Source organism: Capsicum annuum, chromosome 7, assembly GCF_002878395.1.
Source record: "Capsicum annuum cultivar UCD-10X-F1 chromosome 7, UCD10Xv1.1, whole genome shotgun sequence".
In the NCBI taxonomy this organism is placed as follows: Eukaryota; Viridiplantae; Streptophyta; class Magnoliopsida; order Solanales; family Solanaceae; genus Capsicum; species Capsicum annuum.
The window spans coordinates 143,659,430-143,731,518 of NC_061117.1; positions in this window are offsets into that span (position 1 = coordinate 143,659,430).

Genomic DNA, 72,089 nt, shown 5'->3' on the forward strand with positions numbered 1-72,089 from the left:
GAAGAAGTTGAATCTCAGGCAAAAGAGATAGTTTGAGTTGCTCAAGGACAATGACATGAGTCTTCATTATCATCCAGGTAATGCTAACATAGTTGTTGATACTCTTCAAAGGTTATCTATGTAAAGATTATCTTATTTAGATAAGGAGGTGTAAGAATTGGTAAAAGATATTCACCATTTGGCAAATCTTAGAGTTCATCTCTTGAACTTTTAGGATGGTGGTGTGATTGTGCAAGAGTTGGCAAAGTCATCTCTTGGTGCTGAGATAAAGGGGAAATAGATCTTGGACCCTATTTTGATGCAGATCAAAGATGATATGGGTTGCTTGAAGGTAAAGGATTTTGAGATTGGTGGTGATGGTATCTTGAGGTACCAAGGTAGAATATGTGTTCCTGGTGTTGATTGGCTGCGAGAGAGAATCTTGGTTGAAGCTCATGAGTCTAGATACACTATTCATCTTGGTTCGATAAAGATATACCATGATTTAAAGGAATTTTATTGATGGAGTAACATGAAGATAGATGTGTCCAATTTTGTGGATAAGTGCATGGTGTACCAACAAGTGAAGGTTGAGCACTTGAGGCCTGTGGTTTGTCTTAAGAGATTGAGTTTCCCGTGTGGAAATGGAAAGTGATTAATATGGATTTTGTTATTGGTCATTCGTATTCTCACCATCAGTTTGATTCCATTTAGGTCATCGTGGATAGGATTACTAAGTCCGCTCACTTTTTACCAGTGAAGACTAATTTTTTTGGGAGAGGATTTCGCTAAGCTTTTCATTAAGGAAATCTTGAAGTTGCATGGGGCTCTATTTTCCATAATATCTTATCGAGGAACTCATTTCTTATATCACTTTTGGTATTCCTTCTAGAGAATTTTGGGGACTAAGGTAAACCTTAGCACCATTTTCACCCATAGATAGATGGTCAAGCAGAGAGTATGATTCAGACTTTAGAGGATATGCTAAGGTCTTACGTGATTGATTTTGGTGGTAGTTGGGTCTGCCATTTTCCTCTCATTTAGTTTGCATACCATAATTGCTATCACTTGAGTCTTGGGATGGCTCTATTCTAGGTTGGAAAGAATAAGGTGCATGGTCCCGACTTGGTTCACCAAGCTATGGAGAAGGTGAAGGTGAATCGGGGTAAGCTTAAGACCGCCCAATGTCGCCAAAAGTCCTATACGGATATAAGAAAAAGGGACTTGGAGTTTGATATAGATGACTTGGTGTTCTTAAAGGTCTTTTCCATGAAGGGAGTGATGCGGTTCAAAAAGAAGGGGAAGCTAAAACACCTAGGCATTGGATCCTTGGAAGAATTTCTTTGGTTGAAGTTTCTAGGCAGGGTATGACTCATGGGTACTAGTCATACCCTAGGATATGACTTGGGTCCTCTCCATTGTATGTTGATCAGTATTTGTTGGGTACATCCTGTCCAAGATACGATTTGACACCTTACTTGTCGTGCCTTAGGGTACGAGTCACAAGATACCTAGTTGTATGATGCTTGAAGTGTTAGCCAAAGCATTCTAACTTGGGTATGGGTTGTAGGATACCACTCATACCATAGGGTAGAAGTTATGCATGCGGAGTCTTATATTGGTCAGTTTAGGAGTCCATGGTGAGGACTAGGGTACGAGTTAGGGTACTACTCGTACCCTAGGGTACAGTTTAGACATGGGAGTCGTACCCTCTTGGGAGTTCATTTTTAGCTTTTAAGTTGAGGACATTTTAGACTTTTACTACCCATAAACCCTTATAATCCACAACTTTTAACATTATTTGGTTCTTTATTCTTCATATACGCAAGATCCAAAACACCCCAAACACTCTCCAAAACTTCTCTCTCAAAACTGAAGCTAGGGTTTCAATAGGTGTCCTTCTAGAGGCTTGAAGACCAAGAATCCTTTCGTGAATCACCTTGTAAAAGTCATGTGACTCTTCTCTTATTATTATTTCTCAAAAATAATGTTATTTAAACATTGTTTATGAATCTTTGATGGTGTTTTTTTGGAACAAATGTTGAGGGTTTTGATGTATAGTGATGAGTAATGTTTACTTTTGTTTAAACTTATGTTTATACATGTTTTTGGTGATGATTGGCATAGGTGGGTTCCTTTTGATTGTTGTTTAACAAGTGGGTCATGAGTAACCCTAATATTGATAGTTTTCACTTGGGTTTTGGTCATGGTAAAGGTATGCCCTCAAGGTATTTGTGAAAATATCTGCTAGAAATAGCTAGTCACATGTTGATGATGATTTGAACTAAGACAATGGCTTAATGGGTAAGAATGATTGTTAAATGATTTTGTAAAGGCCTTGTTGTCCCTTTATTGAGTTAATTAGGACCATGGTAGTTGGTTTGGTTAAAAGGAGGTTTGAGTCCCTAAGCATGAAATTAAATTATGTTTGAGCTAAAGCTTGGTGTAAGCATGCTAATGAATGGTTTGATAAAGGTGTTGAGGACCACAACTTGACTTGAATGGTAGTTGAAACTAGTATGTTGGCCTATTAAAGTGATTGATTGATAAATAGCTCATGAAGACCTTGTGGTCATTATGGTGTTGAATTATGGCCTTGATGGCTCGAAATGGATAAGTGGGTTAAAGTCCTTAAACGTTGATTGGGTGGATGTGAATGAATAGATGAAGGGTTAGAGTCCCAATGTTGACTAGTAATGGACACAATGGCTTGTGGTTAGAGTCCACTTGCATAATGAGATGGATTGTGGCTAGAATCCATTTGTTTTATAAGATGGCTAGTGTTTAGAGTCCACTTGTCTAGAAAAAGCTTGTGGTTAGATTCCACTTGTATAATAAGATGGACTGAGGTTAGAGTCCTCTTGCTTGATATAGCCTCTGCGGGTAGAAGGTTAGTGTTCACCACTTCATGGTTCATGATTGGGTGCTTTGAAATATATGCTATGTCCTTGTTATCTCTTATAACTTGATGTATTTACATATGTCTACATGTCTATGTGTCTAAATATGGTGACTTATGATGGTTTGACTAGGTATTGAATAATAGCACTATTTTATCCTTACCCTTGAGTTACATGCCAGCGCTCCAACCGCTAATATTCTCCCAACGCTGGGTTCCCACGCGACACAGGGGCCGGAGCATCTACTTATCTTCCTGGGAAGTGACCAGGTGCTCGAGCAATTGTGTTTACTTAAAGTGGTGAGCTCCATACTTCGGAGACATATATTTCATAGTCTTTTTTCTTATGTCATAGACTTGTATTAGATTTGGTTTTGGCTATTGTCGGGGGTTTGTCCCAACATATTATAGACATCGGATTGGTAGAGGCTTGTGGATTACTGTGGACTTGTTTAAATTAGATGTTGAATGTTAACATTAATGAATGGCTAGACTTTCTTAAGTTATGATTATTAGTCTTGTTTCCGCTATCTTGATTGTAAGTTTGGAGTTCATCCGATGCTTGTTGATTGATGTGATGGTTAGGTTAGGTTAATGGGACAATCTCTGCTCCTTGTTAGGCTTGAGATGCCCGTACGAAAATGCCTGGTTTTGATTTGTGTCAAAAGCTTAGTCCTCGTTATGTTGGTCCACATCGCATTATGAGGCGGATAGGCAATGTGGCATATGAGTTTGATTTGCCTGTAATTTTGGGATTTATTCATTGGGTCTTCCGTGTTTCTATGTTGAAAAAGTGCATAGGTGATTCTTCCGTGGTTGTTCTTTTGGAGAGTGTGGGTGTCTGATTCCTTATTGTGTGAGGAAGTCCCGTTTAAGATTTTAGATCGACAAGTTTACCATTTGCGAGCAAAGGACGTGGCTTTGGTAAAGGTTCTATGGAGGAACCAAAGTGCTGAAGAAACTACTTGGGAAGCTGAGGAGGATATAAAATCCAAGTACCTATTCTTGTTTCCTGTTTTGGATAATCGTGCGTGAGGTACGTGCATTTTATACCATATTTGTTTTCTTACTTTGTTACCGGAAATTGTGATTCCCTTAATATCTTTGTTTCCAGTCTTTGTTAAAGGTAAGTATGGTTGTGTTTGGAGTCAAATCGGGCTAATAAAAGCCTTGACCTGTCATTCGAGAATGAAGTTAAGTATGGTTGTGTTTGGAGTCAAAAGAGCCAAATCGTGCTAATAAATGGAAGGCCCCAGATTTTGGTCCTTGAAAATTTTTGAAATTTTATCCTCACTGCCTAGACTATTACTCCTCCTTATGAGTCATAGAGAGTCTATCGAGCCCTAGGAACCTAGTTGTATCCTGACCAGTGTGTGTTGTTGAGTTTTCTATCCTGATTATGAGTGGATCCCAACGAGTCGTAAAGACTATATGAACCACATAGTACAAATCGTAAGGTGACCAACGTGAGGCCCAAATGGTTCTATCTTGGAAATGACTTGGACCCTATGAGTCGTAGGGTCACTATACGAGTCATATGGTGTGATTCATAGGGTGAATAGTGTGTGTGCCCCATGACACTATTTTAAATATGGCTCTTAGTGACAATTCGTAATGTGTCTCAACGAGTCGTCATGAGACTGTAACGACTAGCGATAATTTTTCAGCTTTCACGTTGAGGGAACTTTGGACATTTCCCTCTTTACCCACTTAGACCCCACATTCATAAAACACCTTTGGGGTATTATTTTATCACTTTAACAAATCAAATCCTTTTTACTCTCTCAAATTCTTTCAAGCAAAGTATGTTAGGGTTTCCTCAAGGTTGAGCATCTAGGGGTTAATTCAAGGTTTCTTCTCCATAATAGAGAATCCTTCAGGCATATTACTCTTTTCCATCTATTATTTTGTAAAAACATGTGTTTTAAATAGTTATTCATGATATTTTGATGTTGGTTTTGGAACATAGGTTGAGGGTTTTGAATACTTGTTTTTGACCAATGTCTTCCTATGGTTTACATATGATTGTTCGTGCTTTATTCATGTTTTGAACTTATGAGGTGCATATATATGGTGAATAAACTAGGGGATTATGATTTATCTTAATTTCTAAATATTGACCATTGAAATGATAAAGACCTCAACCCCAATTGTGAAATTGGCTTTGATTATGAAAATTATGTACATTGTACTACTCTTGAATTAATGCATAATGTGAAAAGCTAATGAAGCATAATTATTTTGAATTAAACCTTAGGAGGTTGTGTAATTCCCTAAGATAATGTATAATTTAACCAAGGGGGTAGTGACTTCCCCAAAGTGATGATAATTGGTTTCGCACGCTGATGTTACCTTGCAAGTGTAGTTGGTATGATGATTCCAATAGTGTATGCCTGAATGTGCATTATGGTTCAATTAATGGGAATGTGTGATAAATGTTTTAATGGGGATTAAAAGAGGGTTGTGTAACTGTGTCTTGAAAATGGAGGTCCTAAGGGACCAATACTTGAATTCGTAGTTGCCGATGTGAGGTTCGAAATGATCGCGAGGGTTGACTCTCCCTTATTATATGACTGGGAGGTTTGAGTCCCTATGTTGTATGCTTGATTACTTAAGTAACTCTTGATATATGTGGGGAGGCTCGAGTCCCCTATAGTTCATATGTACATGAGATTATTCTCTGGTTCGTATGGCCACACGCTCTAGGACCCTTCCATCTAGGAAAGCTAAGCCCATATAGCTCGTGGGTGACTTGTTATGATGGTTATGCTACATAATCTAGGTTAGAGGCTTTATGACTAGTACAGACAGATAGTCAGTTTTTAGTTATTATTATTAGTTGTTTTATCATTATTAACAGTATGTTTTAGATGTTTTAAACTATGATTTAGTATTAATTTTAAGTTTCTAAAACCTTATGGAATTTCCAATTAAATTCCTCACCTATTCCTTGTTATTTTATTCAGTGCTCACAGCAAGTATCATTATAGGTTAACTTGTGGTCCTTGGGGATATAAGCACCTGTAATACCCCGAAAAATCCAACTCAATATTAGCTCCATGTTTCAAGCTAATACATAGTACATCATGGTTCATTGGTAGTTTCATGATCAAGGTTGATGTGAATTAAGGTTTCTAATATATCGTAGCTATTGTGCGAATTGAAATATTTCTTACTGATTGAATTCTTGAGAAGGATATTGGTATCGCCAACTTCAAACAAGAATATCTCTCATTATACTACTAATTTTTGATCCCATGAAATACCAACGGATAGATAATTTAATAATCTTTCCGAGGATACCTAATTCTCCTAAAACGGACATTCGGTGAAGAAGTTATGGCTATTTTAAGTTTCTACAGTAAGACGAATACCATTTCAGTGCATGGTGCATCGCGTTGGAGGCCAAAATGAAATTCGTCAATTTCCAAAAAGCCTCCGCGATAGCCCTACTTCGCGCCATGCTTCCAAGTCATAATAATTGGCATTTTACCAAGCTCCGTATTGCGTCGGGGCCCTAAATCGGGATAAATTTTGCTTAGTTTTCAGTTTTTGTTTTAAACTCTTCAAGGGCAATATGGTAACTTACTAAAACCCTATATATACTCTTTAAACATGGGATTGAAGCCCCAAAGCTGCCCTTTACATTAATTTTATCAAAATTCACTCAAGAACAGTCAAGAACAAGTCTAGGATTTCCATTGGGGTTTTACGCTTCAAGCAAATTCAACCGTAGATTCCATGAATTCTTAATCTAAGGTATGTGTAGTGCTCATATATGGATCCAATCAGTTCATAGAGCTCAATAACCATGTTTTTAGATGTTATTTTGTAAAGTTTTTGCGGTGATATAAGCATGTACATTTTGAGGATTGTTGTTTAAGTTTCAAAATGATATCTAAAGATGTTTTCATGAAATATATGTGGTTGTTAGTTGAAAAACATGAACTTTAGGTGGTTTGATATGATGCAAGTATGAAATCTACCAATGATTTAAAGAATACATGAAAGGTGTTTGATAAAATGTCTAGGATGCTAGAAACCCATAATTACATGATTCCATGATATCCAAATGACAAGTCCATATTAGCTATACACTTCCATATAAATTTCCATGCTATTTATGTGTTGTTATTGTTGTGGCATGAAGTATGTGCGATATTGGAAATATGAATTATATACATAAAATGTAGCCATGCTCTCCCTACCATGTTGAGATGTGAATAAATACATGAAGTATACTATCCCCTACTTATAATATTATGAATTGTGGACTCTAATCTTGTGATCAAGTCATGTCATGTGTGCCAGTTTCCTTCTATCGAGTACTGGGGGTATTCGTACCCGAAAAATATAGCTGTGTTCCTAGAGCCAGGTCATGTGCCATGATAAATCTCAGTCAAGCTATACTCTATAGAACTCAGTTAGTCATGTGACTCAAAAAACATCAAAAATCTCAAGATTTCAGTTAACTCTCAGATAATAGTACTACTCCGTCAGTCAACGGATATCAGTTATTAAGTCTATGTATTGCCAGTTGAATCATGTTCAGTCCCTTCGAGTGAACCTAAATACGGGAAGTCACCTGCCAGTTCAGGGTGTGATTCTTAGCAGCCATCCTTGTGTTCCAGAACTACGAAGACTGCGTAGGTTGAGACATCTTAACCTATCAGATTAGGGTTGATGAGGTGGCTTAACCTGTCAGTTTAGGGTCCCACTGTTCTTACTTTGAGTACTTGCTAGATAAGGGTTACTCATAACTATCCTTACAAGTGGCGCGGTATTGACACCCCTCTAGTCAGGGTAGAGATTGAACCCCAGCTTAGCCGTAATGGTATACATAAGGCATGTCGGTTAAACAATTACCTCCCACAGTTTCAGTATTAGTCTCAGTAAAAGAACTCAGATAGTTCTTCAAATATTAGTATACCAGGACTGTTAGATACAGTCAAATTCAGTTATAGCACGGGACTCAAAGAATTCTACCAGATTCAGGACTATCAAACGCAGTCGCTCATGTATCAAAACTACAGTTCCATTCATGTATTAGCATACAGATTTAGCTCCCACATACTCACGATTTTAGTTACTATGTATGTATGTATGTTTGTACTCTTACGTTCATATCAGTCAGTCAGTTAGCATTATTCATGCATGTAAACCCTTTGCATTAGCCTACCTCACTCGTATACTCAGTACTCCAGTTATACTGACGTATTTGCGCTATGGCGCTTTCTTTTTATGTTACACCATAGGTCCAGAGCCATGAGTTCCAGACCAGCAGTATCTTTCCAGTCGCAATGTCGCAGTAAGTCCTCATCCATTCGAGGATAATATGATTTGATTTATTCATTTATTACTTTAGTTCAGTTTTATAGAGTTAGTTGGAGACATGTTCCTTCAACTCCTTATTCAGACAGAGAATTTTAGATTTAGTTAGATTTATCTATCATATTCAGTATTTAATTTTATATTCAGTTGTTTTGGGTATTCATTACCCCATGGATGTTACTATATCTCTTCAATTAAACCTTATGGACTACATATTTAGGTTTTCCGCATGTTATATGTATATTATGCAGTGTACAGGTACAGATAGCAGTCATGGGTTAGCTTGTGGTCCCTCGGGGTCATGAGCACCGTGTAGCATTTCGATTCAAAAAATTAGGGCATTACAAACTTGGTATCAGAGCCTAAGTTTCAATAGAGTGCTAGTAATTCTGAAAGGCACATCTAGTAGTGTCTTGTGCATGGGTGTGTTGCGCGCCACATTTATGTACAAGAGGCTATAAGATATTTTAGGAATAGTTTCCCTTCTTTTAGTATTCATGTCGTGCTAGTGAGCATAATCTCAAGTTAAACTCCTAGTGCAATCCGTTCTTCTCTTGTTTCAGAATATGACCTTAGGTAGACTCATGAACCATGCTTAGCAGATAGAAGAGCAGAAGGTAAGTACAAGAGAGAGGCAGAACAAGAGAGCAAAATTAGGTAGTTTCAGTTTTGCTCAGCCCAAATCAAAAGGAGGGAACCGTTCGCAGTTTCATCCCAAGTAAGCAGCTCCAGCTCATTCCTTCGCTAGTGCCCTAGTGCTGAAATTCAGAGACAACAACAGAGACAAAGTGCTAGGCTCTAAATCTTAGGGTAGTGTTAGTAGTGCCCAAAAAAATCCCCTTTGATAGGCTTTTGGTAACAACCAGAAGGGTATTTGTAGAGCCAGTAGTGATGTTTCCATTGGTTGTGGTAATCCAGGCCACAGGAGTAGAGAGTGTCCGCAATTAGGTCTTCAAGGTTAGAAAATTCATTCCACAGCTTAGTCCGGTCGCCCAAACCAGCAGGGGGCCACTTCCAGTGCTACTATTGGGCAATGCCCAAATAGAATCTATGATCTTCAGACCCAACAGGATCAGGAAAATTCTCCTGATATCATTACTGGTATGTTACAAATTTTCCATGTTTATGCTTTGCTAGACCCAAGTGCATCCTTGTCTTTTGTTACTCCTACATAGCAGGAGATTTTGGAATCAGTATTTAGATTTTAGTAGATCCCTTTTCAGTCTCTACCATAGTGGGAAAAACCATCATAGCCCGACGGGTATACAGGAACTGCCCGATTACGATATTTTAGAAATCCACATCAGTAGATTTAGTTGAGTTAGAGATGACGAACTTTGATGTCATTCTCGACATGGATTGGCTTCATTCCTGCTATGCCACAATTGATGTAAAAATAGGATAGTTCAGTTTCAGTTCTTGAATGAGCCCACCTTAGAGTGGAAGGGTAGTGTTTCAGCATTCAAGGGTCAGCTTATTTCCTACCTCTGGGCAAGGAAAATGATTTCAAAGGGGTGTATGTATCATCTCGTTCATATTAAAGATTCTAGTTCTTAATCTCCCAGTCTCAAATCAGTCCCAGTGGTTAGTGAATATTCAGATGTCTTTCCCAAAGCTCTTCCAGGCATTTCTCTCGAAAGGGAAATATACTTTAGCATAGACCTTTTCCCAGATACTCAGCCTATCTCTATCCTGCCATACAGAATGGCACCAGCAAAACTTAAGGAACTAAAAGATCAGTTGAAGGATCTCTTAGATAAGAGATTCATCAGGCCCAATGTATCCCCATAGGGTGCGCCAGTCTTATTTATGTGCAGGAAAGATGGTGTGTATTGATTACCGTCAGTTCAACAAAGTTACAATCAAGAATAGGTATCCACTTCCCAGAATAGATGATCTGTTCAACCAATTTTAGGGTGCCATTTATTTTTACAAGATAGAACTCAGATCAGTCTATCATCAGATCATAGTTAGAGAATGTGACATCCCGAAGATAGCTTTTCGTACTCGGTATGGTCACTTTGAATTTCTAGTCATGTCCTTTGGTCTAACCAATGACCTTGCAGCTTTTATGGACTTGATGAATCGTATGTTCAAGTAGTACTTGGACATGTTCATTATAGTCTTTAAAGATGATATTCTGGTCTATTCTCGCACTGAGCGTGATCATTCAGACAATCTTAGAATTGTTCTTTAGACCCTCAGAAATTATCAGTTATTCGCCAAGTTCAGTAAGTGCGAGTTTTGGCTAAGATATGTAGCATTCCTTGGCCATATTATTTCTGATGAGGGAATTAGAGTAGATCCTCAAAAAATTGAAGCAGTAAGAAACTGGCCCAGACCCATATCTTTTAACAGATATCAGGAGTTTCTTGGGTTTGGCTGGCTATTACAGTGGTCAGATTCATGCGAGAAGAGTTTTCAGAAATTGAAAATTCGACTCATTACAGCTTCAGTTCTAACTCTTCCAGATGGTTCAGATGGGTTCGTAGTATATTGTGATGCATCCAGAGTGGGTTTAGGTTGTGTCCTCATGCAGCATGGTAAGGTCATATTTTATGCCTCCAGACAATTAAAGCCCCATGAGAAGAATTAACCTACTCATGATCTTGAGTTAGCAGCCGTATTTTTTGCCTTGAAGATTTGGAGGCATTATCTTTACGGAGTTTATGTAGACGTCTTTACAGATCATAAGAGTCTCCAGTATGTCTTTTCTCAAAAAGCTCTCAATCTTCGCCAGAGAAGGTGGTTAGAGCTCTTGAAGGACTATGACATGAGTGTCCTTTATCATTCGGCCAAGGCCAATGTTGTGGCCGATGCTCTCAGTAAACTCTCCATGGGAAGTATTTCTCACGTTAAGGATAGCAAGAAAAATATAGCTCAGGAAATCCATCAGCTTGCCAGACTAGGCGTTTGCTTAGTCAAATATTCAGAAAGTGGTGTAAGTTATCAGAGTAGTTCAAAGTTATCTCCAGTTTTTGAGGTGAAAGAAAAGAAAGACATGGATTCTAGCCTTTTCAAGCCAAAAGAGTCAGTTCAGAATTAGAAAGTTTAGGTTTTCTCCCAAGGAGGAGATGGTGTTCTTTGTTGCTAGGGTCGTTTATGCGTTCCAGGTGTAGATGACTTGAGGTAATGAATTATTGTAGAAGAGTATGGTGCGTAATACTCCATTCATCTAGGGGCCACTAAGATGTACTGTGATTTGCGGGAGATCTATTAGTGGAGTGGGATGAAGAGTGATGTTGCAGAGTTTATGGCTAAGTGCTCTACATATCAGCAGGTTAAGATAGAGCATCAGAAACCTAGTGGTTCCATGTAGGAGTTCACCATTCCTACTTGGAAGTGGGAAGAACTGAACATGGACTTCGTAATGGGTTTGCCTAGAACTCATCATCAACATGATTCAGTTTGGGTCATTGTAGATAGAATGACCAAGTCAGTCCATTTCCTTCCAGTTTATACCTCTTATTTAGCTGGGGATTACGCCAAACTCTACATTAGGGAGTTGGTCAAATTACATGGTGTTCCCTCATCTATCATCTTAGACAGAGGTACCTAGCTCACCCTCACTTCTGGAAAGCATTCCAAAAGGGTCTTGGTACCCAAGTTTATCTCAGTATAGCATTTCATCCTCAGACAGATGGTCAAGCAGAAAGGACCATTCAGACTCTTGAAGACATGCAAAGGGCGTGTGAATACAACAATAGCTATCATTCCAGTATTTAGATAGCTCCATTCGAAGGTCTCTATGGTAGGAGATGTAGATCTCTAATCGGTTGGTTCAAATTTAGTGAGGCATCAGTCATAGGTCCTGACTTAGTATTCAATGCCTTAGAGAAATTTTAGTTTATTCAGAGAGAGACTCCGAGCTACTCAGAGCTGAAAGAAGTCTTATGCAGATGTTAGTAGCAAGGATCTTGAGTTTGAGGTCAATGAATATGTCTATCTTAAGATCTCTCTTATGAAGGGAGTGAAGAGGTCGGGCAAGAAAGGCAAATCAGTCCCCTATATGTTGGTCCCTTCAGGATTCTCAGTCGCTTCAGCAAGGTAGCTTATGAGCTAGAATTACCTTTAGATCTTGCCTCAGTTCATACAGTCTTCCATGTTTCTTTGCTCAAGAAGTGCATAGGTGACCCAGTAGTTATAGTCCCTGTTCAGAGCATTGACATTCAAAACAGCCTCTCTTATGAAAAGATTTCAGTCGAAATCTTAGACTATCAGACTTGTCGATTAAGGAATAAATAAGTCCCTATAGTTAAGGTTCTTTGGAGAAATCAGTCTCATGAGGGAGCTACTTGGGAAATAGAAATAGATATGCGTACCAAGTATCCTTACCTCTTCCCCGCAAATTCAGATCAAGCTCAAGGTAACAGTTTTTCTTAAGCTTATTCAGTTTCATATTAATGTCTCCAGTTTAAACTTGGTATCTATTACCATTGCATACTCAGTCATGCATTCATGTATCAGTTCAATTATAAGGTCATGCATCAGATATGCATTCTCATCTTGAGAAGCTTAGCTTATCAGATTGCTATGGTACGCACCCATGTACCAGTTATCCATGCTTCAGATATGCATGAGTTCAGTATGTTTAGCATGTCAGTCATGAGATCATGTTTCAATCCTTCATGTTCATTTTATGTTCGGCTTGTCTTATTCTTCCTTCTAAGTTAAGTCTCGTTCGAGGACGAATTTCCTAAGAGGGAGATATTGTAATACCCAAAAAAATCCAAATCAATATTAGCACTATGTTTCAAGCTCATGCATAGTACATCATGGTTCTTTGGCAGTTTCATGATCAAGGTTGATGTGAATTTAGGTCTCAAATATGTCCTAGCTATTGTGCGAATCCAAACATTCCTTACCGATTGAATTCTGGAGAAAGATATTGGTATTTCAACTTCAACGAGCATATCTCTCATTATACTATGAATTTTTGATCCCATGACCTACCAAAGGATATATAATTTAATAAGATTTTTGTCGATACCAAATTCTCCTAAAACGGACACCAGGTCAAGAAGTTATGGCTATTTTAAGTTTCTGCTGTAAGATGAATGCTATTTCAGTACATGGCGCGTCGCGCCAGAGGCCAAAATGGCACTCATCAATTGATATAAAGCCTCTGCGATAGCCCTGATTCACACCAAGCTTTCAGGTCGCAATAAATGGCATTTTACCAAGCTCCGCGTCGCACCAGGGCCCTAAATCAGGATAAATTTTGAGTAGTTTTCAGTTTTCGTTTTAAAGTCCTTAAGGGCAATATGGTAACTTCCCAAAACCCTATATATACTCTTTAAACATGGTATTGAAGCCCCAAAGCATCCCTTTACATTAATTTTAACAAAATTTGCTCAAGAACAGTCAAGAACAAGTCTAGGGTTTCCATTGGGGTTTTAAGCTTCAAGCAAATTCAACTGTATATTGCATGAATTCTTAATCTAAGGTATGCATAGTGTTCATCTATGGATCCAATCGGTTCATTGAGCTTAAGAACCATGTTTTTAGATGTTATTTTGTAAACTTTTTGTGGTGATATTAGCATGTACTAGTTGATAGTTGTTGTTTAAGTTTCAAAATGATATCTAAAGATGTTTTCATGAAATATATATGGTTGTTAGTTAAAAAAAAATGAAATTTAGGTGGTTTGACATGATGCAAGTATGAAATACACCTATGCTTTAAAGAATACATGCAAGGTGTTTGATAAAATGCCTAGGATGCTAGAAACCCAGAATTACATGATTCTATGATATCTAAATGATAAGTCCATATTAGTTATACACTTCCATATGAATTTCCATGCTATTTATGTGTTGTTGTTGTTGTGGCATGAAGCATGTGGGATAATGGAAATATGAATTATATACATGAAATGTATCCATGCTCTCCCTACCATGTTGAGATATGAATAAATACATGAAGTATACTATCCCCTACTTATAATATTATGAATTATGGACTCTAATCTTATGATCAAGTCATATCATGTGTGCTAGTTTCTTTCTATCGAGCCCTGGGGGTATTCATACCCGAAAAATATAGATGTGTGCCTAGAGCCATGTCATGTGCCACGATAAATCTCAGTCAAGCTATACTCTATAGAACTTGGTCAGTCATGTAACTCAGGAAACATCAGAAATCTCATGATCTCAGTTAACTCTTAGATAATAGTACTACTCCGTCAATCAACGGATGTCAGTTATTCAGTCCATGTACAACCATTTGAATCATGTCCAGTTCCTTCAGATGGGAGTAGAAGTTAGTATCGAGGGAACCCAAGGATAGGAACTCACCTGCCAGTTCAGGGTGTGATTCTTAGCAGTCATCCTTGTGTTCCAGAACTACATAGCCAACGTAGGTTGAGACATCTTAAAGTGTCAGATTAGGGTTGATGAGGTGGCTTAACCTGTTAGTTTAGGGTCCCACCATTCTCACTTTGAGTATCTGCTAGATAAGGGTCATTCATAACTATCCTTACAAGTGGTGCGGTATTGACACCCCTCCAGTTGGGGCAGAGATTGAACCCCAGCTTAGCCATAATGGTATACATAAGGCATGTTGATTAAACAACTACCTCCCACAGTTTCAGTATTAGTCTCAGTAAAAAAACTTAGACAGTTCTTCAAATATCAGTATACCAGGATGGTTAGATACAGGCAAATTCAGCTATAGCACGGGACCTAGAGAGTTCTACTAGATTCAGGACTATCAGACACAGTCACTTATGTATCAGAACTACAGGTCCAGTCATGTATTAGCGTACAGATTTTGCTACCACGTACTCACGATCTCAGTTACTATATATGTATGTTTGTACTCTTACGTTCATATCAGTCAGTCAGTTAGCATTATTTATGCATGTAAACCCTTTATATTAGCCTACCTCATTCATATACTCAGTACTCCAGTTGTACTGAAGCATCTATGCTATGGTGCTTTCTTTCATGTTACACTATAGGTACAGAGCCACGAGATCCAGACCAGCAGTAGCTTTCCAGTCGTAGTGTTGCAGTGAGTCCTCATCCATTTGAGGATAATACAATTTGATTTATTCATTTATTACTTTAGTTTGGTTGTACAGAGTTAGTTGGAGACATGCTCCTTCAACTCCTTATTCAGACAATATTTAAAGGCTTTCAGATTTAGTCAGATTTAGCTATCAGATTTAGTATTTAGTTTTATATTCAGTTGTTTTGGCAATTCATTACCCCATGGATGTTACTATAGCTCTTTAGTTGCACCTTATGGCCTATATGTTCAAGTTTTCCGTGTATTATATGTATATTATGAAGTGTACTGTACAGTTATCAGTCATGGGTTAGCTTGTGGTCCCTTGGGGTAATAAGCACCGTGTAGCATTTCAATTAAAAAAATTGGGGCATTACAAACTTGGTCTCAGAGCCTAAGGTTCAATAGAGTGCTAGGAATTCTGAAAGATGCATCTAGTAGTGTCTTGTGCATGGGTGTGTTGCGCGCCATATTTATGTACAGGAGGCTATAAGATGTTTTAGGAACAGTTTCCCTTCTTTTAGTATTCACGTCGTGCTAGTGAGCATAATCTCAAGTTAAACTCCCAGTCCAATCTGTTCTTCTCTTGTTTTAGACTATTACTTTATCTAGACTCATGACCCATGCTCAGCAGATAGAGGAGCAGAACGTTAGGACTTGAGAGAGGCAGAATAAGAGAGCAAAATCAGTTAGTTTTTAGTTTTTCTCTACTCAAATTAGAGGAAAGGGACCGTTTGCTATTTTTTCCCAAGTTAGCAGCTCCAGCTCCTTCCTCCGCTAGTGCCCCAGTGCCGAAATTCAGAGACGGCAGCAGAGACAAAGCCCCAGGCTCTAAATCTCAGGGTAGTGTTAGCAGTGCCCGAACAAATCCCCTTTGTCAAGATTGTGGTAAGAACCACAAGGGTATTTATAGAGCTGGTAGTGATGTCTGTGTTGGTTGTGGCAATCCAGGCCACAGAAGTAGAGAGTGTCCATAGTCAAGTCTTCAGGGTCAGCAAATTCATTCCGCAGCTCACTCCAATCGCCCAAACCAGCAGGGTGCCACTTCCAGTGCTACTAGTGGGTAATGCCCAAATAGACTTAATGCTCTTCAGGCCCAACAGGATCAAGAAAATTCTTCGGATGTCGTTACTGGTTCATTACAAATTTTCTATTTTCATTTTTACGCTTTGCTAGACCCAGGTGCATCCTTGCCTTTTGTTACTCCTACATAGCAGGGGATTTTGGAATCAGTCCCGAGATTTTAGCAGAGCCTTTTTCATTCTCTACCCTAGTGGGAAAAACTTTCACAGCCCGACAGGTATACAGGAACTGCCCGATTATGATATTTCAGAAATCTACGTCAGTAGATTTAGTCAAGTTAGAGATGACAAACTTTGATGACATTCTCGAAATGGATTGGCTTCATTCCTGCTATGCCATAGTCGACTGCAGGAATAGGATAGTTCAATTTCAGTTCCTGAATGAGCCCGCCTTAGAGTAGAAGGGTAGTGTTTTAGTGTTTAGGGGTCCGCTTGTTTCCTACATCCGGGCAAGGAAAATGATTTCTAAGGGGTGTGTGTATCATCTCGTGCATATTAAAGATTCCAGTTCTGAATCTCCCAGTCTCAAATCAGTCCCAGTGGTTAGTGAATATTCAGATATCTTTCCCAAAGATCTTCCAAGCATTTCTCCCGAAAGGGAAATAGACTTTGGCATAGACCTTCTCCCAGATACTCAGCCTATCTCTATCCCTCCATACAGAATGGCACCAGCAGAACTTAAAAAACTAAAAGATTAGTTGAAGGATCTCTTAGATAAGGGATTCATCAGGCCCAATGTATCCCCATAGGGTGCGCCAGTCTTATTTGTGCACAAGAAAGATGGTGTGTATTGATTACCGTCAGCTCAACAAAGTTACGGTCAAGAACAGGTATCCACTTCCCAGAATGGATGATCTGTTCGACCAACTTTAGGGTGCTAGTTATTTCTACAAGATAGACCTTAGATCAGGCTATCATCATATTAGAGTTAGAGAATGTGACATCCCGAAGACAGCTTTTCGTTCTCTGTATGGTCACTTCTAATTTTTAGTCATGTCCTTTGGTCTAACCAATGCCCCTGCAGCTTTCATGGACTTGATGAACCGTGTCTTCAAGTAGTACTTGGACATGTTTGTTATAGTCTTTACAAATAATATTCTGGTTTATTCTCGCACTGAGCGTGATCATTCAGACCATCTCAGAATTGTTCTTCACACCCTCAGAAATCATCAGTTATTCGCCAAGTTCAGTAAGTGCGAGTTTTGGCTAAGATTAGTAGCATTACTTGGCCATATTATTTCCAATGAGGTCATTAGAGCAGATCCTCAAAAAATTGAAGTGGTAAGAAACTTGCCCGGACCCATATCTTCAATAGATTTCAGGAGTTTCTTGGGTTTGGCTGGCAATTACAGACGGTTTGTCGAGGAATTTTTTTCTATTGTGTCTCCTATGTCCAAATTGACTCAAAAAAAAGGTCAAGTTTCAGTGGTCAGATTCATGCAAGAAGAGTTTTTAGGAATTGAAGATTCGACTCACTACAGCTCCAGTTCTAGCTCTTCCAGATGGTTTAGATGAGTTCGTAGTATATTGTGATGCATCCAGAGTGGATTTAGGTTGTGACCTATGCCGCATGGTAAGGTCATAGCCTACGCCTCTAGAAAATTAAAGCCCCATGAGAAGAATTAACCTACTCATGATCTTGAGTTAGCAGCCGTAGTTTTTTTCTTGAAGATTTGGAGGCATTATCTTTACAGAGTTCATGTAGACTTCTTTACAAATCATAAGAGTCTCCAGTATGTCTTTTCTCAAAAAGATCCCAATCTTTGCCAGAGAAGGTGGTTAGAGCTCTTGAAGGACTATGACATGAGTGTCCTTTATCATCCGGGCAAGGCCAACGTTATGGACGATGCTCTTAGTAGAATCTCCATGGGAAGTATTTCTCACGTTAAGGATAGCAAGAAAAAGATAGCTCAAGAAATCCATCATCTTGCCAGACTTGGCGTTCGCTTAGTCGAATCTTCAAATAGTAGTGTATGTGTTCAGCGTAGTTCGGAGTTATCTCTAGTTTTTGAGGTGAAAGAAAAGCAAGACGTGGATCCTAGCCTTTTCATGCTAAAAGAGTCAGTTTAGAATAAAAAAGTTTAGGTTTTCTCCTAAGGGAGAGATGGTGTTCTTTGTTGTTAGGGTTGTTTGTGCGTGCTAGGTGTAGATGACTTGAGGCAACGAATTCTTGCAGAAGCGCATGGTGTGCGATAATCCATTTATCTAGGGGCCACTAAGATGTACCGCAATTTGCGAGCGATCTATTGGTGGAGTGGGATGAAGAGTGATATTGTAGAGTTTGTGGCTAAGTTCTCTACATATCAGCAGGTTAAGATAGAGTATCAGAAACCTAGTGGTTCCATACAAAAGTTCACCATTCCTACTTGGAAGTGGGAAGAACTGAACATGGACTTCGTGATGGGTTTTCCTAGAACTCATTATCAGCATGATTTAGTTTGGGTCATTGTAGATAGAATGACCAAGTCAGCCTATTTCTTTCCAATTCATACCATCTATTTAGCCGAGGATTATGCCAAACTCTATATCAGGGAGTTGGTCAAATTACACGGTGTTCCCTCATCTATCATATTAGACAGAGATACCCAGTTCACCTCTCCCTTCTGGAAAGCATGCCAAAAAGGTATCGGTACCCAAGTTTATCTCAGTACAGCATTTCATCCTAAGACAGATGGTCAAGCAGAAAGGACCATTAAAACTCTTGAAGATATGCTAAAAGCGTGTGCAATTAATTTTAAGGGAAGTTGGGATGACCACTTGGCCTTGATTGAGTTTGCATACAACAATATCTATCATTCCAATATTTAAATGGCTTCATTCGAAGCTCTCTATGGTAGGAGATGTAGATCTCTGATCGGTTGGTTCAAAGTTAGTGAGGCCTCAGTCATAGGTCCTGAATTAGTATTCAATGCTTTAGATAAAGTTTAGTTGATCAGAGAGAGACTCCGAGCTGCTCAGAGCCGACAGAAGTTTTATGCAGATGTTCATTGGAAGGATCTCGAGTTTGAGGTCAACGACTATGTCTATCTTAAGATCTCTCCTATGAAGGGAGTGAAGAGGTTTGGCAAAAAAGAAAAATTCAGTCCCTGATATATTGGTCCCTTCAGGATTCTCAGTCGCTTCGGCAAGGTAGCTTATGAGCTAGAATTGCCTTTAGATCTAGCCTCAGTTCATCCAGTCTTCCATGTCTCTTTGCTTAAGAAGTTCATAGGTGACCCAACAATTGTAGTCCCTATTCAGAGCATTGACATTCAGAACAGCCTCTCTTATGAAGAGATTTCAGTAGAAATCTTAGACTATCAAACTCGTCGATTGAGGAACAAAGAATTCCCTCTAGTTAAGGTTCTTTGGCAAAATCAGTCTCATGAGAGAGCTACTTGGGAAATAGAAATAGATATATGTACCAAGTATCTTTACCTATTTTCCACAAATTCAGATCAAGCTCAAGGTAACAATTCTCCTTAAGATTATTCAGTTTCTTATTCATGTCTCCAGTTTAAACTTGGTATCTATTACCGTTGCATACTCAGTAATGTATTCATGTATCAGTTCAATTATAAGGTCATGCATTAGATATGCATTCTCATCTTGAGAACCTCAGTTTATCAGATTGCTCTTGTACGCACCCATGTACCAATTATCTATGCTTCAGATTTGCATGAGTTCAGTATGTTTAGCATGTCAGTCATGAAATCATGTTTCAGTCCTTCATGTTTAGTTCATGTTCGGCTTGTCTTATTCTTCCCTCTCAATTAAGTTTCATTCGAGGACGAATGTTCCCAAGGGGGAGATATTGTAATACCTTGAAAACTCCAACTCACTTTTAGCTCCATGTTTCAAGATCATGCATAGTACATCATGGTTCCTTGGTAGTTTCATGATCAAGGTTGATGTGAATTAAGGTCTCAAATATGTCCTAGCTATTATGCGAATCAAAACATTCCTTACTGATTGAATTCTTGAGAAGGATATTGGTATCATCAACTTCAAATGAGTATATCTCTCATTATACTATGAATTTTTGATCCCATGACCTTCCAAAGGATATATAATTTAATAATCTTTCCATCGATACCAAATTCACCTAAAACGGATACCAAGTGAAGAAGTTATGGCTATTTTAAGTTTTTGCTATAAGATAAATGCCATTTCAGTGCATGGCGCGTCACTTCGGAGGACAAAATGGAACTCGTCAATATTTAGAAAGCCTCCACGATAGCCCTGCTTCGTGCCAAGCTTCCAGGTCCCAATAAATGGCATTTTACCAAGCTTCGCGTTGTGCCAGGGCCCTAAATCAGGATAAATTTTGCGTAGTTTTCAGTTTTCGTTTTAAACTCCTTAAGGGCAATATGGTAACTTCCCAAAACTCTATATATACTCTTTAAACATGGGATTGAAGCCCACAAGCATCTCTTTACATTAATTTTATCAAAATTCACTGAAGAACAGTCAAGAACAAGTCTAGGGTTTCCATTGGGGTTTTAAGCTTCAAGCAAATTTAATCTTAGATTTCACGAATTCTTAATCTAAGGTATGCATAGTGTTCTTGTATGGATCCAATCAGTTCATAGAGCTCAAGAACCATATTTTTAGATGTTGTTTTGTAAACTTTTTGTGGTGATATAAGTATGTACATATTGATGATTGCTGTTTAAGTTTCAAAATGATATCTAAAGATGTTTTCATGAAATATATGTGGTTGTTAGTTGAAAAACATGAAATTTAGGTAGTTTGATGTGATGCTAGTATGAAATCCACCTATGCTTTAAATAATGCACACAAGGTATTTGATAAAATTCCTAGGATGCTAGAAACCCATAATTACATGATTCCATGATATCTAAATGACAAGTCCATATTAGCTATACACTTTCATATGAATTTCCATGCTATTTATGTGTTGTTGTTGTTGTGGCATGAAGCATGTGAGATAATGGAAATATGAATTATATACACGAAATGTATCCATGCTCTCCCTACCATGTTGAGATATGAATAAATACATGAAGTATACTATCCCCTACTTATAATATTGTGAATTGTGGACTCTAATCTTATGATCAAGTCATGTCATGTGTGCTAGTTTTCTTCTATTGAGTGCTGGGGGTATTCATACCCAAAAAATATAGATGTGTGCCTAGATCCATGTTATGTGCCACGATAAATCTCAGTCAAGCTATACTCTATAGAAATCAGTCAGTCATGTGCCTCAAGAAACATCAGAAATCTTATGATCTCAGTTAACTCTCAGATAATAGTACTACTCCATCAGTCAATGGATGTTAGTTATTCAGTCCATGTATAGCCAGTTGAATCATGTTTAGTACCTTCAAATGGAAGTAGAAGTTAGCATCGAGTGAACCCAAGGATGGGAACTCACCTGCCAGTTTAGGGTGTGATTCTTAGCAGACATTCTTGTGTTCCAGAACTACGTAGCCAGTGTAGGTTGAGACATCTTAACCTATCAGATTAGGATTTATGAGGTGGCTTAACCTGTTAGTTTAGGGTCCCACCGTTCTCACTTTGAGTACCTTCCAGATAAGGGTCACTCATAACTGTCCTTACAAGTGGCGCAGTATTGACACCCCTCCAATTGGGGCAGTTATTGGATCCTAGCTTATCCGTAATGGTATATATAGGGCATGTCGGTTAAACAACTACATCCTACAGTTTCAATATCAGTCTCAGTAAAAAAACTCAGACAGTTCTTCAAATATCAGTATACCAGGACTATTAGATATAGTTAAATTTAGTTATAGCATGGGACTCAGAGAGTTATACCAGATTCAGCACTGTCAGACACAGTCGCTCATGTATCATAACTACAGTTCCAGTCATATATTAGCGAACAGATTTAGCTACTTTGTACTCACGATCTCAGTTACTATGTATATATGTTTATACTCTTACGTTTATATCAGTCAGTCAGTTAGTATTATTCATGCATGTAAACCTTTTACATTAGCCTACCTCACTCGTATACTCAGTACTCCAGTTGTACTGATGCATTTATGCGATAGTATTTTTTTCATGTTACAACCATAGGTCCAGAGCCACGAGTTCCAGACCAGCAGTAGCTTTCCAGTTGCAGTGTTGCAGTGAGTCCTCATCCATTAGAGAATAATATGATTTGATTATTCATTTATTACTTCATTTTAGTTTTATGGAGTTAGTTGGAGACATGTTCCTTCAACTCCTTATTTTGACAGTACTTAGAGGCTCTCGGATTTAGTCAGATTTAGCTATCAAATTCAGTATTCAGTTTTATATTTAGTTGTTTTGGGAATTCATTACCCCATGGATGTTACTATTTCTCTTCAGTTTAAGCTTATGGCCATATTATGTAGTGTATAGGTACAGATATTAATCGTGGGTTAATTATGGTCCCTCGGGGTCATGAGTACCATGTAGCATTCCAATTCAGAAAATTGGGGCATTATAGCACCATGTGGTATCCAGGGTGTGATCTTGGTGCGTTATAAACTTGGTATCTTAGCCTAAGATTTTTGAGTGTCCTAGGGAGTCTGAAATCCTCATTGAGTAGAGTCTTGTGCATGGGTGTAAGATGCGCCACACTTATGGACAAGAGGCTACAAGACATCTTAGGAAAGTTTTTCCTTTTTTTAGTATTCATGTTGTGTGAGTGAGCATGAGATCAACTTAAAATCTCTCTCTAATTCACTATTCTTTCTATTTACAGATAATGCCTCCCAAAAAAAATAATGGAAGAAGAAACGAGAATCAGCTTGCACCTTCACCTGTTCAGGAAGATCCTCTGAATGAGCATGTCTCCTATGCCAAATTTAAACTGCATTCACTACTTTATCTCACTCAGTAGTAGCCCAAAATAATTATCTGGCTGTCTTCCTAGTTGTTATGGTAGCTAATACTATCGTAGCTAGGATTTAGGACTTCACCCGAATAAACATTCCTCTATTTTTAGGATCTAAGTTTGATGAGGATCCATAGGAGTTCCTCAATATGGTTTAGAAGGCAATGGATATTATGGGTGTGACTTCTACTGAGAGTTTAAAGTTGTGTGCTTATCAGTTATAGGATGTTTCTCATACTTGGTATAAGCAGTGGAAAGGAGATAGAAAGGTAGATACAGGGCCTATTAAATAAAAAGAATTTGAAAGGAACTCTTTAGATAGGTTCTTTCCCTTTGAGTTAAGGGAAGATAAGGTGTAGGAGTTTATTAATTTGAGAAAGGAAAACATGAGTGTGAATGAGTATTCTCTTAAGTTTACTCAGCTAGCCATGTATGCTTATAATGCGGTCTCTTATGATAGGTCTAGGACGAGTAAGTTTGTCTCTGGTGTAGCTGATAGCATGGTTAAGAATGTAGGACCGCAATGTTGATTAAGGAGATGTACGTGTCTAGGTTGATGGTTCATTCTTAACATATTGAGGAGTAGAAGCTTAAGGAAATAGACAGGGAGAATAAGCAAGCCAAAATGGGTAGCTTCAGTTTTGTCCAGCTGAGTTTGGAGGGTGGTAACCACCTCATTTCCATCAGAAATCTTTATCCCTAGCTCCATCTTCAGCTAGTGCACCAGCGCTAAAGTTTAGAAATGATAATTGGGATAGGGCGCTAGGCCCTAAGCCCCAGGGAAGTGTGAACAGTGGGCGCACAAATCCTCTTTTCCAGAAATACGATAGAAACCATCAAGGGTATATCTACCATCTTGTTCAAGTTAAATACTCCAATTTAGAGACTACTAGTATTGAGTTAGTTTTAGTAGTGAGGTAATTCCTAGATGTGTTCCCTGAAGATCTTCCTGGAGTCCCTCCTATAAGAAAAATTGACTTTGGAGTAGACCTTCTCCTAGATATCCAGCCTATCTTTATTCTGCCCTACAGAATGGCTCTAGCAGAGCTTAGGAAGTTAAAGGGATATTTGAAAGATCTCTTTGATAAGGGATTCATTAGTCCCAGTTTTTCCCCATGGAGCGCTCTAGTCCTCTTCGTGCATAAGAAAGATGGTTCCCTCAGAATGTGCATCGATTATCGTCAGTTAAACAAAGTCACTATCAAGAATAAATACCCACTCCCTAGAATTGATGACTTGTTCGACCTACTTTAGGGCGCCAGTTATTTCTCTAAGATAGACCTCATATCTGGCTATTTATCAGCTTAGAGTCAAAGAATGTGACATTCCAAAAATAGCTATTAAAACTCGGTATAGTTACTTCGAGTTCCTAGTCATGTCCTTTGGTCTAACAAATGTCCTAGAAACTTTCAAGGACTTGATGAATAGTGTTCAAGCAGTACTTGGACATGTTTTTCATAGTCTTCATAGATGATATTCTTGTCTATTCCCATAATGAAAATAATCATGCAGACCACCTCAGAATAAGATTGTAGACTCTTAGAGCCCATCAGTTATTCGCCAAATTCAGTAAGTGCAAATTTTGGATAAGATCAATAGCTTTTCTTGGTCATATTATTTTTGGTGATGGCATTAGAGTTGACCCTCAAAAGACCAAAATAGTGAGAAACTGGCCCAAACCTATTTCTCCATCAAACATTAGGAGTTTCTTGGGTTTGGCTGGCTATTATAGATGGTGAAGGGTTTTTATCTATTGTGTCCCCCATGTCCAGATTAACTTAAAAGAAATTCAAATTTCAGTGGTCATATTCTTATGATAAGAGTTTTCAGGAGTTGAAGACTTGACTCACCTCAGCCCCAGTTTTAATATTGCCCACTGGTTTTGATGTCTTTGTTATTTACTATGATGCTTCCAAAGTTGGTTTGGCTTGTGTGTTGATGCAGAGAGTTAAGGTCATAGCCTACGCCTTTAGACAACTTAAGCCCCATGAAAAGAATTATCCTATATATGATTTTGAGTTAGCAGCTATTGTTTTTGCCTTGAAAATTTGGAGGCATTATCTATATGTGGTGTATGTTGATGTGTTCACATATCACAAAAGTTTGCAGTATGTGTTTTCGTATAGAGAGTTAAATCTCTGTCAGAAAAAGTGGTTACAATTATTGAAAGATTATGATATGAATGTTTTGTTTCATTCAGGCAAGGCCAATGTAGTGGCAGATTCCCTTAGTAGATTGTCTATGGGTAGTGTTAATCATATCTAGAGTGGCAAGAAAAAGTTAGTTTAGGAGGTTCATCAGTTTGCTATATTAGGTGTTTATTTGGTTGACTCAGCTGAGGGTAGTGTATGGGTTTAGAATAGTTCAGAATCTTCTTTGGTTGCCGAAGTGAAAGAGAAGCAAGATAAAGATCCTAGCTTGGTCAAGTTGAAGGAGTTAGTCAGAGATCAAAAAGTAGAGGTTTTCTCTCAAGGGGGAGATGGTGTGTTGCATTTCCAGGGTATACTGTGTGTCATGTGTAGATGATTTGAGATAGTCGATTCTTATAGAGGCGCATGGTGTGCGTTACTCTATTCACCCAGGAGCTACTAAGATGTACCGCGATTTGTGGGAAATCTATTGGAGGAGCGGTATGAAAAAAGATATTGCAAAGTTTGTAGTAAGGTGTGCTAATTGTCAGAAGGTTAAGGTTGATCATCAAAGGCCTCGTGGCATTATGCAGGAGTTTAGTATTCTCACTTGGAAGTGGGAAGAGGTGAACATGGTCTTTGTGACGTGTTTGCCTCGTAATTATTGTCAGCATGATTTGATTTGGGTCATTGTGAATAGGATGACCAAATAGCCCATTTCTTGCCAGTCCATACTTTTTATTCAGTCAAGGATTATGTCAAACTCTATATTAGAGAGTTTGTTAGATTGCATGGGTTCCCGTTGTCCATTATTTCAGATAGAGGTACTTAGTTTACCTCTCATTTTTGGAAGGCTTTTCAGTAGGGTCCTGGTTCCTAAGTTTGTCTTTGTACAACCTTTCACCCTCAGATAGATGGTCAGGCATAGAGGACCATTCAGACTTTAGAGGATATTTTGAAAGCTTGTGTTATTGACTATAAGGGTAGTTGGGATGATCGGTTGCTATTGATTGAGTTTGCCTATAACAACAACTATCATTCTAATATTCAAATGGCTCTATTTGAGGCTCTATATGGTAGGAGATGTAGATCTTTTATTGGTTGGTTTAAGGTAGATGAGACTGCATTGATAGGGCCAGATTCAGTGTTCGATGCTTTGGAGAAAGTTCACTTGATCAGGGAGAGGCTTAAGATAGCCCAGAGCTGACAGAAATCTTATGCAGATGTAAGGAGAAAAGATCTTGAATTTGAGATTGGTGATTTGGTATATTTGACGATCTCTCCCATGAAGTGAGTGAAGAGATTTGGCAAAAAGGGAAATCTCAATCCCTAATATGTAGTGCCCTTTTAGGATCTCGAGTCATTTAGGGAAGGTAGCGTATGAGCTTAAGTTGTCTGTAGATTTGGCATTAGTGCATCCAGTGTTCCATGTTTCTTTATTATAGAAGTGTATTAGTGACCCAACTGTCGTTGTTCCTTTAGATAGTTTAGATATTCAAAATAGCCTTTCTTACGAAGAACTCCCTACTGAAATGTTAGATCGCCAGATTTGTAGACTATGGAGCAAATAATTCCCTTGGTCAAAGTTCTTTAGAGGAATCAATCCATTGAGAGAGTTACTTGAGAAGCAGAAGCAGACATCCGTACCAAATACCCTCACCTTTTCTCTGCAAACTCAAACTCAGCTCAAGATAACATTTTTCCTTAGAGTTCCTCTTTTTTGTTCTTAGTTCTAGCCATATAATCATGTTCATGTCATTTCATGCATTCACGAATCTGTTCAGTCAGTCACCATGTTTCAGACTCAATCATGTAATCATGTTTTCAGTTATTAATAATCAGCATATAATCTTAGTACCTCTGTATTCTTAGCTTAATCAATCTTATTCAAGCATGAATGTTCTCAAGGGGGAGATATTGTAATACCCCATAATTATCTTGGCTAAATTCAGCCCATAATACATGTACAAGAGGCTTAGAACCTAAAAATTTGGCTAAGTGTTGGAGACTTAGTTTTATTTTTGTCCTCTTAACTTCATTGATTTTAAAAGTCACCTTCCTGAACCCGAGACATAAGTTTTGAGTTGATTCATGTTCAGGGGTGTAAGGGGCATGTCTCGGGTAAGTTTCAAATTTTTTGGACGAGGTTTGGACCACATTTGGATTTCCAAAATAGTAGCTCACCGTGATTATGGCGCGTCATGGTGGCTATATTGGTGATCACCTTACCGTGTCACGGTGAAGTTCAAAATGACAATTTTCAGATTCTAGAAAGTCACCATGATTGCACTACATCGCGGTGGAATTGCGATGACAACCTTGACATGTTGCAGTGAAGGCCTAATCAGAATTCCAGTTATGAATTTTAATTTCCCAAGGGTTGTCTTGTTATTTTCCCGTACCCAAATTCGTCCAAACACAAAATTAAAAGCCTATTATTCATAATTTCTCTCCAACAAAGTAATTCTCTCTCAAGAACAAACCCTAGCCCCTTCAAGATTCAAGCTCAAGTTTCAAGAAAACGACCAAGACCTTCACAAATTCTTCTATTAAGTTATGTTAAATGTTCATCCATGGGACCTTTTCACTCATGGAGTCTAAGAACCCAATTTCTAGTTTTAAAGCTATGGTTTTTACATGTTATCATGAATTTTGTCCATGAATTTTGCCTATGAGTTTCCATTAATCTCGATTTTATATCATGTTTACATGCAATTGTTGTTGTTATTAAACCCTAAACATTTTGAATTGTGCTTTTTTGCTGATTTAAGCCTTAATTATTGATTTTAGTATTGAAACCATGCTATCTTTACAAGTTAAAAAACTATCCCCGTGTTTAAACGATGAAATGCTTGTGTTTGACGAAATGCCCAAATGAATGAGTTTTGAATAATGACTACTTATCATGTCCTTAAAGTTATAGCATGGTCTTGTTGTTATTGCTATCGAGTCTCGGGGGTTATGAATATTTAGTTGTTTACTTAGTTTTTATATTTTTAGAATGGTTTCTGATATATTAGAGTATTATTAGTCCAGTCAGTATATCATGTTAGTAAATTTAGCTTAATTCCGTAATTAGAGTTAGTTTAGTTGGGAGTAGGATTTAGCACTGACGAAACCCAGGTATGGGGGCTCACCTGCCAGTTGACGGTGTGACCTTTAGTAGTAGTCCCTGTGTTCTAGAACTACGTAGCCAACGTAGGTTAGAGATGTTAACCTGCCGATTGCATATATCTCACTAGAGAACCTGCCAGTATAGGGTGGCTTTTTAGTCCTTCGAGACTTCATTTCAGTGGATCCACACATCCATTGTTAGTACCCATGGTACAGTACTGACCCCCTTCCAACTGAGGTCACAGGTTGGACCCCAATTATCTCATTTTGGGATATGTCGGTTAGATGATACCTCCTATAGTCTCAGTTCAGAGTTAAGTTTCCAGGCTTGCTTGACCAAGGCATACAATTATTAGTCATTAGTATCAGTAGTCCAGTATTTCAGTTTACAGACTATCCCAGTATCATGTCATATGCATGATAATGCATTCTTAGATTTTACAGTTTTCTCGCATACTATACATCAGTTATCTTATGCTATTTATTCAGTCAGTTATTATTCCTGCATATAAGCCATGCATACCAGCTTAACCTTATTTTGTATACCGGTACATTCAAAGTACTGACCGCATACTCGTTTCTTGCATTATGATGTCTTATATCATAGGTTCGGACGCTCAGGATCCTAACCATACCTAGACTTTCCAATCCATCAGCAGCAACATTAGTGGTGAGTCCTCATCCTTCGACGACAAGTTATCTTATATTCAGTTATATCAGCGGTTCATTCATTTTGTCAATTAGAGTTAGTTTGGGGCTTGTATCATCAACTCCACATTTTGTCAGTTTAGAGGCTTTCGAACTAGTACAGACAGATAGTCAGTTTTTAGTCATTATTATCAGTTGTTTTATCAATATTGACAGTATGTTTCAGATGTTTTAAACTATGATTTCAGTTGCTAAAACCTTATGGCATTTCCAGTTAAATTCCACACATGTTCCTTGTTATTTTATTCAGTGCTCACAGTAGGTATCAGCATGGGTTAGCTCGTGGTCATTCGGAGCTGTAAGCACTGTGTGGCATCCAGGGTGTGCTCTCGGGGAATTATAGAAATAAAAAGGGTTTCTTCAAGAACCCTAGGAGAAATTAGGCGGCTGTTTCTAGTTAAGAATAGCTTGAGAGAATCTAATTTTTCTACAAGTGAAATTAATGGTGAAAGGCACTTATCTTGGTATATAAATTCCCCTTCATGACCTTCTCTCTCTTTAAATGGGACCAGATATTTCTTTTTGCTCAACAGGTCCAAGTAGGTGATGCACCTACTTGGTTTTTTAAGATAGTCAAGTAGTCCAAGTAGGTGATGCACCTACTTGCTCTATTAAGCTGGTCAAAAGGTCCATTTACCTTAAGTAGATGATGCAAATACTTTATCTCTTAATTTGGTCAAATAGTTTATGTAGGTTGTGCACCTACTTGGACATTGGGCCTTGGCTTCCCATTCTTCTCCTTTTCTTTTTTTAAGTTTGGGCCAAAATTAATTCAAGTAGGTTGTAGTGTATTTGGCCCAATAATCTAGTCAAGGGACTCGAAGTAGGTGATGCACCTACTTGGTTCTTATATTGGTCAATAACTCAAAGTAGGTGATGCACCTACTAGCTTAATTTAAATCAAGCAAGCAGCTCGCTTATTAATTCCATATACTAAGTCTTAACATGTTAACTTAATATTTATATGCACTAGGATACTTTAATTCTTTGATTTATACTTAACACTCACCTCAAAAAACCACCTTAATTTTGAAGTTTAAGTACCTTCATTGATGCTAACATAGTCATATACTTGCCAAAATATATGGGGTGTTACATCATCCCCCCTTTGGATCATTCATCCTCGAATGAGAGATGTAGCTTAAAATAATATTGATGCTAGAATTTCTCTAAAAGTGTTGCTAGTACTTCTTCCTTGTAGACAAGACAGTTCAAAACACACTAGCTTACAATACTACACTTATACAAACCTCGCACAATATTTTAACTGGTTCCTATTAAGAAATCAAATAAAGTGTAAGGCTCTTCTCCACCACATATAATCAAGTGAAACAATTTTGTAGCCCATATTTTTCCGCTCCTTTTCTTTATATAACGAGTTTGATGTGTAACATTATAGGAATCCCTAGTATGAACTATACATATGAATATATGACACGTGTGGAAGATAACAACTGAACTAATGAGAAAGTGAACAAGTAATTAGCTGATCCTACAAACAAGTGAATAGATACATGTGAAATTTATAATGTGTTAAGAAAGACAAGTGATCTCAGAATCTCATACAGTTTCTTAGAATAGTATGGCTAATTAAAATTTTTATAGTCCTCAAATTCTCAAGTGGTCTCTCTCTTCCTTTTTAAGCTCTTTGAATCCTACATAACACTCCAACAGAGGGTACATCTATTGGCTTTCAACCATTCAATATGTAGGTTAAGGATAAAATTTTGATTTTATTCAAGTTAACCCTCTATGAATTCAATACCCTCAATGGAAATAATAAGTTATGGGTCTCATAGACATTAAAACCGCATAGACACATGAAGTACTAAGTGTAAAAATGTAACTCTGGGGGTAGTCTCTCTTAATCCTGCTAGTCAATTCTCTGTACATTAAGACCCAACATATCAAGGGCGCAACATTTCTTTCCAAATCTCATAATGCCTTTAATAAGTGAATCCTATAAAACATACACTTTCTAATGTGAAACTTTATTTTTTGCTCTTTGTATCTTGATAGGATACTATGCTTAGCCATCTATCTATAGGTACACTTTATGGTAAAATTCACATGTGTCAATTTTTTTTCTAGAAATATTCAAACTTCACCTTGAAACAGAGGGCTTAATCCCAATATATGCAATGTTTAAGTAAACTAGCACAATGGGGGCATATAACACATGGACAAATAAATCACATAGGGTCTATGGCACATAGCAATCGGCACAAAGGATTACTTTATATATAAATAGTAAGCCACAACGAAGAGCATTTAGCATATAAATAATGCACATAAGAGGCATATGATACTTAGGTATTTGTGTTGTAGGAACACTAATCTGTATGAAAGTAAATTGTAAAATCCAATAATATGTGAGCATGTAAGATAGGTAGCATGTGAGAAAATGAACTAGGACATGTAATGTGGGAAGATAAATTACAAACATTAGTACTTGGGTAGGTAGATTGCAAAACAAGTTGAGAAAATGGACTAGATGTGAGCACTACCCAACACGTGACCACTAAGTCTACCTATAATAAAGTGAAATGTGAGTCACGTGGGTAGGTGGACTGTACATGTTTTAAGTAGACTAAAATATGAATAAGTATAATTTAGGAAATATAAGCAAGTGAGCATATGTCACATGGACAAATGTTTAAATTATAAGGTATTTAATTCTTAAACAAGTGGGCTATGAAGTATGTTGACATATAGGCAATTAATCTATGAAACATATAATATGCAGACAAGTGATTTGTGGTACTTATGACCTGTGAGCAAGTAACATAGAATGCCTTCAACATTTGAGCCATTAATCTATGACACATATATAATATGAACAAGTGGTTTGTGGAAAGTAATTAGTGAAATATATAATAAATAGGGCAAGATCCTTTAAAACATATAGTAATAAGTGAGGTTTTTATGAAGCAATCAACACCTACATGCAATTGTTCTATGACATATTTGACATGTGAGAAAATAATCCTCAAAGGGTAAATGAATTACAATTAGATAAACTATAGGATACATAGAATGTTTAATTATATAGGCAACTGATGTCTTGGAAACTAGGTGGAATCCTATAAGACCACTCTACTATATCCAAAGTGCAATCATATCATCACTGGTTCTAAATCACAGTTATGCAGTTATGCCCATATTTGTTTAATAATCTTAAAGTATATGCAATTTTCCCATATAGTCTTTTATCCTTAAGAATTCTTCTTATACATATTCTAATCGCCAGAGCTTGTCTGCTTTCTAAGTCAATATAAATAACAGGGCAGAGATAAAAAGGGAAATTCTCTATAGTCCATCTATAGGAGTGTGAGGTTGAGAACTCTATTTTTGTTAAGTTAGTGATACATCATAAAACACTACATTGATACCTTATTAAGGTTAGAGAAAGCAAATGAACAAGTGGACCTAGAGGACATCGTAACACATAAGCAAATAAATCTTGCCAATAAGAAATCAAATGAATAAGTGATACCTATAACTTATAGTAAATATACTCCATTGATAGTAGTCACTATGTATATGTAAGAACAATATTTCCTTCATATAAATAATACAAGTGCATTTTAGGGTAGAACACTAGATGAGTATCTCTGTTAACAAAGTGACATTTCAATTGCACTCTCTATCTTGTAGCTATTAACTAGACACAAAAAATTCTATTGATTCTAAGACGACTTCCCATCTATCAAAACTTTAAATAGAAGTTGTTTCAGGAATAAATTTGAATGTGTATTTGCAACTGGTTAAAGTAAGGAATCAATATCTCTTTCTTAGGTCACATGCTTAGTAAGCATTCTCTTTAATAAGGCACAACCTATAGAACCTTTTCTTCCAGTTCTCATATATGCCGTCTCCTTGTACTATTAGGGAACTTGACTCAACCCATATCTCCATTCTCTGATATTTGAATTAGTTCTTCTTTATTTATTATGCAACTAAAATACTCTCCTACTAGTGAGTAATTTACACTTTGCATTTATATACTCTAAATATTTAATAGATCATCACTAATTTCAAACCCCTCAATATTTACAACCTTAATCTTTAGTCACGTTCTTTTCTATAACCAAAGCACAGATCATACATAGAACTATATACTTGTAAATGAAACAATTAAAACACTTATGCTCAAATTTTTCTAACCACAAAAAGAATCATATGATTAACCTATTTGGGGTGGTCATAAGCACATATCTTATAATTCTAACAACTAGCATAATTAGTTTAATGAGTAAGAATATTTGCAATATGCTCTATTGGACTACTAGGACTATCTCCAACCAACACCATCGTGGTAATTTACCTACAACACTATACTACTGCCACATTTTTTAATTAGTATAAAGCTAAATCAATAATTTTTATTTCCAATACATACATAACCCTAAACCTTCTATGTTTATTACTTCTAAAGTACTAAACGTTCCCTATATGTTTAGATCCTTTAACCACTGAAGGAGCTACTATGGAAATCATGGACTCAATAAGTGGTCGGATTCTTATAAGAAGATGTACAATACAACCTGTCTCTATGATTAGGTAACCATTAACTGGGTAACATATGAATGACCCTATTACATCCTGCTAAGATTAACCAAGATGATACAAGTGGTACAAATAAGTATGCAAGTAATGTAGAACCTCTACAAGCATTTTTTATTTTTTTAAACATCATGCGACCTTTGTCTGAAGATTGTATCTAAGGAAATACCTTAACCATAGTAGGAACAATATAGATGACATGGGTCATGGAATGCATGGGAACAAATTTCTTAACAACTCTACCGCATCATTTAGATTCTAAAACAAGGTCATATTTCCTAAATAACTAAGATACCCCCTAATTATAAATATGGTATGCAACACATTCATAAGTTAGGCTCTACTCGACATGGCTTTTGTAACGCCCCGAATCTGGTACCCGAATTGCTACACGGTGCCCATGACCCCGAAGGACCACAAGCTAACCCATGACTAATATCTGTAAACTGAGTACTAAATAACATTAATAATATCGTAAATGCATAAACATGAACTGAAAGGCCATAAGGTTCAATACTACCACATAACTAAAAAGTATGGTATAACAATACCAAAACAACTAAGATAATTGTCTGAACATACTGTAGTTTGAAAGCCTTTAAACTATCTGAATAAGGAGTTGATGAGACATGTCCCCAACTAACTCCAACTACTAAAATAAACTAAAATACTAAAATAGTAATGTGATCAGCATGTGATGAAGGAATAGGACTCACTGCTAACTGTGATTGCTAAATTAGGATACTACTGGTTCTTTGGAGCTCGTGCTTCTAAACTATGGTATAAGACACCATATCACAAATGCGTCAGTACTTTGACTGTACTAGTATGAAAGTGAGGTAGGCTGAATACAATAGGTTCATATGCATGAACAATACCAACTGACTTACTAACATGAACGTGAGAATAAAAGTATGCATACATAACTGTAACTGAGATCATGATAGGACTGGATACTGAGTTTTGACTACTGAGTCTACTGACATTGACGTCTGAGTCACTGATGAGTAAAAACTAATACTGTACTATTGAATACTAAGGGAATGATACTATGTTACTGATACATGAATAACTGTGTCTGACAGTTTTGATTATGAAGAAATGGTCTTGTTGACTGTATCTAACAGTCTTGAAGTTGAATGCTAACAACATAATTTCTAATAACTAATATAACTGATAACATAAGTGACTGTATCTAACAGTCCTGAATCTGATGGAACTAGTTGAGTTCCATACTGTATCTGAGTAACAGAATCTAAGATCAGTCCTATCAACCGAGTGATCTCTAAATATGATGATACCGTTACTGATTGACCATAGTTGAGATCAGTCCTATTTATTGGGTGATCTTGGGGTCTATTTATAATGATAAGGATTGACTATATTTGACAGTTTGAAATCTATACTACTGAGTTGAATTGACTGTATTTGACAGTCCTGATTTTGTAATTGAAACAGTGGAATGTATTCATCTAACCGATATGCCTCATACTAAGCTAATTGGGGTGCAACCTGTAACCCCAGTTGGAAGAGTATCAGTACAACGCCACTGGTAAAGACAAATGCTGTGGAATCAGTCCTAATCTATTGGGTGACCCCTGGGATTAGTCCTATACATTTGAATATGCTAACAGGTGATCCCTAAGTATGTTAGTCCTATCTAACGGGTGATATCTCGTACCTATGATGTCTACATAGTTCTGAACCTGTTATCAGCTACCACATGAGGAGCATATCTAGATAACTGAGTAAACTTGAGGGAATACTCCCTCACGCTCATGCTTCCCTGCCTCAAGTTAATGAACTCTAACACTTTAGCATCTCTCAACTCCAATGGGAAGAATCTATCTAAGAAAGTTGTGGCAAACTCTTCCCATTCTACAGGCCCTACATATACACCTCTATCAACCTTCATTTGCTTAAACCAAGTATGGGCTATATCCTGTAATTGATATGCAACCAACTCAGCACTCTGACTAGATATTAACCCTGTAGCATCCGTGACCTTCTGAACTATATCAAAGAATTCCTATGGATCCTTTTTTGACTTGGATCCAGTGAAAGAAGGAGGATTCATCCGAGTGAAATCTTAAATTCTGTTAGTAGTAGTATTGGCCACTAGGTTGGATAGAACAGTAGCTGGCTATTTATTTTGTGCTGCTACAGAGTTTGCTAGAGTGGTGAATGCAGCTCTAAATTCTGCGTGAGAAACATACTTATCCAGAGGATCCGCCTAGATATGCTGAGGGGCTGGCTGGTTTCATGTTCTTATTTTGTTCTTCTTGGGAGGCATGTTCTGTAAACATAAGAAAGAAATAAATTAAACAGGGAGTTTAACTTGAGCTCATGCTCACTCGTACGACATGAATACTGAAAGAAGGGAAAATTTTCCTAAATGCCTCGTAGCCTCTCATCCATAAGTGTGGTGCGCTACATGCCATGCATAAGAATCTACTTGATGCAGCTTTCAGACTTCCTAGGACACTTTAAAACCTTAGGCTTAGATACCAAGTTTTTAATGCTCTGGGAGTACACCCTGGGTGTAACACGGTGCTTACAGTCCCGAGGGACCACAAGTTAACCCATGAGCTAGTACCTATCATGAGCACTGAATAATAATACTATAATTATGGAAAACATCTGATATTTCCATAAGGTTTTATCACTGAATCAATACTGAAATATGAATCTATAGAAAAATGACAGAATCTAATTAAATATTAATAAACTAATATGTTAACTAAAACTTTGAATACTAGATAACTAAATATAATGTCTGAAAAGCTTCTAAAACTGACTGACTGAATATGAGTTGATAGGACAGGCTCCTAACTAACTCTACTAACTAATGAAATAGAGATATGAAGTAAAATAATCTGTCCTCAAATGATGAGGACTCACCACTGCTACTGTACTATTGGTAGCCTGAGAAGTGAGGTCTAAGTTTACTCCAGGAACTGAGCATCAGCACTTATGATATAATACATCATAGTGCAAAAGAAAGGTATGCAATTAGTACTTTGAATGTACTGGTATGCTAAATGAGGTAGGCTGATATGTATGGTTTTATGAATAGAACTAATAATTAACTAGATATCCATGTAAAGCATGGAGTACTGAATAGAGATCATGAAATTTGTAGGTATTGGGAATATATGGAAATTTGTAACTACTGACTATGCATGAAAATCTGTAAATACTGAGGATGCATGACCAAGTATATAATATGAACTGAGTAAAATTTATAAACTAAAATACTAAAATAACTGAAATCTGTATGCTTTGATCAAACAACACGAAGACTGAATAACTAAATTGGGACTGTAACTGAGACTGTATCTAAGACTGTGGGAGTTGTCCAACCTGTTACCCCAATTGAAAGGGTGTTAATACCATTCCACGGGTACTAATGATGGATGTGTAGATCCACTAAACTGATATAGTGTCCAAAGGACTAAGGGTGTCAAGCCTAAACTGATGGGTGACCCCTGCGAGATAGTCAAGCCTAATCTGATGGGTGACTTCTCATATCCTATACTGGCTACGTAGTTCTGGAGTATAGGGACTGCTACTAATGAATCTTCCTATCTGATGGAGAATCCTCTATCCCTATACTTGCTCAGTGCTAAATCCTACTCCCAACTAAAAGACATCAAAATACTAGACTATTCTGAGTTTAACTGACTAATATCTGACTATTTTGATAATGCTTATAGTATGTTCTGAAGACTATTCTGTAATGTACAAAGACTATACTAAGTAAACAACTATGGATTTCAGGTATTCAATACCCCCAGGACTCAAAACAATCATAGTAAAATGACACTAAAGTTTGAAGGACAAAACATGAAGGCTTTTATTAAATAAATCACTCTTGTAGACATTTTATAAAAAACTTGTAGTTTCATGGTTTAAAAAAATCATAGAAATGCCATGGAACTTATAAAAATAGCATGAATTCAGCATAATAGTACTAAATCATGATTTAATTCAATAAATAATAATATTAAAACACGAAGAGTTAAGTAGTAATGATAATTTCATAGTAACATGGTATAAAATCAATAGTGCATGGAGATTCATGGATGAAATCGTAATTTAAAACATAACAACTTGAAAAGATTATAACTTGGTGATTAAAATGAGTTACTTGGGCTCCATGGATGAACATCTAACATACTTGGGATAATGAATTTCTTGAAGTTCTAGGTGAGTTCCTGAGGATTGGTCTTGAATTTGAGAGGTAGGATTTCTTGTTCTTGGAAAGAGGATCTTTAATTTGAGAGGAAGTTGAATAATGAATGATTATTTGGGTCAATTAGGGCTAAATTTTATGTTTTAGGATGAGTTTAGGGCTTAGGAAAAAGACTCAAATACCCTTAAATGGATTTAAAACGTAAGCTGAAAACTGACCATCCCTATAGTTGGCCTTGGCGCAACGCGCCAATATCGCTCCAAGCCACTGGAATTGGAAAATTGGGACCTAGACAAACATCATGACATGGAACTATCACGGTAAGCCTTTGGAATGCCAATTTGGCCACCTCCACAACGCGCCAACATCGCGGAGGCCTACTTGAAATTACCAAACTGGAAATTGGCCTGCTCTGCAATGCACCAACATCATAGAGTCTCGCTGGAAATTGACAATTGTCATTTGGACTTTCTCTGCGACGTGCTAATGGTTAAAATGATAGGGCTTAATGACTGAAACTGAAAATTACCATAACTTCTTATCCAGTTATCGGATTTGGGTGAATTTTATATTGTTGGAAAGCTAATTGAATTTCCTACGCAATGGAAGGCTCTAAACTGAAAAATAATTAGTGTTTTAAAAATTTAATATACACATACTTATGTATTGGGACTTAGATTATGCTAGGGAAATACGTGGTGTTACAGTGATGCACCTACTTGATCTATTAAGCTGGTCAAAAGGTCCATTTACCTTAAGTATTTGATGCAGCTACTTCATCTCTTAATTTTGTCAAATAGTCTAAGCAGGTTATGCACCTACTTGGCCATTGGACTTGGGCTTTGTGGATCTAAAACTTTTAGGCATTGACTGCCCATTCTTCTCATTTTCTTTCTTTTAGTATGGGCCAAAATTAATTCAAGTAGTTGGTAGTGTATTTGGCCCAATAAGCTAGTCCTGGGAGTCTTAGTAAGTGATGCACCTATTTGTCACCTACTAGCTTAATTTAAATCAAGAAAGTAGCTTATTTTTTAATTCCATATCCTAAGTTTCAACATGTTAACTTAATACTTGTACGCACTAGGACACTTTAATTCTTTTATTTACACTTAACACTCATCTCTAACCTTTGATGCTCAAAAAACCACCTTACTTTTCAAGTTTAAGCACCTTTATCGATGCTAACTTAGTCATATACGTGTCAAAATATATGGGGTGTTACAACATCTATGTTCACAGATGACCAAATGTGATCGTATTCTTTCAATCATCATTCAAACAACGAATTGAATGATTGCATCCATTCAATTTAATTTTTAATATGTGTGTGTATATTCACCTTTGCATCCGTAAATGGAGAAAAATTTTAGATCAAATTTTTTAAATTAAAAATCATTAAATCTTAAGTTTCAAATAAATTTTATCCAAAAAGATAATCTCTTGATTAATCATTTGACAAATCCCTATCCATATCCAAATCCAATTCTAAAGACGAAGTTGAGCGGAGTGAGCTATGATGATGACAGTGTGAAGCTTTCCTTCTTCTTACATCACTAACAACTTAGAGTAACACTTCTATATTTAAGCATAAGAATGTTTTTCCTACTAATGTGCGAGAATACTTCTGTTATATAGCATAGATACTTTTTACTTTTCCTCCTTTTTCCTTCTCTATTTTTTCCATTAATATTTTATCACTAGAACCCAATAATACACCACATCAATGGGAATAGTTATAAGATCAAAAAATATATGGTAAGTGTGTGATTTAGAAGCTAAGACTAATTGCATCTAAATAGGTAGGTTTTTCTTTGAACTTTCCTTAATGAACTTATATCAGATTCACTTGATTAATTGATAGATGCAATATCTTTAAATCATCAAAATTTGTTGTAAACCTATTCAATACAAGTCATACAACTAACCTTGTACCATTTATTGTTCTCACAATTTTTTTGTTTTATCCATGAACACTACCTGGTTTTCTAAGATCTTAGAGAATAGATATTTACTATCATTCTCTTTGAAGCGGCTCCCCCTTCGTACTCGCATAGGTGATTCCTAAGTATTTAATCCTATAGATAAACTATTTGATCATACATGCCAAACTTAGAAACCATTAAAAAGATTTAAACCTTAAGCCTTCTCCTTGTTTCCTATACATTATCTAACACATAGAACGGGTTGAGTTATTCGACAATGTCGAACTCTTTAGTCACGACTTTGTTTTATCTCTTTGAACCTAGCTCTTGGGATCTCCAGCGTGCTAGCTAGTGTTACCTCCACGATGACTTGTCATAAGATATACTTTTAATAAAACTTGCTCATCGGGTTTGAATGTGTCATGATCCAAACTAGAGCCTAGTAATGATTCACATCTCAAGCTCGCTGTGGGCCAGAGACTACCCATATAGCCTAACCTTCTAGAGCACAATAAATATGAACAACGGAAGTCAGCCGACACAACAATAAGAAGGATAAATAAACCAAGTGATAATTCTAATAATCAAACAACCAACTAACCCAATACTTTTCCACAAAGCCTTCAAATCAAAAATACCCAATTAGGTCGAGACATACCCCTGGACATGACAAAAGAAAATTTAGAATTCCTAAAATATGAAAAGGAAACTAATAAAATAGTAGGTCTTTCCAAAAGATGGAGGCTCACCACTTCAAAATAACTCAACCGACGTACCATACCACCTAATGCTACACACGAGTAACCAAAAACCCCTCGGACTCGACATCATAAAAATGATGTAGCATCCAGGGATGATCAGTGAGGTGAGGTAGGTTGAGGCTAATGCCATTACCAAGTCAAAAATCCATAAATTTGGAAAACCCATGTCACCCATTCCAAACCCTACCATGTTGCATAAGGTCCAAAACAAACCATTTATCAAGCATGAATAGCATATTTAAAACTTGGGAAAACAATTTAAGTACTAATCAATCAAAATCCCTTAACCCAATTTCAAACCTAACAATTTAAACATGTGGAGTTTGAGTAAGTAAATTCCACAATGTATAAACACAAGTTAGGGATGATCAGCATGCTTGAAATATGGAAAAAGTTGAAGAGGATTCAAAGTGTGGAGCCTGAGTGTTAAATTTCTTGTAAAACCCTACTATCTCTTATCTTGAAATTTAAAGAGGAAAAAATTAAGGTTTAATCTTGATAACCAAAGACAAATGTGTTATTTGGGTGTTTTTAAGTCATGGGAAAGAGTTTGAAGGAAGGAAAAAAACAAAAAGACCTTAATTAAAACGTTCAGGAAAATCCTAAGAACAGTCATCACGGCTTGGGTAATGACTTTGAGATTTGAAGATGAGTCGTGGCCCAGAGTCATTACCTGAGGCTTGATAACCTAGTCCTTCATTGTTATGAAAATGGGTCTCTCATAATGACTCATTGTATGATGTAACTAGTTGTCATTAAGAATAATGGTAGGGGGCTGAATTCTTGGGTATCCTTCTATTGTGACTATGAGTCTGTCCTAATGACTTATTGTGTCTCAGAATAGGTCATACCGTGGAATCCTTGTTAAGGGACCAAAATTTGGGCTTCCTTACTATCGTGGTAATGATTCCTCCTGAAGATTCATTATGTTTGACAATAAATCATCATTAGGGCTGTTTTTACTGGCAGTTTTGACATCACTGCAGTAAATTGGCTAATTTATTATCTATTTCTTGGAGGTTTAGATCCCAAGAACTTAGGGTGTTACATTAACCCTCCTTCCTTGGATCATTCATCTCCAAATGATAAGTTTGGGCACCCATAACATAATAAAAGAAAGAATGAAAATAGAATCCAAGGATAAATTCAAAATACAATAAGAGAGGAATGAAATTCATACCTTAAGCACTGCCATCCATCACCGATAACAAAGATGGGTATTTGGCTTTCGTATCTTCTTCAGATTCCCATGTAGATTCCTCCATCTTTTGGTTTCTCCAAAGCACTTTTATTGAATCTGCATCCTTAGTTCTCTATATACGAACTTACCCATCCAATAATTCAACTGGGACTTCCTGATAAGATAATAAATCCGTGACACAAACATCCTCAATATGAACTATCAAAGAGGCATCTCGCACATACTTTTTCAACATAGACATATGGAAAATAGGATGAATTGAGGACAAACTCATTGGAAAAACCAATTCATAAGCGACATTCCAAATTATCCTCACAATCTTATATGGACCAATGTAATGGGGACTAAGCTTCCCTTTCTTCCCAAATATCATGAATCCTTTCTTAAGATAAACCTTCAAGAATCCCCAATTACTAATTTTAAAATCCTACTCCCTTTGCCTTACATTTGCATAAAACTTTTGGTGACTTTGAGAAGTCTTAAGTATTTCTCTAATCTGCTTTACCTTCTCCATGGATTGGTGAACAAAGTTAGGACCAAGAAACCTAGTCTCTCCAAGATTAAACCATCTATTTGGATACCTATACCTCATACCATAAAGATCCTCAAAAGGGGCCATCTGAATGCTGGAGTGATAATTGTTGTTGTTAGCAAACTCAATAAGAGGCAAATAATCAACCCAACTACCTTTAAAATCAATCACATAGGCCCTTAGCATATAATCTAAGGTCAGAATGGTATGATCTGCTTGTCCATCAATTTGAGGGTGGAAAGCAATGCTAAAGTTTACCTTAGTCCTCAAACGAGTGCCAAAAATAAGAAGAGCATTGTGTACCTCAATCTGAAATGATGGACATCGTCGCTCCATACAACTTAGCTATCTCCTGAATGAATAACTTAGTGAAATCCTCTCCTGAGTAGTATGTCCTCACAGGCAAGAAGTGAGCAAACTTTGTCATTCTATCCAAAAGGACCCAAATAGAATCTTCTGATTATGAGACCGCACAAGACCCATAACAAAGTCCATATTGATCATCTCCCAGTTGCACATAGGAAAGTTTGATATGAGCCAATTGTCCATCTTAGCTTTTGATGACACCATTGGAGTTCAAGACATAAAGACTCAAGCTTAGGGCTGCCTAACCAAGATGAACAAGTGTTGAAGTGTGAAGAATAGCCTATTATATTCTGAGGCTACCTTCATTAACAACCCTTTTGTCATTTTCAGGGAGCATGATGCGCTTATAGAGTGTAGGAACTTATTAAGTGCCTTTTGGTCATTTTACTATGTAATAAGCTTAGCCAAGACTATAAATACCTTCTATTAGTTCATTTTTCAAGAAATTTGATATATTTTGAGAGATAAACTCTTTGAGAGGATATTTCAAGTGTGGAATCACTTGTGTCAAGTGTGGATTCACTTGTGTTGGTTACTTATTTAGAAACAGAGGTTTCCTGGGGATTTCAGTTCCCTTGAGGTCTTCATAAGAACTTGGTGTTGTTTGTACGGTTTATAGGGGTATTAGTATTTGAGATACACTTTGGTTATTATTGATTGTATATCTGTATCTCATGTTATTTATCCATCTTTTATGTTATTATTGTTTTATCTCTTGTTCTCGGCTTGTGAATTATTTTTGTAGCTTGTTGTTCATTTTGTTGTTGTGTATGCGTTGGCTAGTTTTGTATAAATTATTGGCTGATTTGTATCATTTGGTATAAGAGAAAGGATTAATTTTGTTCCCATATATCAATCTTGGGCTTGTTAACTTGAAAATCACAAAAAAAGATGTGTCTAAAACCAAAAAATCTCAAAAATAAAAATAAAAATCTGTCCTATTTTTGTTCTTTGGCCGAAACTTTGAGCTTAGATCTAGAAGTCTTTACGTGTCGTGTTAGTTTCTAGTTTTAGACCCTTCTTCACTAACACTAATAAAGTCTAGATATAAATCTTGAGCTTGAAAATGTGTTGTTGATGTTTGTTGTTGAGAATTGGTGGCTTGAAAATGTATTGTTGATGTTGTTGTTGTGGATTTGAGTTTGGACATGTGTTGTTGTAGGCTTGAACATGTGTTTTTGATGTGTGGTGAACCCAACGTGAACCTAGAAATTCAAATTTCAAAAGTTATATTCTTTGTGTTCTTCACCATCTTCATATCTTGTTGAAGAAAAAGTGGTTGTTTGATCTTAGAAATTGAAGAAAGAGAGTGTGCTTTTTTGTTAGTCTTGAAAGACATAGTCCCAAGAACATACAAAAGAATAAATGGGACCAAAGGACGTTCAAAAAGACTTATTACCAAAAGGGAGAAAGGGCATCTTCCAAGACATACCAAAAGAGGAAACAAGCCAAAAGGCTTTCAAAAAGATGTTTTGCCAAAAAGGTGCAAAGAAAGTCAAAACACTTTTTGAATTTGAAGAGGCTCCAAGTCTTGTTGTTCCCTCCCAAACAGCGAAATTCCACTCTTTCAATTGAATATTGATCAACACAAATTGAAGACAAGAAATTTTTTTGAACTTTCAACAATTTTCAACGACCAATAGGAGGCTACCACGTCATCAACCTCTAAATATTAGCTCAGGCTCAAATTTTGGATTCTTAGTTTCTTTTCCTTGTTTTTTTAGTTTCATTTCTTGATTCTAGTACTAATTATCAATTAGTAATCATGTACTAAGTTGTGAATTAGTTTTTGAATCTGTCTTCTTCGTGTTAGCGTTCTTTGTGTGCTTTTATCATTTTGATTCATTGTAGTTTCTTGGTTCAAGTTCGTACATATTTTCTTGAGCTATTTCAAACAAGAATCTATTCTGATCTCAAACCACGATTGGTACCAATTAATCTCATTGGAGTATAAATGAGATACGAACACTTGCGACGCCAATTGAGTGATATTTCAAAGGTGTGAGCTTAAGATTTTGTGATGCTGATTTTTCTAACCTTAAGTTTTTGTTGTTTTTGTTTTGTTTAACATTTCTTTTTTAGGTACCATGGCATCGGGTGAAGGCAGACCAAGAACTTTGGGAGAGGTAAATATGGATACTTTAATAGCAGCCATAATGGGTATTAGTAGCCAAATGGAGGGGATGGAAAGTTTTCTTTCAAGGAGAATGGACACATTGGAAAATCATCTAGACTCCAACCACTCAACTCCTAAAAACTACCATGACTCAACGAATGAACATGCTCCCAAAACCTCCACTACTATAACTCCGGAAACACTTCACAAAATGTTCAATCCACCTAGAAAAGTCTATGAACCCAGAAACCAAGCCCTTACTTATCCAAACAACCAAAACCAAGTCCACTAAGAAGATCCACAAACCAAGAACCCTAAGAAATGCCGAGAGCCCCACTTAACCAAAACCAAACAATCCAAATTGATGATGTGGAAGGTGAGGGTACTTATGGAGGTTAGGAGTTAGATGAAGTGGCTCTCTTTGTGGAATTTGTGAGACATAGAAAAGGCGATCACGGAGGAGGACATAGGGGTCAAGGAGGAAGGCTTGGTCTGGTTCCACATAGTAGAGGTAACTTGGGATACCATCCTCAAGTTTAAGAAGGTCATTAAGAGGATCAAGGAGGAAATTTGGGTAGAGACACGAGTTTCAATTCAATCAAGATCATTATTCCTACCTTCAAAGTAACTAGTGATCCATCTATCTACCTTGATTGGGAAATACAATGCAATCAAATTTTCTAACTCAATGAATTAACTCCCTACAAGAAATTCTCACATGCCCTTTCTTAACTTGAAGGATATGCATATACTTGGTGGGAGACAAAAAGACTGAAAAGAGAAAGAAATAACAAAATCAACCTTCTGGATTGGGATAAATTGAAGGAACTTAGGATAGAGAGGTATGTCACGGAAAGGTTCAAGCAAAAGAAACTAACAAGGATCTACAATTAGAGGCAAGAATATAGAAGTGTGGAAGAGTATTATGAAGAGTTTCAAAACTTGATCTTTCACCTTGATATTTTTGAACCTCTAAATCAATGCACAGCTCGGTTCAAAGGTAGATTAGATTATCAAATTATTTCTCAACTAGTTGTCCACAAGTTTGACCAAATAGTAGATCTTGTTGAAGCGGCCATTGAGGTAGAAAGGAACAATTATGCCAAAATGACCTTCAATAAAGGTTACCAATCTTCTACTTCCTCCAGATAGAACAAGAACAAGGATTCCTACAAGTACTTAGAGAAGAAGCCCATTGATAGGGCAAACCAAAGGTATCCACCACGGCTTAAAGGTAATCCCTCTTCTACTCCCAATTATAAAGGTATTGTTTACATTAAATGTCAAGGATGGGTTCATAAGGCTAGTGAATACCACAACTAAAGGAACATTGCATTTATGGAGGGTGATCCTTACTTTATTGAGGGTAAAATAACCCTAAATAATGGTAGTGAGGAAATCTCTCAAGAGGATAATGATGTTAATGGTGAAGCGGAATTAGTAGAGGAAGAAGAAAATGTCTTTGTACCTTGTTGGTTGATGATTAAAGCTCCCATTAAAGATGTTTAGCCTGAAGAAGGAGAGGTCTTGAATTTTAACATTATGACGAGGAAGGACCCAAATGGTGAAGGTGAGAAGTTTCAATTTCAATAAGAAGAACTTGGTGTCAAAACCTAACACTTGTTATTCCCCATATTCAGCAGTAGCATTGTGCGAACTTCCATATTGGTTCTTCTTGACTGTGTATCCATATGTCAAATTATTTATACATCTTTTGTGTTATTTTTGTTTGATCTTTTGTTCTTGGTTTGTATATAATTTCGGTAGCTTGTTGTTCATCTTCTTGTTGTATGTGTTGGCTAGTTTTGTATCATTTGTTGGATGGTTTAGATAAAACTCTATCACTTGAGACATGCTACTAGGCCTTAAATGCTCTAACTTGACTTGCTGACAAACTATACTGCAAGCTCTTATAGTCTAAATAAATATCTACATACACCCCATACAGATAATGGCGCTAGTGCTTCAATGCAAAAACGACAATCGCCAACTTCAGTTTGTGAGTCAGATAATTCCCTTCATGATCCATAAGCTGCCTGGACACATAAGATATAACCTTACCATAGTAAAAACACACCCCATTCCCACTGGGTACACATCATAATACACCACAAAACAATCAGTACCCTTGGGCAGGTTAAAATAGGCACAGAAGTCAACTTATCCTTCAAATTCTCAAAACTACCCTTAGAAGCAGTGACCCATACAAACTTAACCTTTTTCTAGGTCAACCTTATCATCAGAGTAACAACAGATAAGAAACTCTCCATAAACTTCCAATAATACCCAACCAAGCCCAAGAAGCTCCTAATGTCGGTTAGAGTTGCAAGTTTTGGCTATTTCTTAACTACCTCAAATTTTCGTGGTTCCACCATGATCCCCTCACTAGAAACAACATGCCAAAGAAAGGTCATAAAACAAAACCAAAATTTGCACTTAGAAAACTTTGCATATAATTTCTAATCCCTAAGAGTCTGCAACACAATTCGGAGGTGATTGACATGATACTTATAACTTTTGGAGTACACCAAGATGTCCTCAATGAAGATTATAACAAACAAATCCAAAATATGCCTGAACACCTAATTCATAAGATCCATGAAAGCAGTTGGAGTATTAGTCAACCCAAATGACATAACCTAGAACTCATAATGGCCATACCGGGTTCAAAAAGCAGTCTTAGGGATATCAACCTCCCTAATTTTCAACTAGTGATATCCCAAATGGAGATCAATCTTAAAGAAACTCCTAGCACCCTAAAGTTGATTGAGAAGACCATTAATCCTTAGAAGAGGATACTTATTCTTCACTGTAACCTTATTCAAATGACAATAGTCTATACACATCCAAAGAAACCCATCTTTTTTCACACAAAAGTACAGGATCACTCCATGGAGAAATACTAGGAAAGAAGAAACCCTTATCTAGAAGATCCTTTAATTGCTCCTTTAGTTATTTTATCTCATCCGGGGTCATATTATAAGGAGGAATGGAAATGGGGCAGGTATTCAGTAGAAGATCAATCCCAAAATCTATCTCCCTATTAGGAGAAAATACAGGAAGATCATCGGGAAGACCTTCAGGAAACTCATTAACCACAGGGATAGATGGCAAAGAGGGACCCTTAGAATTAGAATCCTTAACCCGAACTGGGTGATACAGACACTTTGGAAATCAATTTGTCAACTCTAAGATAGGAAATAAACCTCCCTTTGCACACTAAGAACACTCCTTGCATTCAGTCTCTGGTTTATTAGGAAAATTAAATCTAACCTTTCGGGTCCTATAGTCCAGAGAATCATAGCATGAATGAAGTCAATCCATTCCCAAGATAACATAAAAATATGTTATGTCCAGCTCTATCAGATCTACCAATGTCTCCCTATGATGAATAGAAACCGCACAACCCTTATAGATATTTTTAGCAACAATAGAATCTCCCACCAGAGTACAAATAGAAAAAGGGTTAGAAATATTTCAGGAGAAAAATTAAGGTGAATAGCCATATAATGGGTCACATAAGATATGGTAGAACTCAGATCGAGCAAACAATAAACACCATAAAAAGATGTAACATACTAGTGACAACATTTGGGGATGTCTCACATATTTATGAGTAACAAGTGCATAGAGGCAATTCCAGCCATTGTCGGTACTTGATGCGGTACCCTTAGGTGCAAGAGTCAAAAAAGTAGCAATCGAAACCTTATTATCTCTAGCAGAAACTTTATCTATAGGATAATTTCACTTCATATGGCTAGGCTAACAATAATTAAAACAAAAATTCCTTCCCTCCCCACAATACCCATGGTAATGCTGTCCATAAAATCAGCAATGATGATAAGGTAGGGCTTACTAAGATCCACTAACTTGAGACTGGGCACTATGTGCATTAGGAGCACTGATAGCCTAAAAACGATAATCACCTGAAGGCTTAGGATAAGAACCACTAGCTGTCGAATAGGAACCTCCCCAATTCTTCTTATTGATCTACTATCTACTATCTCTCCTACTATTCTACTGACCTGCACCCTTCTTTGAATAGATAAAGTTTATATTTTTCCTCTCTCCCATTTCTACATATTTATTTTTCTCATCCTCCACCCGCAACATATAAACCAACAGCCTAAAAATGTCCACATCATTATACAACATAGCAACCTTACACTCTAACACAAACTTATAGGACAAATAGAAAGCAAACTTTCTCATTTTGGACCTCATATTGGACACCAACTCTGGAGCATAACGGGAAAATTGCTAGACCTTTAGAGTATACTCCTTCATAATCATATTACCCTACTTCAAGTTCACAAACTCTTTGCCTTAGCTTCCCTAAATTCTTGAGGAAAGAAGTGATCAAGAAAAGCACCTAAAAACTCATCCCACACTGCCAACTCGGCATCATCACCCATCATTGCTCCCACTCCTCATACCACTGGTAAGCGATAACCTTTAACTAATAGGCAACAAACTTCGCACCCTCTAAATCAGTAGTATTTATAACCCTAAAAATTTTCTCCATCTAATAAATAAACCCCCGAGGATCCTCCTTAAATGTAGAGACTGTAAAATATGGGGGATTCAATCTTATAAACTGGCTAACCCGAGTGATCTCAGATAAACTACCAGTTGAACCAACATGACTAGACTAATGAGACTATAATTCCACTAGTTGGGCAAGCATATGAATAGATTTATGGAACTCTGCATTAGAAATATCTCCCTGAGCTGACTGATCATAAGTATCACCAACCCTAGAAGCTGGAGAAAGACTAGTTGGGATCGATAGAACCCCATGTGGAGCGGTAAAGTTAGGAACACAAACCTTAGATAGGGTCTACACTTGATAAACATAGCGAGTTCACTCCACATCTTTACCAGGTGGGATAGATGTTCTAACATAGTTTATACAACCATTAGATCTTTAGGGAGGTATAATCTAAAATATGAGTAAGCCAGGAGTTAGAGAGGATTTAAGGTAACTAAACTCTATAGCCCAAAATAGAACACAAGAAAGAAAAAAATTCCTAAATACATCATAGCCTTTCCCTTGTAAGTGTAGCATACTACACACACATAAAAGGAACTTTACTCAACAGGGCTTCGTGGACACTTAATGACCCTAAACCGTACTCTGAAATGAAGCTTATTATAACCTTAACCAAGGCCTAGTCGTATGGGTATCTTTAGCCCATTATGGGTCAAAGATCACTCACTTATCCTAACCTCCAGAGCACAATAAATATAGATATCATAAGTCAATTAATATAACAATAAGAAGGACAAATTAACAATCTGATAATTCTAAGAATCGTCCAAATAACCAACCCAATACTTGTCCACAAAGGAACTAAATCAGAAATACCAAACTAGGTTAGGACATGCCCCGACCATGACAAAATAAAATTTACAATTCCTAAAATATAAAAAGAGACCTAATGAAATGGCAGGGCATTTCAAAAAATGGAGGCTCACCACTTCATAACAACTCAACCGATGTACCACACCATCTAACATTGCACAAAAGTAATAGAAAAAACCTTGGACCCTATATCATGAAATGATGCAGCATCCAACAATGGTCAGTGGGGCGAGCACTGTCATGTAACTCTAGAGAAAGGGATAAAATAATATTTGCCAAAAAGTAGTCAAAACTATATACACAACATTTATATATACATATATAGGATGTCAAAATAGGTATAAGGGTCATGAACATGAGAGTTTACAATTTTAACTTGAACAGTGAAGCTCGCTCCATCCTAAAGGCACTATGAGCAATATAGGTTCGACTTCCCTATTGGAAGAGCCCCAGTGCATATTAGACACACGTATTGAGAAAACTGAGAAAATATAAGGACACTAAGATGATAGCCATCAAAAATATAATGTGTGCACCGAACACATGATTACATTAACCTCTATTCAAGCAAATATGGTTTCTAGTATTGGTCCCCCCGAGACCTATACCTTCATTCTAATATGTTAAAAATATACAAAAAAAACATAAGAATAGTCATCACGACTTGGGTAATAACTTATGAGGTTTGACAATAATTCATGGCCCAAAGTTGTTACTTGAGGATTGACAACCTAGTTCTTTACTATTATGGCAATGGGTCTCTTATAATTACTCATTGTCTGACGTAATTAGTCACCATTAAGAATTATAGTCAAGGACTGAACTCTTAGGTATCCTTCTATTGTGACACCGAGTCCCTCCTAGTGACTCTTTGTTTCTCACAATGGGTCATACCCTGGACTCATTATCAAGGGACCAAAATTTAGACTTCCTTACTATTGTGGTAATGAGTCCTACTGATGACTTGTTATGTATGGAAATAACTCATCAACAAGGTTGTTATCACTGATAGTTTTGACATCACTTTAATAACTTACCCAATTCAATTATTCATCTCTTGGAGGGTCTAGAGCCCAAGAACTTGGGGTGTTACAGAATGATAAATCCCTTATGTTACAATCTACATACTCCTTTTGCCTACTCTAGGCTACCTATAACTTGCTTTGAATGAAACTCACTTTTTTCTAACATTCCTTTACCAAGTTCATACTGAAAGGCTTCATATCACCAACTTCAAACCATTCTATGGGTGATCTATGCTTCCTCCTATAGAGTGCTTTGAATGGATCCATATCGATACTAGAATGGTATCTATTATTGTATAAAAACTCATACAATAGAATAAACTTATCCTAATGACCACCAAATTCAATCACACAGGCCCTTAACATATCCTCATTTTAATGACCCTCTAGGTTATTTTTACCTTTCCACTTATTTTTTCAATTAGATCTTTCCTATAGCTGTCCCAATATATTTATGACTTGATAGAGCTGCCAGTTCAATTACCAAGCAGTCCATATTATTTTTAGTGTTTATGTATGCTAATTTTGACAATTACATCAGCTCCAGAATATCAAATTTAGGCTAGAAGAACCTTTAGTTTGGGTCTTAAGGATTTTGAACTCATTTCGTGCTATTGGATAGAAATTTATATAAATAGCCCATGGCTATGGGGCTTACTTTTTGTCAAAACAACCTTGGATGGAAATTTTGACTGGACTATTAAGTATGGATTGTCGAATTTGATGGTAGCATAGTTTGTTTGCATATAAAGGATTCCAAATAAATCTCAAAAGGACGGTAGAGACTTGGAAAAATTCCAAGTCTATGTTGGTGCATCCTCTAAAGCGACCCTTTGGATGCTTTAGTAGAGGATTCTTAAGTAGCCAGCCAAGTGCTTAAGTGGCCATGGTCTTCCCTAGTGATCCGACTTAGTAGCAAACAGACCTCTCAAGCGCATGCCGCTTTAGCACCAACTTGTGCACTTAAGTGGTATGTCAGGCACTCGGTGGGTACCGCTTTAGAAGTACTTGGACTTTTTAGCAGTGATCGCTTAAGTGGATAAGTGTTTGCTTAAGCAGCACCTAGGATACATTTAATCCCTTATCTACCAAATTTTCTCCCTATTTTTTCTATAATTTCAAAGTGTGAAAACCCTAGAGAGTGTGAAAAATTATGAGTTACATTATTAGGTGATTTTAGGGTGATTGTGAGGTTAGTTTTCTTATATCTTTATAAAAATCTCAATAAGTTTATGCTAATTTCATGGTGAATTTCTCAATTATTTTTCCAAATCCCTAGGTTTTGTTTGGGATGATTTTAGCACCACTTGAGCTAAAAGTTCACCCCTTTTTAGGGTAAATGTTCCTTGAGCATAAAAGCATGTGTTGACACTTTTGAAAGTGCAATTCTGCATGTGGGCTCCGTATGGTTCTTTTAATATAATTTTGGACCCAAACCATAAAAATGTAATATAGGTACTGTTGTTTTTGTATTGATGAGTAGATTATCATTTTGATAGAGTGACATTATATAGAATCATCTTAGAAGGGCTAATCATTAATTTAGCGAATTTCACTAAGCTTTCTTTTGTTTTTGGGTTGGCTAGGCTTACTTTTCTTATATATTGGTCTATATTGTAGTATATTTATGATAATATGTTGGATATGGATAAGAAATTAGGTCTTGAAATTAAATTTAGTATAATTGATCTTTTAGCTTGATAAGGGACTATATTTAGGCATAATTGGCTTAGTTACTTATCCTTTAGGTGGAATTGCAATCTTAGGACTAAAGTATGGCTTAATTAATATTTGAAAGAAAATTTAGACACCTTAGTACATTACAGGTATAATTTGCCTTAGAATGGATTTTTGAGATTAAAAGTGGGCCCCTTTGGCCCACTTTAGTAGATTTTAGTAGATTTTATAGGTGTGTTACATCTTCTAAATGTATAGTTTAGAGATTAAGGAGGCTAGATATATAATGATTTACTCTATATTGACATTTGTGAGATAATATTAGTTCCAAATTAAGTCTGGCAATTTATGATGTTGAGCTCTGGTTTAAGTCTGGAAAATAGTATATGTATTTTGGTTCAAGTCTAGCAAATGATGATACGAGTTTTGGTTCACGTTAGGCATTGAGAGGTTACTTATGAAAGTTATGGAATCAGTTGAGTTTGGTGTTTATGGTATTGAAGGATTCACAGTTATGGCTTTAAGAAATGGCGAATTAGCATAATTTTGGTTATTTATTCTTTTTTGTTGTACCCTTTAGGATTATAGGGGCAGAGTTGGGTTATTTATTTTCCACACTCACTAGCTTATGATGGCCAGTTTCATAGTAATAACTATGTTTTCTTTCACACTATTATTTTTTTGGTTATGTATTTATAGTATTGGAGCATTATTACGGGGTTTCCCTCTCACTTTGACTTAACCTTATTTATCTCACATGTTTATTATGTTTATATTATGATTTAGCTCAACAAGATGATGATGCCTATTGAGTACCTGTGGCTTTAGTACTTATACTACACTTCTGTACCTTTTTGGTACAGATTCAAGTACTAGTTACTATCGTGATATTGTGATAGTGCAGGATAGATTTTGAAGATAAGATAAGCTCTTAGAGCTGGAGTTGGCCTTTTCTCCTTCTTTTATTTTTGCTTAGTATTTCTATTTTTAAGACTAATATATATTTGACTAGTATGGTAATAGTATTATTTTGGATTAGTTGCTCTTGTACCGATACTACTAGGTCATGGAATGTTATTCTTTCTCTTATTTATCCTTTGTCTTATTATTATTCTATGATTTATTTCTTGAAAGCCTTTACTTACATACTTCTGATATTTATGCCATTTTCCCACCAAATTGGCATATTGCTTTTAGCTCTGGGTTATAGTTTGTCTTACCTACTATAGGGATAAAGTAGGTACCACCATGACTCATAAATCGAGTTGTGACTAATTGGTATCAAAGTTCTAGGTTCACCAGTAGCATTGGTACAAAATCAATTGTCTAGTAGAGAGACCCACAAATCAGAATGATGACGCTCATTTTCTATCTTTGATAGGCTACAGGACATTCTAAGGAGATCTTTAGTTCTTTCACTTATTTGATGCTAAGAGTCTAAGTTGGTTTCTAAAGATTTGTTTTATTTCACTCTTTCGTAGATAGTTAGGATGCACGTTATCGTTACACGAGATGAGTACCCTGAGTCCATGACTAAGGATTCTATCACAATTCATGGATGACCTTATGGTCAAGGATAATTGAGATGCATCCCTAATTAGAGCTAGGATAGAGGGTATTCACCAGACCCTATTCCCATACCTGCACCAGATATTCCTCCACCCCAACTAGTGCTAGGTCAAGGGGCAACCTAGGCTCTACCAGGGTTTATTTTTTCTTCACTTCATAGAAATGCATTATTTCATCTCTTTGGATAAGTTGGTGGTGCACCGTATGAAGGTGCACAATGTACAAATTAGAGAGGTACTTAGGAAGGAGCATTCTTTTAGCTATGACTCTTAGAGTTGAGGTCCCTCCTATACCAATGGTTTCTCAGCTATTTAATTCTCAATCGATAGTTTCCTAGCCTGACATTTCTTTGGAGGAGCAAAAGATACCAGGTAGGTTCTTGAAGTTGACTCTGATGGGTTTTTTGGTACACCGAGAAAGGATGCTTATGAAGTCTTAGTTGCTTGTGAGGATAGGATTTGTAATTTAGGCCTAGTTGAGAATCTTGGTATGGATTAGATTACATTTTAGTTAGATTTGGCATCGCGACACTGGTGGAGAGGTTATCTTTATACTAGGTCAGTTGGATCTCTCCCTTTGATATAGACTCAGTTCTTTAAGGTTTTCTACGAAAAGTATATTCCTCACAGGCTTAGAGATTATCTAAGAGACTAGTTTGTGAGATTGTAGTAGGGATTTATGACAGTTATGGAGCAAGATGCTCGGTGTTATGAGTAGTTGCCTAGGCATGCTGCATCTATCTTGACAACCTAGTATGAGTAGGTTTAGTAATTTATTTGGGGGTTGATACTTCTTCTTCACATGGCTATGAAGAGTTTAGTTTCTATTGGTAAATAATTTATTAAGGTTTTTGATCATACGTAAGATATAAAGGAGATACATCATGAGGCCCAAGGGAGCAATGATAAGAGTCTTTCATACTAGGGCAGTTTTACTGGGAGCTATAGTGGATCACAATTCAGAGGCAGTGGTTGTTAGGTTAGGTACCCTTTGCATCGACCTTATCAATTTCAGAGTTAGTCTAGTAGACCCATTAATGTTGTATTTCAGCTCATCGATAAAGGCCAGTCTAGTTATAGTGATTATCTTGGCCAAAGTAGTAGTCAGCCTCCAAGGGGTTCATCTTCTGGGTATTTTAGTCGTGGTGGTTACTCTAGGTTAGTTGGATCTTTTAGTTTCAAAATAACACCCAGGGTGTGTTATGGTTATGGGCCCTTTAGATATTTCTCAAGAAAGTGCCCTAATTGTAGAGTTGTGGTTCCTATAGCTAAGTGTTCCACGGATTAGAGTAGCATATTCCCCAACTAGACATGGTATGAATTGTCATTTGTATGGTCCTTAGGGTATTTGTGGAGGTCCTTAGGTAGGTAGGATAGGAGATCAATCAGAAGCCCAACCTAGTGGTGGGCGTGGTCAGTTGTATGTTGTACCTGCTAGACTTAAGGCAGAGTCTTCAAATGCTATTATTACAAGTACAATTTTAACGTGCCATTAGCTGGCCTTTTCTTTATTTTATGCGGGATCCACTATTCTTATGTATCTACTTATTATGCCCCACATTTAGAGTTATATTAGGATTCTGTATCTATGTTATTATTTGTATCTACTCTCATGAGTTATTCTTTATTGGTGGATAGTTTTATAGATCATATGTGCTGACTATTTAAGAGTTTGATACTCAAGCTAATCTTATTATATTAGACATAGTGGATTTTGATGTGATTCTATGCATAGACTGGTTACCCTCTATCATGCAGTCTTGGATTGTTTTGCCCAGACCGTTACCTTAGACATGCCTGACATACCCTATATTATGTTCCAAGGATATATTAGCAGCAACACAATTAGGATTATTTCTTATATTTAGGCTAGGAGAATTATTTTAAGGGTTTGCAAGTCATATCTTGCTTATACTTGTGATGTTAGTATAGGCAGTCCTTCATTTTACTATATTTCTATGTTTGTGAGTTTACCAATATTTTCCATATCGATCTACGTAGTCTTTCTCTTGAGCGTGATATTGGTTTTGTTTTCAATCTTGAGTTGGGTACCCGACCTATTCTATGACACCTTACTATATGGCTCCTACCAAGCATAACGGCCTGAATTCTCAACTTCAAGACCTTTTGGGTAAGGGTTTTAGACCAAGTGTGTCACCTTAGGGAGCTTTTATCCTGTTCATATAGAATAAGGATGGTTCTTTGCATATATGTATTGACTACAGGCAACTTACTAAGGTGATATTGAAGAACATATTTCCTATGCCTCACCTTGATGATTTATTTGACCAGCATCAGGGAGCAATGATGTTCTCTAATATTGACAGATTTTTGGTTACAATCACTTGAGGATATAGGCTGAGGACTTCCCACAGACAGCCTTTAGGACTTATTATGGTCATTATAAGTTCTTGGTGAAGTTTTTAGGGTTGACCAATGCCCTAACCATATTCATGGATTTGATAAATTGTGCATTCAGGCCATATTTAGATGCCTTCATAATTGTGTTAATCGATGACATCCTTTTATATTTCAGGAGTAGAGAGGAGCATATTGTAACAGCCCGAGTCTATACGCTGAATGCTATACGGTGCTCATAATCTCGAAGGACCACAAGCAAACCCATGACTGGTACCTGCTGCAATAACTGAATAATAATGCTGTAAATATGCGAAAGTTACGCGGAAACTTACCATAAGGTTCACTACTAAAATAAAATTGAATACGGTATAACAATACCAAAATGGAAATATCTGTCTGACAATACTCTAGTCTGTAAAGCCTCTAAACTATCTGAAATAAGGAGTTGATTAGACAAGTCCTGAACTAACTTCAAACTACTGAAATAACTAAAATGCTGAAGTAATAATCATGTCTTCTAACTATGAGGACTCACCACTAACTCTAACTATTGGAAATCTATAACTACTAGGGATGATCGGGAGCCCGTGCATCTGAACGTATGATATAAATCATCTTAATGCAAAAGAAAGGTATGCGTCAGTACTTTGAATGTACTGGTATGCAAAGTGAGGTAGGCTAAAATGTATGGGTTCATATGCATGAACAATACTGGCTGAATAACATGAATGTAACTGAATGAGAGTACATGCATGAATACGTAAAATGTAATTGAGATTGTGATAACACTGGATACTGAATATGAATATTGATTAACTAATATCTGAGTCTACTGATACTGAATTACTGATAATTGAGTAATTGTATCTGACAGTCCTGACTATGGAGCTGTGCTGAGTTACGTACTTAGCTGAGTGACTATATCTAACAGTCCTGAATCTATAGAACTGAACTGAGTTCTATATTGAGATTGAAACTAAAATTGAGATTGTGGGAGGTAATCATCTAACCGACATGCCCCTCTCTAAACTGATTGGGGTCCAACCTGTAACCCTAGTTTGAAGGGTTTCCATACTGTGCCACGAGTAAAGACAAGCTGAGTCACCCTCATCTGGAAGGTGCTCTGAACCAGAATGGTGGTACCCTCAACTGGCAGGTAGATTACCTCATCAACCTTTAATTGGCAGTTTGATGTATCAACCTATGCTGGCTACGCAGTTCTGGAACACAAGGACTGCTTCTAAGGATCGCACCCTCTACTGGCAGGTGAGTCCCCCTCCTTGAGTTCACTCGGTACTGAATCCTACTCCAAACTAAATAGACCCAGGACTGATTTCTAAATTGTTCTAAGCTGGACTAAACTATTACTGATCATTCTATTTAACTAAACTGACCTGAGTTCACTGAGTTTCGTGGACTGACAAAATACTACTGAATTCTGTTAACTGACTGAGTACTACTGAGTTTCCCTGAGTTCTGTAACTGACTGAATTCTACTGATCGTAACATAGCTGAATACTATTCTGTAACTGACTCTGGCTCTAGGCATACAACTTGGGTATTAAATACCCCAGGACTCAATAGCATGAAAAGCAAATCACTGTATAACTTTAGTAGCATAATGGTACTAGCTTACTAACAATACATTCACTTAGGCATTTCTGTCTAACACTTTATATACATTGGGCATGTGCAAGATTAAATTCACATAATAGCATGTTATGCTTTGGCTAGTCAATTAACATAGGCATTTTGACAAACACTTGAGAAGCATGGGTATTTCACATATCAATACACATGTAGTACTATCATGAATTCTACATTTAACTTGTAACTCAAGAATTTAACATGAAATTCACAAAGTTCAGTTCACAATTAACTAGTTTGCATGAAACTTGAGACAAATCATGGAGTTAAATCACCATTAACATCATAATCATGAATAAATTCAAGATCCAACAAAAAATACATGAAATCAATTAACATAAAGTATAAAAGAGTTTCTTGGACTCCAAGAATGGAAGGATACCCTTGAATGAACACTTCACATACCTTAGTGCCTGAATTCTAAAAGATTGGTGGTGGTTTCTTGAGTTCTTGATTTGAAATTGATTCTCCTAGGGTTTCTGTTATTGAGAAATTTTAGAATAATGAATGAATTTAGCCTCTAAAAGGGCTTAATCTCACGTTTTGGTGGCTGATAAATATGGGGAAAAGACCCTATTACTCCTGAGGACTGGCTTTTTAATGACTAAAAATTAAACTGTCGATGCACAGACCGACGTACCGCATCATTGGAATCTATGTGATATCCAACACGCCGCGTGGAGTCCATGTTAGTTTACTAGAAATTGCCACTGGAAGCCAAGGAAAATATTCATAGACGCGATGGCTGACACACGCACCGTGATTGCATCGATACACTGTTTTGGATTCCTAAATGTGGTTCAAATGAGGTCCAAAAAATATGAAACTCATCCAAGAATACCTACTGACATTACTTATCATGAATTAACCTAAATATTGACATTTTAAGGTTATAGAGGTTGTGAAATAGAGTTTCCAACTTACGAAGGCCAAAATGACAAATTTTCTAAGTTTGGGACCCCTTAGCAAGCTTAAAAGACTGAGTTGAGCTTAGGATTTTACGGGGTTTTACAATATCTCCCCCTTGGGAACATTCATCCTCGAATGAGACTAATTAAACTTAGAATACTGATAGACTTTATTTAGACACTGCACATGCACAACTGAAGCATGATTCCATGACTGAAATTATTAATATACTGAATTATCATACTGAACATGCATATCTGATACATGAGCTCATAGATGAACATGATTCATGAATGCATGACTGTGATTACTGATAAGCTGAGTTTATATAATGAACATGCATGTCTGATGCATGAGTACATGACTGAACTGATTTGTGAATGAATGACTAAGTATCCAACATTAATTGGTACTACGTTGGTAGCTATATCTTATCATGAGACTGAGTAATTCAAAGGAAAACTGTTAACTTGGGATGAGTATGAGTTTACGGGGAAAGGTGAGGGTACTTGGTCCGTATGTTTGCTTCTGCCTCCCAAGAAGCTCCCTAAACGGACTGATTTTGCCAAATAACTTTGACTAGAGAAACTTCTTTTTTCCTTAGTCTGCGAATCTAATAGTCAAGGATTTCAACTGGAATCTCTTTATAAGAGAGGTTGTTCTAAATATCTATGCCCTTTATAGGGACTACGACTGCTGGGCCACCTATGCATTTCTTTATCAAGGAGACATGGAACACTGGATACACTGAAGTTAAGTCTGAAGGCAGCTCAATCTCATAAGATACCTTTCTGAAATGGTTGAGAATTCTGTAAGGACCAACATATTAGGGAGTGAGTTTCCCCTTCTTGCCAAACCTCTTTACTCCTTTCATAGGAGAGATTTTTAAATACAGAAAATCATGAATATCAAACTCGAGATCCTTTCTGCGTACATCTGCGTATGATTTTTGTCGTGTTTGAGTTGTCTTAAGCCTTTCCCTGATCAACTGAACTTTCTCTAAGGTATCAAATTCCAAGTCATGCCCTACCACTGCGGCCTCACCCACTTCAAACCAACTGATGGGAGATCTACACCCTCTCCCATAAAGCACCTCAAATGGAGCCATCTGAATGCTGGAATAATAATTATTATTATATGTGAATTCAATCAAAGGAAAGTAGTCATCCCAACTACCTTTAAACTCTATCGCACATGCTCATAGCATATCTTATAAAGTCTGAATGGTCCTTTCTACTTGACCATCTATCTGAGGATGAAAGGCTGCACTGGGATGAACTCAGGAATCAAGACCTAATATGCCTAAAATATACCTCTCTTATGAGAGAGTAAGCGGTCGCTGTCAAATATAGAACCCAACTGGGTTGGGTACCGAATCCCACAAAGAATAAACTGTTCACTAAGTATTGTGATTATTATTAGACTGTTGATCTAAGGTTCCGAAATAAAGAGGGTTCAGAAATGTTAACGGTGTCCTTTCGTATTTGTGTTACACAAAAGTCCAGCTACTGAGAGTAAATGTATATGTAATTTCAATGAGAATAAATTAACTAGAGTTATGCTTACCAAAATGTTTAAACAATTAGGGTTGTGAGTTTGTGTTTGAATTCAAACTTATGTATCCAATTGCAAGAATTATTGAATTCTAAGGATTACCCATGCATTTCGCAACCTAATGAGTATTTCACCCTTTACTTCTCTCGTACTTAAAGGATTTATGCATTATTCAATAACACTCTCATGAGGGTTGATCCTGCTAAGGAATCAACCCGTTAACCCAAAGGGTAAACTTATGGAGTTCATATGAATTATTTTTTTCCTAACATCCACTTTCTTGTCAGACAAGTAGAGTTCATGGGCTTACTTCTCAAGTTTGCAACCAAAAGATGTCATTAAGATGACGAAAGATTCATGAAATTTTGATAGATGTTAGAAATCAAACGCATTCACAACCCCAAAATAGTTCTCTACATGAAGGCTCCCATAACCTTAGTTATGGGAGTTTAGCTACTCATCTCCATATAACAATTCAAAATTATATTGATTGTTCATAAATAAATTTAGAAGAGTACTTATAAAAGTCGCAATATTTTTCTTCTCAATCTTTGATGGAGAATATAAAAACTAATAATCAACTCTCAATCTCTAGATTCAAATCCCAATGAAAAGTAGTACAAAGCTCCTACAAGAGGAGAAAGTATGAAACTGAAGACAAAAGATGTGGAATAAACCTTAATACTTGGTATTTATATGATTCTAGAACTGGGGTTTTAAAATTCAAACTTAGATTCTCCGCATTTTGGTCAACGGGTCAAGCAACAGTTCATCGCAGGTCCGATGGTCCGTAGCCTACACCGTCACTGGGTATCCAATGACTTTATGTTCTGCTTCTAGGCGATGGGTTATGTGATCGCCCATCGTAAGGTCGAAGGTCCTTCGTCTGGATAATCGCAGGACTTCTAGTGATGATGTGTTCTGAATCATGGTGATGGTTTAGACCGACGGCCCATCACAGGTCCAATGGTCCATCACCTAGACCATCTCATGATGTCCAAAGTCTATGCCTTCTGCTTTGGGTTGATGGTTTAAACTAATAGATCGTCGCAAGGTCGACGGTCCGTCTCCTATGTCGTCGCTGCTCATTTTACTTCTATTTTTCTTAGATTGTCCTAGTTACCCTTCACACTCAGTCCTTATCCTGAAAGCACTTAAATACCATGTTAAATACAACAGTGGTTGCTTGAAAATATACATTTATCCTAAGAAAAAGGCCTAAAATGTTCAGTAAAAACCCAGAACATCAACACCCTCAACTTAAGGCAATTGTTTGTCCTCAATCAACTCAACACCAAGATAGAAATATGAACAACATCATGATAGACATTTCACAGTAAAACCAACACAATTATAAGAATTCCACTACCCATTTAGTCATGCCATCTTAACACACATGGATCCACTACTGGCATTAACTACTAGTCAACACATTCTTAGCTACATATACAATACCTCATTGAAATAAATAGAACAAATATAACTCAGCATGCCCTCATAGCCAAAGAATTCCACCTCACATCGCATAGTTAAATCATGGACAAAACTAGGCTTCTCATTCTCAAAAACAAAGTTACCAACACAGTGTACACCTATAAGCTTGCCCTTATTATCTAATGTTCTCTTATGGTTGACTTGCTACAATCAAGTAAGACTTGCTAAGGGTTTTAATAAGGTTTTTGACTTGGTAAAGGTTATTCATTTGGGTAAGTGACTTAAAGTACAAGAATTTCACTCTCTTTACCCTTTTTGGTAGCTACTTACCAAAATTAAGGACCCTCTCATTCATTCGCAATTATTCATCGGCGCTTTTGTCATAACCTCTTTTTTTTATTAAGAACACAACATCATCCACCCTCAACTTATGCTGATGTAGAAGATTGAGGTGCACAATATCTATTTAGATTGCTAACTAGACCAGGGCCAGATGCTACCCCTCAAATTACTTTTAACTCAACCTCCCAGGCTGCTAACAATCCAACAGTAGCCACCCTCAACTTATGCAATTTTCCTAAGTTAAAGTGTACAATGTCCACAATTGGACCAGGGCCAAAGTTAAATACTTAACACCTTCTAGAGAGTGAATCAAACTTATTTGGACAGAAGAACACTACTACAACTCAAAAGGGTTAACAAAGGCACACAATGGTTTTGGTGCGTCAATCATTTGGCTAAGTGGAATAACAACACAAGATGGCCTACTATCCTCTCTTATTGAGTCAAAATACACGAAAACATCTGATGAACCGAGAAAGTCCTAGGTGTAACACTTATGTCGAAACAACACAAGTACTCAAGCACATAGGCACTGAGTTAATTTCTATCCTACTAATTCTCGGGATCCAGATCACATAGCTATGCTTTGCTTCATTACTAACTTCTAATGCCATTAATAGAGTCACACATAGTTGCACAATAATTTTCTACTTGGTACGAGGAATTTATTATACAAAAAATGAAAAACACACTTTTGCCACCATTAGTTGTCATCGGCATATGTACAATAAGGTGCTAACGGGAATGGAACTTTTATTTCAACACCAACAAAACATGAAAATGAACATAGTGAAAATGAAAATGCAATACCTTAATAACAACCTAGCCATGTCGATTCTCCTAGATAGCACATGGTACAAGTACATCCACACCCCCACAAAAAAATAATGTTTTATCCTCAAATGCATACAATTTTAAGTACAAAGGAGGGGAAAATACTTGTTGTGCCTCTTATTCAATCTGAAGCATGTTCACTCCCAGTGCTATGTTGACTCCTATGGTAGTGGGAGTACTCAAAATCTCTCACTTTGGAATCGGAGGTTCCACATCTCCATCCAAATCTACAGGTTTCTTCCTAGCTGGGGAATAACTGGTAGACACTCCAGCTGCTTCATCTTTTACTCTTTTTCTTCTTCTCTCTTTATCTCTTCTTGACCTCTTTCTTGCCTTTCTCATATCATACTTAAGTCTTTGCTCAGGTGAAATGGCTTCTAGCCTCTTTCTCTTAGCGTCCTTCTTTACCATTAGGTACCTCAAGAAAGTGTGGTTAGTTTGTACCACTGCCTTGGTACCTAGAAAATATGCCCAAAACTTCTCAAAAGCATACATCATTGCTAGAAGTTCCTGCTCTATGACGGTGTAGTTTTTCTGAGCTCCATTCAGTGCTTTGCTGGCATAATGAACTGGATGAAATAATTTGTCCTTCTTTTTCCCCAACACAGCTCCAATGGTAACACCACTTGCATCACACATTATCTCAAATGGTTTTTGACCAGTCTGGTGCAACAATGATAAGGGCCTCAACCAGCTTTCTCTTAAGTCATTCAAATGCCTTAATGTATTCAGCATCAAAGAAGAACTTAGTTTCCTTTTTCAAAAGTTTGCAAAGTGGATTTGCAATTTTAGAGAAGCCTTTTATAAACCTCTAATAAAAGCCAACATGTCCAAGAAAACTATGCACCCCTTTCACCGAGATGGGAGGTGGTAGCTTCTTAATAACTTCTACTTTGGCTCAATCGACCTTTACCCTTTTGCTGAAAGTTTGTGCCCAAGAATAATGCCCTCCTTCACCATGAAGTGGCATTTCTCCTAATTAAGCACAAGATTGAATTCCACACACCTCTACAAAGCTCTACTCAAGTTCACTAGACACAGCTTAAATGAATCTCCAACCACAGAAAAACACCTCTAAGGTGTCCTCAACCATATCTGAGAAAATAGACATCATACACCTTTGGAAGGTAGCGGGTGTATTACATAACCCAAACGACATCCGCTTGAATGCAAAAGTGCCATACGGGCATGTGAACGTTGTCTTCTCTTGATCTTCAGGAGCAATACAGATCTGATTGTTGCCAGAATATCGATCCAAGAAACAATACCAACCCGTTCCTGCCAACCGATCAAGCATTTAATCCATGAAGGGCATTGGGAAGTGGTCCTTTAAAGTCCATAGGTTTAGTTTGAAGTAGTCCATACAAACTCTCCAAACAGTCACAGTCCTGGGAGGAGTCAACTCATTTTTTTCATTTGCAACAACAGTCATGCCCCCTTTCTTGGGCACACATTGAACTGGGCTTACCCATTTACTATCTGAAATAGGATAAACCACTTCTGCATCTAGCCACTTAATAATTTCCTTCTTAACCTCCTCTTGCATCAGTGGGTTAATTTAGAGTTGATGCTCAATGGTAGGAGTACATTCTTCCTCAAGTTGTATCTTATGAGTGCAGATGCCAAGGGGAATGCCCATAAGTCAACAACAGTTCAGCCTATTGCTCTTTTGTATCTTTGAAGCACCTAAATAAGTGTTTCTACCTACTTCTTACTAGGTCAGCTGTAACAACAACAGGTAATTTCTTTCCATTGCTTAAGAACACATACCTCAAATGACTAGGTAAATCATTCAGCTCCAGGATACGTGGCTCTTCTATAGAGGGATTAGTAGGTGGAATTGGACGATTTTCTAAGTCCAAGTCCAAATTTTTGGGTGCATATAAGTAATAACCCATGCCAGTTAAGGCACATACAGTCTACTCATAATTATCTATACCATCCTAATTAAAATTCATCAACATGACAGCCAATGTTTCAAAAACAAATTTCTCTTCAATCGGCACTTCCTGCTCCTCCCCATAATAGACATCCACAATGGAAAACACACTCATTTCTTTATGATGCGACATTAATTGGCACATATCATATAGCACCACTTCATCATTCAACCTAAATAAAAGCTCATTAGCTCACAAATCAATCAGTACACTTTCAGTTGCGAGGAAAGGTCGACCCAAGATTATGGGCACCTCAAAATCCACCTCGCAATCCAGAATGATGAAATTTGTAGGAAATATAAAACTAGCCACCTTTATGAGCACATCATACAAAATACCAATAGGTTGTTTGACCAACCTATCCGCCACTACAAGTCGCATATTAGTGGGTGTGGGTTCTCCAAAACCCAACTTTTCGTAAACAGCTAGCGGCATCAAATTGATGCTAGCTCCCAAGTCACACAGAGCTTTTGCAGAATCAAGAGGTCCAATAGTGCATAGGATAGTAAATGCTCCCAGATCTGCCTTTTTCTGCACCAGAGACCTTGTGGAAATAGCACCACAATGATAAAGATTATCCATTGACTCAAAACTAACCGACCGCTTCTTTGTGATGAGGTCTTTTATGAATATTGTATACCCGGGCATTTGCTCTAATTCCTCCACCAGTGGTAGATTAATCGTCAACTTCTTTAGCATAGCCATGAATTTTTTGAATTTTGTATCTTCAACCCTTTTCTTCAACCGATAAGGAAATTAAGAAGGTGGTTTTGGAAGAGTGGTAATCATCACTTCAACCTCCTTTCTCTTATTCTTCTCTAACTCATCAACCTGCTGACTATTGTATAGTTGTCATCAATGACCTCATCCGATTTCCTAGACTCCACTGAATGATAAATTGCTACTTCTTCAATATCATCAGCTATAATATCAACCACAGGCTTACCCACAAGAGGGCCTGCCAATACCTTACCACTTCTAGTAGTGATAGCCATGCAAGAACCATCATTTTGTTGATTCTGAATGGTATCACTTGGAAATATTCCAGTCTTTCTCTGATTCAACACTGCTGAGATTTGGTTTATTTGTTGCTCTAACTGCTTGATAGAGGTAGAGTGCGAGTTTACCAACTGACTCATAGAAGATGAATCGCTCTTCGTGGTAGTTACTCCAAAATTGGTATCTTTAACTCCCTTTAATAATTTCTCAATCATTTCCTCCATGGATATCTTGCCAAAGCTAGTTGCGGCACTATCTCTACTTTCGGGAGGTACATATAGCCCACTCCTATCATTCTTACCTTTTTATTTTCCTTGCTTGTTATCTATGAAACTGACCTTATTGTAGTAGTTCTGACCTTGATTTCCTTGGCTATTGCCTTGGAAACCCCCTGATTATTCAAATAGTTAGCCTCTTCTTTAGAATTAGAATCATCTCTACCTTTAGCTGCAACAACTTTTACTTTTTCAGTCTTTGTAGATACTAAATGCTTGGTCAACAGATCGATCTGCGTCTTCAATTATGCCATGTCTTGATCACGTTCTTCCTCTTTCTTACATTGTTCTGCGTCATGCCAATAGACACAGTAGGGCTTGCTACTACAGAATCCCTAGTATGCCAAGCTCTACTTTTTTTGGTCATCCAATCTAGCATCTCTGAGGCCTCCTAAAAAATGAGATCCACAAATGACCCCCTACAACATTATCAACAACTGGATTCATAATAAAGTTCAAAGCCCAATAAAGAGTCTCCATCAGATGAATATCTATCATATTATGGTTCACACACTGCGTCAACTATTTTTTGAACCTCTCTCATGTCTCATGATGGGCTTCGATTGGAAGCTGCCTAAAGTTTCTGATCTCATCCCTCAACTGTACCCTTCTAGAAGGCGGAAAGAACCTTTCTAGGAAAGCCTCTTTTAATTTTCTCCAGTTGGTTATAGAATCGGGCATCAGCTCATTAAGCCACAATATTACCTCCCCAGATAAAGACAATGGAAATAAATGCAGGCAAATGGCATTTTGTCCCACACCTAGGTTATCAAAGGACTTGTAAATAGTGACAAAATTCACTAAATGCATATTGGGATCATCTTCTGAGAGTCCACCAAATAATCTATTCATATGAAGGAGCTAGATTATTGTACTAGTAGTATTGAACTTTGTTCTTGGTGCTATAGGTGGAGGAGTAATAGCTCCAGTGGCACCAGCTCCGTCCATTCAATATTCATCATCATTAAAATCAAATTGAACAGCTTGACGATCAGGTCTCACCCTAAAAGAATGGTTTCTGTTCATATTTATGTTCACTGCTGCAGCTACATTCTCTGCATGCCTTCAATTAGCAGGATCTAACACATCATCATTCCCCAAATCATCATCATCAGGATTAGGATAACGTGCCTGCTGGCCATTATTTTGCTGATTTAGTTGAGCTCTAGACAACGTGGCTAGTCACTTAGCATCTTGGGGTTTTGTCATTCTGCCAATAAGTTACGGTTCCGGATGTACTGGTAATAACAGTGCATCCGATCTCTGTGTACAAAAAATAACAAATAAAAGTAAAATTTAGAAAACTTTACCAAAAGTCAATTAACAAAAAAAAATTTAATTGACAACCGTATTCCCCGACAACGACACCAAAATTTGATATGCCAAAATTATACCTCTCTTACGAAAGAGTAAGTGGTCGTTATCAAATATAGAACCCAAATGGGTTGGGTGTCGAATCTCATAGGGAATACAGTGTTCACTAAGTATTGTGAATCTTATTAGACTGTTGATCTAAGGTTTTGAAATAAAAGGGGTTTGGAAATATTAACGGTGTTCTTCTGTGTTACACAAAAGTCCAGCTACTGAGAGTAAATGTAGATGTAATTTTAATGAGAATGAATTAACTAGATTTATGCTCACCAAGATGTTCAAACAATTAGGGTTGTGAGTTTGTGTTTGAATTCTAACTTATGTATCCAATTGCAAGAATTATTGAATTTAAAGGATTACCCATGAGTTTCTCAACCTAATGAGTATTTCACCATTTACTTCTCTCAAACTTAAAGGATTCATGCATTATTCAATAAAACTCTCATGAGGGTTGATCCTATTAAGGAATCGACCCGTTAACCCAAAGGGTAAACCTATGGAGTTCAAATAAATCACTTCTTTTCCCAACATCTACTTTCTTGTCAGACAAGTGGAGTTCATGGGCTCACTTCTCAAGTTTGCAACCCAGAGATGTCATTTAGATGAAGATAAATTCATGCAATTTCGATAGATGTTAGAAATCAAACCAATTCATAACCCCAAAATAGTTCTCTACATCAAGGCTCCCATAACCCTAGTTATAAGAGTTTAGCTACTCATCTCCATATAAGAAATCAAAGTTATATTGATTGTTCATAAATAACTTCAGAAGAGTACTTACAAAAGTCAGAATATTGTTCTTCTCAATCTTTAATGGAGAATATAATAACTAATAATTAACTCTCAATCTCTAGATTCAAATCCCAATGAAAAGTAGTACAAAGCTCCCATTAGAGGAGAAAGTATGAAACTAAAGACAAAAGATACAGAATAAACCCTAATACTTGGTATTTATATGATTCGAGAACTGGGGTTTTAAAATTCATACTCAGATTCTTCGTGTTTTGGTTGACCAGTCAAGCAATGGTTCATTGTATGTCCGATATTCCATCGGCTGCACTATCGCTGGGTGTCCAGTGACTCCATGTTCTACTTCTGGGCGATGGGTAGTGCAACGGCCCATCGTAAAGTCGATGGTACATCGCCTGAATAGTCGTAGGACTTCCAAAAATGATGTGTTCTGTAATATAGCGACGGTTTAGACCAACGGCCCATTGCAGGGCCGACGGTCCACCTCTTGGACCATCACATGATGTCCAGATTCTATGCCTTCTACTTCTAATTGACGGTTTAAACCGATGGATCATCGTAAGGTCGATGGTCCATTGCCTAAGCCATCACTGCTCATTTTACTTCTGTTTTGCGTAGATTGTCCTAGTTACCCTTCACACTCAGTCCTTATCCTGAAAGCACTAAAATATCATGTTAAATACAATAGTGGCTGCTTGAAAACACATAATTATCCTAAGGAAAAGTCCTAAAATTTTCCATAAAAAACTGGAACATCAAGACCCTTTTAGAATGCCTTCCAAAAATGAGAGGTGAACTGGGTACCTCTATTTGAGATAATGGACAACGAAACACTATACAATCTGACAAACTCCCTGATATAGAGTTTTGCATAATCCTCAGCTAAATAAGAGGTATGGACTGGTAGGAAATAAGCTGATTTGGTCATCTTGTCGATGATGACCCAAATTGAATCATGCTGGCGATGAGTACGAGAAAAACCCATCACAAAGTCCATGTTCACTTTTTCTCACTTACAAGTGGGAATACTGAATTCCTGCATGGACCCACTAGGCTTTTGATGATCAATCTTAACCTCCTGACATGTTGAGCACTTAGCAACAAACTCTAAAATATCTCTCTTTATCCCACTCCACCAATAGATCTCCCACAAATCACGGTACATCGTAGTGGCCCCTGGATGAATAAAATAGCGTGCACTATGTGCTTCTACAAGAATTTACTGCCTCAATTCATCTTAAACACCTGACTCATATAGCTAACTCTGGCAGCGCAACACACTATCTTCCCCTTGGGAGAAAACCTCTACTTTTTATCTCGGACCGATTCCTTTAACTTGACTAGACTGGGATCCCTATCCTGCTTTTTATTTACCTCGAAAACCAGGGATGATTCTGAACTACTCTGCACCCATACACTAGCTTCTGGTAAATCGACTAAGCGAATACCTAGTCAGGGAAGATGATGAACTTCTTGAGCTAACTTCTTTTTATCATCCTCCACATGAGAAACACTACCTACAGATATCTTACTGAGAGCATCAGCCACTATATTGGCTTTACCCGGATGATATAGGACGCTCATGTCATCGTCTTTCAACAACTCAAACCACCTTCTCCGACAGAGGTTTAGGTCTTTCTAAGAGAATATATACTATAGGCTCTTATGATCAGTGAACACATGAACATGTACCCCCATACAAATAGTTCCTTCAAACCTTTAAGGAAAACACTATCGATACTAACTCAAGATCATGAGTAGGATAGTTCTTTTCATAGGGTTTAAGTTGTCTAGAGGTGTAGGCTATGACCTTGCCTCTCTGCATCAAAACACACCCCAAACCAACTTTGGAAGCATCAGAATACATAATAAAGTCATCTGAACCATCTGGCAGGGTTAAAACTTGAGCTGTAGTGAGTCGGGTCTTTTACTCCTAAAAACTCTTTTCACAAGAATCTGACCACTTGAATTTGACTTTCTTCTGAGTTAATCTGGACATACGGGATGCAATAGGTGAAAATCCCCCAACAAACCATTTATAATAGCTGGCCAAGCCTAAGAAACTCCTGATATCTGATGGAGAGATAGGTCTGTTCCAGTTTCTCACTGCTTTGATCTTTTAGGGATCAACTCCAATGCCATCATCGAAAATGACATGGCCAAGGACGGCTACTGACCTTAGCCAAAATTTGGAATTACTCAATTTGGTGAATAGTTGATAGTTTCTGAGATTCTATAGTACTATTTTGAGATGGTCTGCATGAACATGCTCACTACGGGAGTAGACAAGAATGTTATCTATGGAGACTACGATGAACATGTCCAAGTACTACTTGAACACATGATTTATCAAGTCCATTAAAGCTGCTGAGGCATTGGTAAGACCAAAATACATGACTAAGAATTCAAAGTGACCATATCGAGTTCTGAAAACTATCTTCGAGATCACATTCTCTGACTCTGAGTTGATGATAGCCTGATCTGAGGTCTATCTTAGAAAAGTAACTGGCACCCTGAAATTGGTCAAAAAAGTCATCAATTCTAGAAAGTGGATACTTGTTCTTGATCGTGAATTTATTTAGCTGATGGTAGTCAATACATATTCTGAGAGAACCATCTTTCTTATGCCTGAATAAGATTAGGGCACCCCACGGGGACATACTTATCTGATAAATCATTTATCTAGGAGATCCTTTAACTGTTCTTTTAATTTTTTGAGTTTTGTAGGTTCCATTTTGTATGGCGGGATAGATATGGGCTGAGTATCTAAAAGAAGGTCTATTTTAGAGTCAATTTCTTTTTTGGGAGGAACTCCGGGAAGATCTACGAGAAACACATCTGGGAATTCACATGCTACTGACACTGATTCAAAACTATAGGTTTCTAAACTAGAGTCGTGGACTTGAACGAGATGGTAGACACATCCCTTACATATCATTTTTCTCGTCCAAAGGTAAGAAACAAGCTGACCCTTAAGTGCTGAAGTACTACCCCTCCATTCTAGGATAGGCTTATTCGGAAACTAAAATTGGACAATTCTATTTCTACAGTCGACTGAGGCATAGCAGGAATGAAGCCATTCCACGCCAAGAATAACATCAAAATTAGTCATCTCTAATTTAACTAAGTCTGCTGAAGTGACTTTCTGAGATATCATAATCGGATAGTTCCTGTATACCTACCAGGCTATGATAAATTTACCTACTAGGGTAGAGACTGAGAAAAGATCTACTAGAATTCTAGGACTGACTCTGAAATCAAAGGCTATATATAGAGTAACAAAGGACAATAAAG